Source organism: Panthera leo, chromosome B1 (genome assembly GCF_018350215.1).
Source record: "Panthera leo isolate Ple1 chromosome B1, P.leo_Ple1_pat1.1, whole genome shotgun sequence".
Lineage (NCBI taxonomy): Eukaryota > Metazoa > Chordata > Mammalia > Carnivora > Felidae > Panthera > Panthera leo.
In genome coordinates this window covers 87,240,843-87,312,931 of record NC_056682.1, presented here as the reverse complement: position 1 = coordinate 87,312,931, position 72,089 = coordinate 87,240,843, and the positions used below count along the sequence as shown (strand labels likewise).

The window sequence follows — 72,089 nt, the reverse complement described above, 5'->3', positions numbered from 1 at the left end:
AAAAAGGACGAATTGTTTTTACTGAAGTAGTCCCCAGCCTCAAGGACAGTGGAGGCAGTGGGGTAGGGGAGAGAGAAGCCAGCAGATGATGGAAGGCAAGCCAGCAGATGATGGGTGGGTCTGGCTTGGGTGCCTGCACCTACCACTGAACAAAGTTAGTTTAGTTAGTTTAGCACCAAGATTTGGGAGACAAGAATAAGTGAGTATTTGCTACAAGGCATCTTGGGAAAGTGACTTTGAGATTGATGCAGCCTTTCAAGGGAGGACTTGACAAGTGAAGAGAAAATTAGCTATAGTCTTCCAATAATAAAAGGAATTAGCGAATGTTCTCCCCTTCTGAGGGCAAGAGACAGGCTGGGACCAGAGTAGTCTCCAGGGCATCACCAGTGCTTTCTCAACAGATGTCCTTGCTAGCTATAATTTAACCACTCATGCAATTATCTGCATACCAAATATCTATATCCCAATAAACCCAAACTAATTGTATCCCCCGCTCAGCTTCCCCTTAACCAAATGCAAAAACACCCACAGCCACTCAACCACTCAAGAGGAGGGAAAGTTTCATGGAGAAGGAGTCAGCGTGGGAAGTCAAGTGTTCTTAATCAACTGACGACAAACTGACTTGCCTTTACAAAATAGTTTAAAATGTGTCACCATATGAACCCATTCCTAGAGCCCCTTCTGGATCCCTGAATAGGGCCTAGACAAGTGAGTGGCCCTAGAGCTCAAGTTTTATTCTCCTCACTGTAGATCCTCCTGCTTCAGACTCCAAGCTCCTGGACGGCAAGAACTGCATCTTTTGTTTTTAATATTTGTATACCCAACTCCTTGCACAGTGCATGATGCAGTGTGGATGCATATAAAATATTTTATGGATAGGGGTGCCCGGGTAGCTCAGTTGGTTAAGCATCCAACTCTTGATTTCAGCTCAGGTCATGATCGGGTGGTTTGTGAGTTTGAACCCCACATCGGACTCAGTGCTGACAGCGTGGAGCCTACTTGGGATTCTCTTTCTCCCTCTCTCTCTTGCTCCTCACCTGCTCACTCTCTCTGTCTCTTTCTCAAAAATAAATAAACTTATTTTTTTTTAATTTCATGGATAAATGAAGCAAGTGTGGCACACACAAGAAAATACTGGAAAGAGGAGGCAATTAAATCTTCATGCCAAGATGAAGAGAAGGACCAAGTAAGGCTTCTGAAATTTCTGAAATAAAATGATATTTAGGAAAAATATATCAGACATTTCCAATTGATTTTTTTTTTTGTCATCCTTCATCTGATCTCTTCTTCCTAAATTTGGGAGATTAGCCATTAGGTAAGTCTTGTGGGAGGCCATGTCCTTCTCTCATTACAAAAGCATAATAAGCCAGCTATATGCTTCCCTACCTTTAGGAGGCTAGGTGACAAGAATATGACCCTAAGCTTTGCCAATTAGATATAACCACTAAGGACTTGCTTCAGGAGTTAGAAGTGACAATCCATCCATTCCAGGAGTGCCAAGAGTATCTAGTGTCCAATGGCAGAGGGCCAGCTACAACATATGGTTTCCAAAGAATGCAGTGATGGTGGTACCAGGGCCAGAATTCATTGTTCAGCACCCTTTCTGGAGATTCAGAGCTATATGGAAACTTATTGGACTTATATTCCTTTGACAACACACTCTGTTTTTTCCTTTGTCTCCTATGACAACACACTCTCCTGCTGTCCTCCTGTCTCTTTAACCATTTCTTCCCTGTCACCTTTGAAGATTCTTTCTGACTTCATCAGCCTTTAAATGTTAGATCTTCAAAGTTCATCCTTACGCCTTTTTGTTTCCTCACTTTATAATAATCTTCGACTGGCAACCTCTTCCACCTCGCACTCTAGCTCCAGGCACCAGCACCTCTAGATTACAACATTTGTTCTGTCCTTCCACATCCATCCCTCATACCTCCCTACCTTCCCCCAGTTTATGTAATGCAGTCTCTATACTGAAATCAGAGTGGCCTTTCCAAAGGGCAATCAGATGAGCCCTACTTGTAAACGCTTCATTGGATTACAAATGTCTTTAGGATAAATACCAAAATCCTTACTATAGTTTACAAGGCTTTGCCCAGTCTTGTTCCTGCCTATCCTCCACACACATGACATGATGCTTGTCTTTTGATGAAACCAACCCAAGCCCTCTGTCCTGACCTTCCCTTCATTGAACTATTTCATGTTCACTTTTCAAATCTCAGTTCTAGTAGGACATCCTAAGGAAAGTCTTCCCTGACTCAGACTAAGTGTGATCTCTGCATTAAGTGTTCTTAAAGAACCAAATACCATTCCTTCATAAGACTTATCATTTGAAATTATATATTTGAGTATGTGATTATGGGATTTGATATCTAAATCTCCAGTTAAATGGTAAGGACTATGAGGGAGGGACCCCATGTTTTTTATTGTTTTTCACCATCACATTCCATCACTTGACTCTTCCTTTCCTTCATTCACTATTTAACCATCAAGCTTCATCATTCTTATTTGGAAATTTTCTCCTCCATTTTCACTTTATATTCAACTGTCCTCATGCTAGCACAAACATCATGCTTTCAGAAGTAAATTTTTATAACTGCTGTTCTATATGCTTGAGCTTTCCTTCTCAAAGTGCATCCCACATACTACTGCAAAATTTAGTATATGTCCCAAAGATAAGTAAAATATCGTTATACCATAAGCTTATAGTGGTAAGTTTAAGGGAAGCCATCAGAGTTTTTGAGAATGTTAAAAGTTTCTCAGGGGCACTCATATGGCTCAGTTAGTTTAAACGTCCGACTTCAGCTCAGGTCATGATCTCACAGTTCGTGAGTTGGAGCCCCACATGGGGCTCTGTGCTTACAGCTCAGAGCCTGGAGCCTGTCTTGGTTTCTGTGTCTCCCTCTCAGTCTGTTCCTCCCCCATTTGTGCTCCGTCTCTCAAAAATAAATAAACATTAAAGAAAAATTTTTAAGTTAGTTTCTTAACCTAATCATCCTAGTTCATCAGAGCCTGCAATCAAGGTACCTAAATGACCTTGTTTCCCAAATATTCCAATATAAAATATCACCTCTTGCTAAGATAGTCTGATCACATTCTAATTTGCATAATTTCTGACTCCCATCTTCTCTTCTTTTCTCAAATTGCTCTCACTTCCTAGAATGTCTTCATCGTGTAGTTTTTTGTTTTTTGTTTTGTTTTAAGGCTAGTCAATGAGGCAGAAGCGGATAAGGAACAAAGAAATCTGTAACTGGATGTTATCAGTTAATTGTAAACACCACTGCAGTCAGACCAGCCTTCCCTCATCTTTTGACTATAGATGTTTTGACTATAAATCTATCACCCACATACAACTAAGGCATTGCCCAGCCCAGTCTATCATAACTTTCAAATGGCAGAAAATTGTAAATGAAAGCAATTCCAGTTTTGACCATCTTCTACCAAGGGACAGGATGGCAGAAGTAGGATCAAAAGCTTTTCATTACATTGAAAAATATGATAAAACCCTCTCTACTTCAACTTTCAATATTAACTAACTCTTTCTTTCCCTTACCCTCCCAAACATTTTCCAAATTCAGCCCATAAATCCTTCACTTTTTCCCCCAATCCTATCTAATTTGAATTTGTCTGCCTTTCCCCTGCTGTTGATTCCTAATAGGTTATTCTTTTTATTATAAATCTCTTTGACTCTTCTGCTTATCTGGATTGACATCATGTGCTATTCCAGTGTGAAGTGAAGTAAAGAGGCCCTTAACCCTTTTACATGAATAATTTTTGTCTCTGTTCCAAAATACCACGCATCCTTAAGAACAAGTCTTAAGAATTATTTCTCCCATAAAAACTTCCTTAATGGTTTCATCATATACTTTATAAACCTACATAATTAAGTTCTGTATCATAAAATTTTTAGCTCTTAAATACACACTCAATGATTAAATTTTAAATTAGAAAATGTTTTTGGAGATCGTCTGTTTCATTCTTCCCTTTTGCAGATGAGAACATCAAAATTCCATTTTTCAATCCTGTTACAGATGTATTCCTTATTGCCTCTCAATAGACTGAAGTATCTGGATAGTGGAGAATGGTTATATACTGTTTTCATGTCTCCCTCAGCCCAATGCATTGTACTATGTACAAAATAAATAAACACCTATTTAATATCTAAATTGAATAAATAAGAGACACTATGTCAAAAAATCATAAGGGAGTCATTTGCCCCAATTCCTCAACTTCAAATAAGAAAACTAAAGCCTAGACGTAAGTGCTTTGTTCATGATAGCACATATAGTTAGAAGCCAATGTAAAGTATTAAAATATACTATTTTTAAACCATATTCAAGTATATTATTTTAAACTTAAAATATGATTTAGCTGGACTTGCGGGAAAGATGGTGAAGTAGGAGGACTTTAAGATCACCAAGTCCCATGGATACAACTGGATGACAACCACATCATTGAAAATAGCCCAGAAAATGAACAAAATATGGGGAAACCCTACCACAACAAGCAAAGAGAGCTGCTTCACAGTACTGGACTAAAGGCAAAAGTGGCTCAGCCACAACAGCACAGTGCAGGCAACACACACAAGAGACACCTCTGAAGTGCCAGGTTCTGGTGAATAATAGATGTTGCACTGCAAGGCACTACAGGACCTTTTCTTTATAAGAATTCTACTTTCAAGAGCAAGAGACATAGCTGACTTTCCTAACACATAGAAACAGACACATACAGTTCAATAAAATGAGCAGACAGAGGAATATATCCCAAATGAAAGAAGGCAAAAATCATAGTAAGAGATTTAAGCAAAATGAAGAAAAATAATATGCTGATAGAGAATTTAAAGTAATGGTCATAAAGATACTCCCTGGACTTGAGCGAAGAGTGGAGAATCTCAGTGAGACCTTTAGCAAAGAGATACAAAACATAAAAAGGAACCAGTCAGAGATGAAGAACTCAATAAGTGAAATTAAAAATACACTAGATGAAATAAATAGTAGACTAGAGGAAGTAGAAGAATGGATCAGTGACCTAGAGAACAGAATAATGGAAAGCAATCAAACTGAACAGGAGAGAGAAATAACAATAATAAATGAAAACAGACTTAGGGAATCTAACAACACAATCAAGCATAATAACAATTGTACTATATGGATCCTAGAAGAAGAGAGAAAAAAGGGGTGGGGGAGAAAATTTATTTGAAGAAATAATAGCCCCAAAATGCCTAAATCTGGGGAAGGAAACAGAATCCAGATCCAGGAGGCACAGAGAGCCCCCAACAAAATCAACCCAAGGAGAATCACACCAAGACACACAGTAAGTAAGTAAAATGGCAAAAATAAATGATAAAGAGAGAATTTTAAAAGTAACTAGGGAAAAAGGAAATAGTTACATACAAGGGAAATCCCATAAGGCTATCAGCTTATTTTCCAGCAGAAACTTTGCAGGCCAGAAGGGAGTGGCATGACATATTCAAAGTGCTGAAAGAAAAAAAAAAACAAAACCTGCAGCCAAGAATACTCTATTCAGTAAGGCTATCACTCAGAATAGAAGGAGAGATAAAGAGTTTCTCAAACAAAAGTTAAAGAAATTGATGATCACTAAACCAAGCCTACAAGGAATGTGAAAGGGGATTCTTTGAGTATAAAGGAAAGTCCATAAAAAGAAATAAGAAAAGTAGGAAACACAAAAATAGTTAAAATAAGTATATCTATAAAAATCAGTCAAGGGAAGGGACTTGCAAAACAAAAGTATATAAAGTATGACACTATATACCTAAAAAGTTGGGGAAGAGGCATAAAGAATGGGTTCAAACTTAAGCAGCCATCAACTTAATATAGACTGCTATATGCATAACATGTTATACATAAACGTAAAGGTAGCCACAAATCAAAAACCAGTAATAGATATGCAAAAATAAAGATAAAAAAATCCACATATATCACTAAAGAAAGCAAACAAACCATGAGAAGAGATCAAGAAAGAAACAGAGTACAAAAACAAGTAACAAAATGACAATAAGTACATATCTATCATTAATTATGATGAATGTAAATGTACTCAATCAAAAGACATAACATGAGAGAATGGATAAAAAAAGCAAGACTCATTTATACACTGCCTACAAGAGACTCATTTCAGATATATGGATTAAAAGCTAGAGGATGAAAAAGCATTTATCATGCAAATAGAAGTGAAAAGAAATACTTATATCAAAGAAAATAGGCTTTAAAACAAAGACTGTAACAAGAGACATAGAAATATACTATATAATCATAAAGGGAACAATCCAACAAGAAGATATAACAATCGTACATATTTATGCACGAAACATGAGAGCACCCAAATACATAAAGTACCTAATAAAAAACATAAAGAGTGTAATTGATAATAATACAATAGTAGTATGGGGCTTTAACATCCCTCTTACATCAATGGATAGATCATCCAAACAGAAAATCAAGAAGGAAACAGTGGCTTTAAATTGCACATTAGGCAAGATGACTCTAACAGATATATTCACAACATTCCACCCTAAAACAGCAGAATACACATTATTTTCAAGTGCATATAGAACACTATCCAGAAGAGATCATATACTAGGCCACAAAAATCTCAACAAATTAAAAAATATCAAAATATGGTATATGCACCTTTTCCAACCACAAAACTTATGAAACTGGAGATCAACCACAAGAAAAAAATCTGAAAAGAACAAAAATTAATAGAGGTTAAATAACATGCTACTAAGTAATGAATGGGTCAACCAAGAAATCAAAGTAGAAATAAAAACATACATGGAGACAAATGAAAATGAAAATACAATGGTCCAAAATCTTTGGGATTCAGCAAAAGCTATTGTAAAAAGAAAGTTTATAGGGGCCCCTGAATGGCTCAGTCAATTAAATATCTGACTTCAGCTCAGGTCATGATCTCATGGTTGATGAGTTTGAGTCCCAAATCAGTCTCTGCACTAACAGTGTAGAGCCTACTTGGGATTCTCTCTCTCCCCCTCTCTCTCTCCCCCTTCCAAATTTGCTCATGCTCTCGCTCTCTCTCTCTCTCTCTCTCTCAAAAAAATAAACTTAAAAAAATTTTTTTTGAATAAAATAAATAAATAAATAATAAAAAGGAAGCTTCTAGCAACAGAGGTCTACTACCACAAGAAGCAAGAAAAATCCAAATAAACACCCTAACTCTACACCTAAATGAGCTAGATAAAGGGGAACAAACAAAACCCCAAAATAGTAGAAGGAAGGAAATCATAAATATTAGAACAAAATATATGAAATAGAAACTAAAAATGCAATAGTACAGATTTATGACCCAAGGAGCTGATCTTTGAAAAGATCAACAAAATTGATAAATCTTTAGCCAGACTCATTCAAAAATAAAAAATAAAAAAAAAAAGGTGGGCAGGGAGAGAAAGAGAAGTCAAACAAAATTAGAAATGAAAGAGGAGAAATAACAACCAACACCACAGAAATAGAAAGGATTGTTAGAGAATATTATGAAAATTATATGCCAGCAAATTGGACAACTAGAGGAAATGGGTAAATTCCTAAAAATATGTAACCTCCCAAATCTTATTCAGAAAAGATAGATTATTTGAGCAGACTAATTACTGGCAATGAAATTAAATTGGTAAACAAAAACTTCCCAACAAATAAAAGTCCAGGATTATATGGCTTCACAGGTGCATTCTACTAAACATTAAAGAGTTATTACCCATTCTTCTCAAACTATTCCAAAAAATAGAAAAGGAAGGAAAGCTTCCAAATCCATTCTATGAGACCAGCATTACCCAGATACCAAAACTAGATAAAGACACTACAAAAAATGAGACCAATATCCAACCAATATTTCTGATGAACATAGATGCAAAAATCCTTAACAAAAAATCAGCAAACCAAAGCCAACAATACATTAAAAAAAGTCATTCACTATGATCAAGTGGGATTTATTCACAGGATGCAAGAGTGGTTCAATATTCACAAATCAATCAACAGGTACATCAAATCAACAAGAGAAAAGATAAGAACCATATGATCATCTCAATAAATGCAGGAAAAGCATTTAACAAAGTACAATATCCATTCATGATAAAAACCCTCAACAAGATAGATTTAGAGAGAACATACTGCAACATAGTAAAGGCCATATATGAAAAACCCACAGCTAATATTATACTCAATGGGAAAAAAAAGTGAATGCTTTCCCCCAAAGATTAGGAACAAGATAAGGATGTCCACTGTCCCCATTTCTATTCAACATATACTGGAAGTCCTAGCCACAGCAAACAGACAACAAAAAGACATAAAAGGAATCCAAATCAGTAAGGAGCAAGTAACACTTTATTTGCAGATGACATGATTTTATAGATAACCCTTAAGATATCACCAAAAAATCACAAGAACTGATAAACAAATTCACTGAAGTTTCAGGATGCAAAATCAATGTACATAAATCCGTTGCATTTCTATACACTAATAATGAAATAGGAGAAAGAGAAATTAAGAAAGCAATCCCATTTACAACTGCACCAAAAGCAATGAAATGCCTATGAATAAACTTAACCAAGGAGGTGAAAGACCTGTACTCTGAAAACTATAAAACTCTGCTGCAAGACATTGAAAAGGACACACACACACACACACACAAAACAGAAAGACATTCCATGCTCATGGATTGGAAGAACAAATATTGCTAAAATGTCCGTACTACCCAAAGCAATCTATAGATTTAATGCAATCCCTGTCAAAACACCAACAGCATTTTTCACAGAACTAGAATAATCCTAAAATTTGTATAAAACCACAAAAGACCTAAATTTCCAAAGCAATATTTTTTTAACTTGTAATTTTTCATGATGGTTATTTATTTATTTTGAAAGAGATAATGTGCAAGCATACACATGAGCAGGGGAGGAACGAAGAGAGTTGGGAGAGAGAATCCAAAGCAGGCTCCATGCTGTTAGCAAAAACCTGACTCTGGGATCATGACCTGAGCTGAAACCAAGAGTTGGGTGCTTAACCAACTGAGCCACCCAGGAATCCCCAAATTTTTTAAATTTAAATTCTAGGTAACATATCCTAAAGAAATCCTGAAAAGAAAAATAAGGGTGGAGGTGTCACAATTCTAGATTTCAAGTTATACTACAAAGCTGTAGTAGTCAAACAGTAGAGTATTGCCACAAAAATAGACACACATATCAATGGGACAGAATAGAAAACACAGAAACGAACCTACAATTACATGGCCAATTAGTCTTTGACAAAAGAGGCAAGAATATGCAATGGAAAAAAGAAAGCCTTTTCAACAAATGGTGCTGGGAAAACTGGATAGCTACATGCAAAAGAAAGACACACTTTCTTACATCATACACAAAATAAATTCAAAATGGATTAAGGAACCAAATGTGAGGCCTGAAACCATAAAACCATTAAAAAAACTAAAACAGAGCATGGACAGTAATTTTTTCTGACATTGGCCATAGCAATTTTATTCTAGATATGTCTCCTGAGACCAGGGAATAAACTATTGGTACTACATCAAATAAAAAGCTTCTGAACAATGAAAGAAACAATCAACAAAACTAAAAGACAACATACAGAATGGAAGAAGATATTTGCAAATGGCATATTCAATGAAGGGTTAGTATATATATAAATATATATAAAATATATATAAAACTGATACAACTCAATGCCCAAAAACCAAATGATCCAATTAAAAAATGGGCAGAGGACATGAATAGACATTTCTCCAAAGAAGACATACAGATGGCGAACAGACACATGAAAAGATACTCAAAAGTCACTCATCATCAGGGAAATGCAAATCAAAACTACCATGAGATATCACTTCACATCTGCCAGAATGGCTAAAATCAAAAACAAGGAACAACAAGTGTTGACGAGGATGTGGAGAAAAAAGAACCCTGTTGCACTGTTGCTGGGAATGCAAACTGGTACAGCCACTGTGGAAAACAGCATGGAGGTTCCTCAAAGAATTAAAAATAGAGGGGCTCCTGGCTCAGTCAGTTAAGGTCTGACTCTTGATTTTCGCTCAGATCATGATCTCATGGTCATATGAGGTCGAGCCCCACATTGGCACTTGGGATTCTCTCTGTCCCTCTCTCTGCCTCTCCCTCCTACTCTCTCTCTCTCTCCCTTTCTCTAAATAAATATTTTTTAAAAATTAAAAGTAGAACTACCCTAGGGTCCAGTAATCACATTACTGGGTATTTACCCAAAGAATACAAAAACATGAATTCAAAGGGATGCACACATGCCTATGTTTATTGCAGCATTAGTTACAATGGCCAAACCATGGAAGCAGCCCAAGAGGTCACTAGTAGATAAATGAATAAAGAAGTGCCATATATATATATATATATGCGCCATATATATGGGATATATATATATGGGATATATATATATATATATATATATATATATATATATATATATAGTGGAATATTATTCAGCCATAAAAAAGAATGAAACCTTGCCATTTGCCATATATATGGCATATATATATATATATATATATATATATATATATAGTGGAATATTATTCAGCCATAAAAAAGAATGAAACCTTGCCATTTGCAACAACTTGGATGAAGCTAGTGAGTATAATGTTAAGTGAAATAAACTCAGTTATAGAAAGACAAATATCATATAATTTCACTCATGTGGAATTTAAGAAACAAAACAAATGGACAAAGGGGGAAAAAAAAACAAACTAAAAAACAGACTTTTAACTATAGAGAACAGATGGTTACCAGAGGGGAGGTGGGTAGAGGGATGCGTAAAATAGGTGAAGGGGACCAAGAGTACACTTAACATGATGAGCACAGAGTCATACTCAGAATTGTTGAGTCACTATATTGTACACCTGAAACTAATATAACGTTGTATATTACCTGGAATTAAAATAAAAACTTTACCACTAAGAAAAAGAAAGAAATAGGTGATGGGGATTAAGAGCACACTTATCAAGATGAGCACTGAGTAATGGATAGAATTGTTGAATCACTATATTATACACCTGAAACTAATATAACACTATATGTCAACTATCCTGGAATTAAAATTAAAATACATATGATGTAAAGTATTTAAATATATTATTTTTGGGGCGCCTGGGTGGCTCAGTCGGTTAAGCGTCCGACTTCAGCCAGGTCACGATCTCGCGGTCCGTGAGTTCGAGCCCCGCATCGGGCTCTGGGCTGATGGCTCAGAGCCTGGAGCCTGCTTCCAATTCTGTGTCTCCCTCTCTCTCTGACCCTCCCCCATTCATGCTCTATCTCTCTCTGTCTCAAAAATAAATAAACCTTAAAAAAAAATTTTTTTTAATAAATAAATATATTATTTTTAAATAAATCATGTATAATATAAACTACTAAGGGAAACTACAGGGAAAATAAATGCCAATTCAAGATAAAAGTTTTAGGCAGTAAGCCCGGCAATCTTGCAGATCTGTCTCTTGCTTCAACAGCATTTCAATAGAACAAACCCAGGGATTTTTCTTCCTTCAACCTCAAACCACCCTCCAAGTTTTTCAACCAGTTGCAACATTCAGAAACATCCTCTTTGCCGACCCCGGCCTCTGAGACAAGCCAACACCATATCTGGAGCTCCTTATTGCCCCCCAGCTATGAGCTCCCACATTCCTCATAATTATTTCATCCAGGTGGAGGCCACTTGTCAACCACTTGGTCAGCATGTATCTGCACACTTACCTCTCTCTGGGCTTCTCTTTCCACTCTGACAGTGTGGCTCTCGAGGGTGTGGGTTCCTTTTCTGTGGCTTTGCTGAGGAAAAGCTCCAGGTACCAGCAATTCAAGATGCAAAATCAGCGATCTACACCCTGCACAGGGTATGCAGAAACTGTTCCAAGATGAATGAGGTAAAACTCTGGACGTCATGGAAGTTGCCACGGTTCTGGAGAAGACCCTGAACCAGACCATTTTGTATCTGCACGCCCAGCATTCCAGACCCACATCTCTGACTTCCTGGAGATCCACTTCCTGGATGAGGAGGTGAAGCTCATCAAGAAGATGGCCACCACCTGACTGCCCTTCCAGGCTGCTTGGTCTCCAGGCTGGGCTGGGCAAGTCTCTCTTGGAAAAGCTCATCTTCAAGCACAGCTTAGAGCCTATGGAGCCCAGAGGACTGCATGCCAAGGCTTCTGCTTGAGCCTCTTCCTCAGGCACCAGGCAGCTTTTTAACCACCCTGGAGCACTTTCTCAAGCCACGAACTGAATGGAAAAAATAAAGCTTTTGAAGAAAAAAAAAGGAAAAAAAGCAAAGATAATAGTTTTATTTGAGGGGTAAGGGCAGATTAAAATAAAGGGGGAAAGCAGAAAGAGCATCAAAGGCAATGGTATTCTTACAATACGTGGTGCGTCCATGGGCGTGCGTTGTACTGGTGTTCTTTTAGCCCTGTGATTATTTTTTATAATGAATGCTTTATATTAAACTTTAACATACACATAGAAAATGGCATAAATATTAAGTGAACAGATTAATGAATTATCACTAAGTGAACACATCTGTGTAACCAGTACCCATATTGGGATACAGAAATTTATAAGAACCCAAAAGCTTTCTTGTGCTCCCTTCCAGTCATCACCCTCCAAAGGTAAACACTTTCTAGACTGCTAACAGCACAGATTAGTGTTGTCTGTTGTTGATATTCACATGAGTGGAATCATGCATTAAGTACTCTTTTGTGTCTGATTTCTTTTGCACAATATGTCTATAAGCCAACCATGTCACTACTTATAATTCCTGTTTGTTCCTTCTGATTATTGAATAATCTAAGAATGCTGCAATTTATCCTTTCTATTGTTAATAATCATGTATTTTTTTCCAGTGTTTGGCTCTTATAAATAGTGCTGCTATAGATGTTTCTGTTCACACATAAGTACATATTTCTGACAGAAATACACCTGAGCATAAGGAACATACCTTGCTGGTTCATAGGATAAATACAAATTTAGCTTTAGAAATTATTGGGAAATGGTTTTACGAATGACCAATTTATATTCCTACAGCCAGTGCATAAGATCCTCATTAATACTCGGCATTATCGGTTTTTTATTTCAGTCATTCTGGTGGATGTCTTACCCATATTTTTTAAATACTTTGTATCTAGGGGTGCCTGGGTGGCTCATTCATTTATGTGTCCAACTCTTGATTTTGGCTCAAGTCATGATCTCATGGTTGGTGAGCTAGAACACCATGTCAAGCTCTGCACTGACAGCATGGAGACTACTTGGGATTCTCTCTCTCTCCCTCTCTTTCTGGCCCTCCTCTGCTCGTGCACCTGTGCTTGCTCTCTCTCTCAAAATAAATACACATTAAAGAAATAAATAATATTTCGTGTCTAGTCAAAATTTAATAAAGTTTAATAAAAAAAGTTCTCATGATGAGCATTGAGGAGGTCACCTGTTGGGATGAGCACTGGGTGTTGTATGGAAACCAATTTGACAAAAAATTTCATATTAAAAAAAAGTGTGTTTCATTGAATTTGTTGTATCAAGAAAACCCACTCTTCTGCTATCATATGTAAAAGATTGATGGATTGATTGATAGACATTAGTGTAAACACAGCTAATGATAATCATTAGAGAAGCAGATTAGCATAATAGTTAAGATCTAAGCTCTGAACACAGACCATCTGAATTAAATCTTGGATCACCCACTTAGCAGCATGTAATCTTGGGCAAGTTACTTAAATATGTTTTTTTTCTTGGATTCCACTATCTACAAAATACCATTAAAAATAGTACATACTTCATAAACCTGCTAGGATTAAACAAGCTAATATATACACCAGTAAAGATAATGAGGACTACAGCAAGCAGTAAATAAAAATATTGGTTGTTGTTATAATAGCTAAACCTACATGAGATTATTTACATATACACCTATTATTACATAGATAGCCATCACCTAAACTTGTGTGAATTAAGTGGAAATTAACCTTCTTCTCCCCCATTCCAGTTACACACCTAGGAAAAACATTCCATGTTGAAAGAAAGAAAGAAAGAAAGAAGAAAGAAAGAAAGAAAGAATAAAAAAAAGCACAATTACTCCAAACTTGTACTTAGATTTACCCTAGATTCTTTAGCAAAATTTTTAAAAAGTCAGGGGCATCTGGGTGGCTCAATCAGTTAAGCATCAGACTCTTGGTTTCAGCTCAGGTCATGATCTTGTGACTTCGTGGGTTCAAGCCTGGCATCAGGCTCTGTGCTGCCAGCATAGAGCCTGCTTGGTATTCTCTCTCTCTCTCTCTCTCTCTCTCTCTCCCTCTTTCTTTGCCCCTCCCCACTTGCACTGTCTCTATCTCAAAATAAATAAATAAACTTAAAAATTCATAAAATACATTAAAGTCAACTTCTTCAAATTCCTCAATTTCAAATAAAGAAAATGAAGCCTGGAGGTGTTAAATGCTTTATGCAAGAACACATATCTAATTAGTGACAAAGATAAAACCCAGTGACCCTCAACCCAGTGCTTAGATATTTCTCCAATAAAGCCTCTCCATCTGTAGAGAGATTTAAGATGCTAAATCAATCAGAGTCCATAGATCGGCACCAGAATAATTGAATACATTCAAAACTGCTTGGGAAGGAAGGTAAAAAGTTAATATCAATTGAAAATGTACACACATTCTATCATTAAAACCCAAACTTATCTACTTGAAGATATCAAATAATTTATAAATGATTCATGTAGTATATAAAGATAAATTTATATCATTCCATTGAATTAATACTGTGAAAATCAATCACATTGCTTAATACAAAAATACTATCAGGTTTGCACAACTTTGTATATTTCCCAAACTAATTGATACATCTTTCAATTCTGAAGATAATACTACCTTACTCCATATTCTTTTCAATTGTTTATATTTACTTTTAGTGGGATCTGAAGTGAATCAGATTAATCATAAAGATCACTGACTTTTATTCTTTTGAATTTAATAGAAGACACTTTATTGCAAAATGCTTTGTTTTTATGGAGAGTTTCTTTTTTATGAAGTGAAATTTTATTTGCAAATCTGAAAGCTAGATATCAACAAAAGTTAAGATCTCTCTGCAGTTCGAATATTTTTACATTGGCCGACCTATGAATCAATGAATAAGCATATAGTTTATTTAGACAATTTTGTCTTCATCTCTGAACTATAGATTTAAAATTTTTTTAATGTTTATTTATTTTTTTTTAAATTTTTTTTTCAACGTTTTTTATTTATTTTTGGGACAGAGAGAGACAGAGCATGAACGGGGGAGGGGCAGAGAGAGAGGGAGACACAGAATCGGAAGCAGGCTCCAGGCTCTGAGCCATCAGCCCAGAGCCTGATGCGGGGCTCGAACTCACGGACCGCGAGATCGTGACCTGGCTGAAGTCGGACGCTTAACCGACTGCGCCACCCAGGCGCCCCTAATGTTTATTTATTTTTGACAGAGAGAGAGAGAGAGAGACAGAGCATGAGAGGGGGGAGAGGCAGAGAGAGAGGGAGACACAGAAGCTGAAGCAGGCTCCAACCTCTGAGCTGTTAGCACAGAGCTCAACGCGGGGCTCGAACTCACAGACCAGGAGATCATGACCTGAGCCAAAGTCAGACACTCAACCAACTGAGCCACCCAGGAGCCCGTGAACTACAGATTTTAGTAAGATCACAAGTTTCAGGCTTTATCCTCAGCACTTATGTCCTATTTAAATATCCTCCATCTTTTATCTCCATTGTCCTTACCATTTGGCTCAATTTATCCATCCATGCAATTTACTGAGACAGCTCAAAAGGTGTGAAAACAAACTGCCAATCTATCCATGAGTAAAGATTCTGGTTTTTAAGGAAGTACCTATGAAACAAGGGCCTGGCACATGGTAGGCATTTGATTTGCTAAGGGATTGACCACATGAACAACATAGTAGTTACACTACTTGGACAGTCTTTTCTCCAACATTTAAGTATGAACATTTTCAAACCTATAGTAAAGCTGAAAGAATTATATGATATTCACCTATATATTTACCCTCCAGCCTCTAGAGTTGTTTACATTTTTTTAGAATTGCCTTATCATATATCGATCCAGCTATTTCATTAATCCTGCTTATGTTTTGATACATTTCAAAGTACGTTGTAGATATTAACTATTATCCATCACTCTAAAACCTTTCTATACAATTTTTTATTCTGTTTTGTTTTGAAGTTAAGATTCTATGTTATGTGAAATATAGAAAACTTAAATTTATCATTTGAGAAGTTGTCAGAAATGCATACTTCCAAGTAGCCGAAACCACAATCCATCAACCCAGTAAGTTCCCTTGTGCCCTTCTGTAGTCAACTTCCACCCTATATACATAGAGGCAAGTATTGTTCTGACTGTTTTTTTTTTTTTACCATAGATTAGTTTTACCTAACATAAAACTTCATATAAATGGAAGAATGCAATATTCACAATATACACAAAAGCATATAACGCAAAGTCAGGTACGTAGTACATGGTCAGTATCTTGAACTCCTTTCCAGAATGATACATATTACTCTGAGAGCTAACATGGTTTCGTTTCCTTTTGCTCATATAATTTTTACTTCTAAAATTTCATCCAATCTTATAGCTCCAATTCTCATCACCAATTCTAATATCTCCCCTAAGTTCTAGCTCTATGTTCCCAAAATACTGCTGCACATCACATCCATATTTGATAGTAAAACCCACCAAGCCTTCATACTCAATGTGTCTAAGAGCAAATACACCCATTTCGTTTCTAATGGAAGCACCACGCACCCAAGCAATTCGTAAGCTTTCTTTACTCCTCTGTCTTCTTCTTAGACATTTGCTTGTCAAATCCAGTAAACTCTCCCCAATGACATATATTTACATTTTGTTTTCCTTTCTTTCTCCATTCCATATGCCAATACCCTATTTCAGATCATTACCCCTGAATTGTAATATTAAAATGGCACCCCAGTAAACGCCCTTGTCTCTAATCTCTCCTATCTTTAATCCATTTCACATTTTGCCATGATAAGTCTCCTTACAGCAATGCTAAATTTGCAATTTCATTTCCCATTACTCTTTTAAATCCTGGTAAACAAAACAAAACAAAACAAAACAAAAACAAAACATCAGAAGCTATTGCCCATCAATGACCTATCACTTCTGTCACTTTGTAACTACTAATATTGGCTCTTGTGCCGGGGAATGCATCTCCTCTCATTCACATCCAAATTCTATTTTTCAGTCAAGGCCCAGAGAAAATGTCACCAATCTTTCCATGAATGACTAACTGAACAATCTCGTTTTTCTCTTACCCAGATAGTATTACGTTTATACTGGGATTATGGCACTTATCCTTTCTGGTTACATAATAGATTTTTATGCTACTCATTTTTTTTTAGAATAATAGTGTTTCATGACATGTAGAAATTACATAAAATTCACATTTGTGTCCATAAGTTTTATTGGAGCACAGCCACACCCATGTGTTTACATATTGTCCAGGGCTGTTTCTGTACTATAATGGTAAAACTGAGTAATTGCCTAAAAGACTTACTGGCTGGAATTTTAGAGAAAGATATTGTCAATCCTGGGCCTAGATGGTGAGGAATTTTAGTTCTAATATGTACGTACTAATTGATACATGGCTTTTTATTTGAAGTTCACCTTCTAACTGTAGGGTTTTTTTCTTTTATTTTTATTGATAAAAAATACATAAGATCAAATATGGCCCATTAATACCACTACTCAGACTACCCTTTTCAACATTTTTTTATGTTTGCACACATAAGTTTATTTCTTTTAAGGTTTTTTTTTTTTGAGATTTTTTAAATATGTAATTTATTGTCAAATTGGTTTCCATACAACACCCAGTGCTCATCCCAACAGGTGCCCTCCTCAATGCCTATCACCCACTTTCCCCTCTTCCCCAGCCCCCATCAACCCTCAGTTTGTTCTCAGTCCTTAAGAATTTCTTATGGTTTGCCTCCTCCCTTTTCTGTAATCTTTTTCCCCCCTTCCCCTCCCCCTGGGTCTTCCGTTAAGTTTCTCAGGATCCACATAAGAGTGAAAACATATGGTATCTGTCTTTGCCTGACTTATTTCACTTAGCATAATACTCTCCAGTTCCATCCACATTACTAGAAATGGCCAGATTTCATTCTTTCTCATGCCAAGTAGTATTCCATTGTATATATATAACCACATTTTCTTTTTTTAATATGAAATTTATTGTCAAATTGGTTTCCAAACAATACCTAGGCTCCTTTCAACAGGTGTCCTCCTCAATGCCCATCACCCACCCTCCCCTCCCTCCCACTCCCCATCAACCCTCAGTTTATTCTCAGTTTTTAAGAGTCTCTTATGGTAAAACCACATCTTCTTTATCCATTTATCAGTTGATGGACATTTAGGCTCTTTCCATAATTTGGCTATTGTTGAAAGTGCTGCTATAAACATTGGGGTGCAAGAGCCCCTATGCATCAGCACTCCTGTATCCCTTGGGTAAATCCTAGCAGTGCTATTGCTGGGTCATAGGGTAGGTCTATTTTTAATTTTTTGAGGAACCTCCACACTGTTTTCCAGAGTGGCTGCACCAGTTTGCATTCCCACCAACAGTGCAAGAGGGTTCCCATTTCTCCACATCCTCACCAGCATCTATACTCTCCTGATTTGTTCATTTTAGCCACTCTGGCATGAGGTGGTATCTCAGTGTGGTTTTGATTTGTATTTCCCTGATGAGAAGTGACGTTGAGCATCTTTTCATGTGCCTGTTGGTCATCTGGATGTCTTCTTTAGAAAAGTGTCTATTCATGTCTTCTGCCCACTTCTTCACTGGATTGTTTCTCAGGTGTGGATTTTGGGGAGTTCTTAACAGATTTTGGATACTAGCCCTTTATCCAATATGTCATTTGCAAATATCTTTTCCCATTCCGTTGGTTGCCTTTTAGTTTTGTTGATTGTTTTGCAGTGCAGAAGCTTTTTCTCTTGTTGATGTCCCAATAGTTCAATTTTGCTTTTAATTCCCTTGCCTTTGGAGATGTGTCGAGTAAGAAGTTGCTGTGGATGAGGTCAGAGAGGTTTTTTCCTGCTTTCTCCTCTAGGGTTTTGATGGTTTCCTGTCTCACATTCAGGTCCTTTATCCATTTTGAGTTTGTTTTTGTGAATGGTGTAAGAAAGTGGCCTAGTTTCATCCTTCTGCATGTTAATGTCCAGTTCTTCCAGCACCATTTGTTAAAGAGACTGTCTTTTTTCCATTGGATATTCTTTCCTGCTTTGTCAAAGATAGTTGGCCATACATTTGTGGGTCCAATTCTGGAGTCTCTATTCTATTCTATTGGTCTATGTGTCTGTTTTTGTGCCAATACCATGCTGTCTTGATGATTATAGCTTTGGAGTAGAGGCTACCCTTTCTGGTTACATAATAGATTTTTATGCTACTCGTTAAATTGTGAGGTGGTCCAGTACAGTGAATCTACATGTTCTCTAGAGTCAGATAGACAGAAGTCCTAATTAATCTTAACCCAGCTACTCACTAGCTAGGTGACCTAGGCCAAGTAGTTAATCTCACACACAGTATCTGTAAAAGCAGGTATAAAATTAACTTCACCTAGTTTTTTGAAGACTGATTGTGCATAGAGTGCCGGTGACACAGTTGATATTGAAAGAGCATTAGGTATTTGTTCAAGCTTCATATATGCCAGCAGATTTCACAAATTCATCTTAGTGTTCAGAACAATCCTATAACATAGGCTTCATGCCATTTAGCATTTGAAGACGTTGAGGATCTGGTCACATGTATGGTAAGTGGCAGAGAAACTGTGGGCTCTATAGTCATGCTTATTTCCTCATAGTAACATGCCTTGTACATAATAGGTGTTCAGTTAATAACAACAAAAAAAATTGTGATTCAAATTGTTCAGAAACAAAGCATATCTAATAGCCAAAGCCAAATAATAAAGTAGCTATACTAATAAGTCAATCATAGTTACTGCTTTATATTACATTTCTTTATGATGTGGAAAAAAGGTAATCAGAACATCTATTTAAAAGTGATTCTAAATTTGGAAGTCATGCTGAGAAAGAGGAAGAAAATAGCACAATAATATCCTGCTGCAGACAGAGCAAACTTAATTTATCTCAGGTAAAACAATCCCAAACACCTGGAAGGCAGTAATGACAAAAAAAGACCTGAAGAAAGAGTGGATAGCAGATGATATATGGGCTTGCATTACAATATAGAAACAGAAGGATGAAAAAAAAAAAGAAACGCTTATGTAATTTTCCTGTAAGCTCAGAGGAATCATGATACTGAACAGAATTTCACCTAGAAAGCTCTGGTCAGTTCTGAATATCACGATGTGTAATAGTTGTAAAACACTGGAGGCACTTCCAAGGAAAGCAATAAAAGCGAGCCCAAGCATAGTTGGATGTGGGATGAATCTACACAATGTTTCTGTGCACAAGTGGACTTTAAAATTCAGTGCCAACCATTTACTTCCATTAACACAGCAGCAAAGAACAGGTCGGCCTGAGGAATCAAACAATTTTGCAAATGTCTACATCTGCGTGTGCAAACTTACTACATCTGTGAAAAACCAGTATACAGTCTCTTTTTGTAATTTAACACCTAGGGAAAAAAGGGGGGAGCACTTTCCAGTTTTCTCTAGACATAGGATAAGTAAACCCAAATAAAAACAAATAGATAGTATTTCTAATGCAAGTTTAACCTGCTACAAGGAGGGGGTCAATCAGGCAAAATTAACATGAACAAGGAGAGAATGAAGGATTTGCTCTAGAAGAAACACAGTACCTTTGTGATTAAAAGACTGGGTTCTCTAGCCTATAGGTCTGGGTTCAAATCCCAATTCTACTAAGCACTTAGCTATGTCAACATTGGGCAAATTATTCAACCTCACTGGACCCCAGTTTATGCAAACAGGCCTAATTACAGCACTTACCACAAAGAGAGGTAATAAAAATTAAATGCATTAATACAGCTAGTGCACTTAGAACAGCGTCCAACACAATTTACATTCATTAAGTGTTAGTTATTGCATATTATTTTCAAAAAGCAGGCTTGAAGTCAAATGATAAAGGCAGGTAAAGATTAAAGGAAATTTCTAAAATTATAGCCAGAAATTCTGGGTTCAAATTAGAAGTCATAGGACTGATCTGATGTGATGTGCTCTATAAAATGCTCTAGCTCTCTGTGTCTCAGTTTTCTCAGATGTGGTATTTTTTTCCTACATCAAATGATTTCTATGATAATGAAATCATATAAAAGAAGGAAGCCTATAAAAACTTATATTAATGTTTATTATTATTATCAGCATATGTCATAGTCCAAGGTGCTTAATAGATATTTAGTAAATGTTGATGTTAGATGAAAATTATAATAAACACATTTTGGGGGATGGTTATTCAGAAAATTAAAAAGAGAAGAATTCATATAGGCAACATGAAAAATTCCACTTGGGTATTTCACTTATTGATTGATTTACTTTGTTTTAATTTTCCAGATAATTATCTCAAATTTTACTTTTGTATGTATATAATAAAAGACTTTTATTTTATTTTGTTTTATTTTATGTTACCCATATATAAGAAAATTTATTTCTTTAATGGGGAACTTGGGACAAGTCTTTTTTTTTTCTTCTAAGTTTTTATTTAAATAACAGACAGTGTAATATTAGTTTCGGGTGTAGAATTTAGTGATTCAACACCCGGTGCTCATCACAAGTGCCATCCTAACTTTCCGTCACCTACTTAACCCATTACCACTGCCACCACCCTGCCCACCTTGTCTCTGGAAATCATCAATTTGTTCTGTATAGTTGAGTTGGTTTCTTGGTTTTCCTCTCTTTCCCCCCCTGTATATTTGTTTTGTTTCTTAAATTCCACATAGAAGTGAAATCATATGGTATTTGTCTTTCTCTGATTGATTGATTTTGCTTAGCATAATACACTGTAGATCTATCCATGTCATTGCAAATGGCAAGATTTCACCCTTTCCATTGACTAACATTCCATTGTATATATACCACATTTTCTTTATTCATCAGTGGGTGGACATTTAGGCTCTTTCCATAATTTGGCTATTGTTGATAATGCTGCTATAAATACTGGGTTGAATGTATCCCTTCAAATCACTATTTTTGTATCCTTTGGGTAAATGCCTAGTAGTGCAATCGCTGAATCATAGGGTAGTTCTATATTTAACTTATCAAAGGTTTTTATATATAGTATTTTAAAGTTAAGTATTTTTCTCATTAAGAAAAGCAAAACAATATATAGTGTTATTAAGCTTAAATTATATCCAATGTATTAAATGTCAGGCTGCCATATCATAGGGTTCAGCTACTTCAGAGTTGAGATCAATGGGTAACAACCAAAAGGTATTTTAAGTCAACAGATTTAATTTGTCCCCTCACAGATCTTTTCTGGAACTAATTGCAAGGAGCAAAATGGACTAATTTTAAAAGGAGCATATCTGCTATGGAACATTAAAAACAAAAAGAACATTTTTGAGGTATAGCAAAAGACTTTTTTAAGTAAAGTCACACCTTGCTTCCACAAAAAAAAAAAAAAATAGCAACTACACAGAACTAATTTCTCTAAGAACAGACTGGAAACGTGACAAGGTGAAAGGACCTATGTAAATCCACAATGGACATGTTCTGAGGGCAGTTGTGGGAGGAAGAACATATGAAGAACTTTCTTTAGGACTAAATTACATATGCAGTGACCTAATACTTTGGTTGGTAACTGAGGTAAATTGACCATCCATCAATCAACCTCATAAAACAGAGATAAGAATACTTTCCAAACATAAGTCTCATTCCTTGAGAACTATCCCTACTTTGAAATTATTATTTCTTTTCAAAACTTCAATCTCTATTTATCACTTTTCTTTGTAAGGGGGAGCAGCTATTTCTTTTCTAATTTTTGGCCCTAATATTAAGACATAAAAAGCTTTTTAATGATCCATTAGACCCAGCTTATTTCTGTACAGTGGCACCAAAGAGATATTTTATGGAGTACCCAATTCTTTTCTTCATGGCATTAAAGTTATTAATTATTAAAAACACTAACACTGAAAATATTTGCTGACTGCATCTTTATGCCAAATGTGGTATAGCTTTCAACAGTTACATGGCATTTTTATAGTGCATTTGACCTTTGTAATAATTCTATAAAATAGATATTATTATCCCCCTTTTAAATTTGAAGAATCTCCACAGCGAACACCATACTTAATAATAAAACTGCAACAGAATTCCCGTTAAAGTCAAGAATAAGAGAAGAATGCCTCTTTTGTCATTCTTACATAGCATCGTTCTGAAATTTCTAGCTAATGAGGTATAGACTGCAAAGGAGAAGAAAAAGTTATTTTATTTGCATGTGGCTTTATTGCTCAACATATAAAACTCAGCAAAATTAACTTAAAAACCTGAGCAAAAAAAGAAAAAGGAAAAACACTATAGCAGTTGTGTTTTGCTCCAAATGCTAAAACAACTGCAATAAACAACGGCTTAAATATGCAAAGATTATTCTCTCATGTAAAGGATATGGAGGTAGATGGCAATTCTACAAAATCATTAGGGAGTCGGCTTCTTGGAGCTTTCTACTCTGCCTTCACTAGGGAATATCCTCGTGGCTCCTGCATCTAGGAATCATTGAATTCCAGTCAGAAAGAAGGAAGAAACAAAGAAATATACCTTCCCTTATAGAACCGCTGCCCAGAAGTCACACAAAATATGTCTGCTTATATGCCATTGGTCACAACTTGCTCACATGGCTACAACTAATGCCAAAGGGGGCTGAGAAATATCTTTATTCAAGGTGACCATGTGTCCAACTAAAAATCAAAAGTTCTTTTAAAGAAGAAGGGGAGACTGCATTCTGGGCATCAACTCAAAGTCACTGCCCCCAGTACAGTTCAAAATATTCACAATAAAAAAGTGAATTATGAAGGAATGAAATTAATAAAAATTGCATTAGACAGTATAAAACCTTGCTGAAATTATTTAAACAAGTTTTATATAAACAAAAATAAATATCGGGGTGCCTGGATGGCTCAGTTGGTTAAACGTCCAACTTTGGCTCAGATCATGATCTCACAGTTCATGAGTTCAAGCCCCACATGGGGCTCAGTGCTGACAGTGCAGGGCCTGCTTGGGATTCTCTCTTCCTCCCTCTTTCTCTGCCCTTCCCTGACTCATGCTTTCTCTCTCTCAAAATAAATAAATAAACTTAATAAATAAATAAATAAATAAATATTATTTTTTCTGGATTGAAAGAAGCCATAATGTAAATATCTGAGCTTTCCCCAGATTCATCAATGAGCAGTATATAATTAAAATGAAATCCCAAAGAAATTGGACATTAAGAAAATGATTCTGAGATGTTAGAAAATAAATGGATGAAAATTGGTGAGAAATTTTAGGGGTAAAAAGAGAAGGGAGCTGCTGACTTACTCCATCAGATACTAAAGCATACCACAAAGTTATAACAATTAAGGCAGTATGGGTTTGCACAAGAACAAATAGTGATGACAATGAACAGAATATTAAAACTAAAGAGATAATTATTTATTGAAATTTAGTAAATGATAAAACTGGTGACCTAGCTACATGAGAAAGCAGCACATACCAAAAACAAAACAAAACCAAACAAAAACAAAAATCACCCCCCAAACATCTAATCCTAGTGCCTAATCATTTACTTCACCTACTAAAATGGCCCTTAGCTCTTCCCTTCTCAGCAATCGCTTTATTATGTTATGAAAGTTATAAATTCTAGTGACTAAGACCTCAGGTTCTAGAACTCGAAAAGGCCCAGATTTAAATTCTGATTCCACTGCAAGTTGGTTGGATTACCCAAAGGAAAGTCCTTTCCTTTTCTAAGTCTCAGGACAATATAGGATTTACCTTGCCCAGCTTCTAGAAGTTACTCTGTGAGATGTCCTGCCTGGTAAGAGTGTCTTGGCTTACTTGAAGATTTGGGACCATGCCAAATAATCTATGTTAACTATGTGATTTATGGTGGGGGCCTTGGGTCATGCAGTATCAACTTGACCTCTGGAGGGGCTGGAAAGTAAGGTCAGCTGTGTAGGAAGTCAGCTTTATCTACATGATTGACTCTGAATAAGAACCCTAAACACCGAGGCTCAGGTGAGATTCTCTGGCACCACGCATGTTGCCACACAGGCATTGCTGGGAGAAACAAACTCTGCCCATATGACTCCATGCAGGGGGATAGCTTAAAGTTTGTACCTGGCATCTTCTGAATTCTACCTTACTTTCCCCTTCCCTTTTCTGGAAGAAACCATCACCATGTGTCTAACAGCTTTTATAAGGTCTGTGAGTGCTTCTAGTCTATCACTGAAACTAAGGGAGTCTTGGGGACTCCCCAACTGTAGCCTCTGTCTTTTACTTTATAATGGGTGCAATAATATTACAACTAAAGAGTTTGTTCTGAAGATAAATGAGACAATGTCTATAAAGTATTTGGCACAAAGCCTGCCAACAACAATTATTCCACAAATATTAATTTTATTAATTTAACTTAGTGGAAGAAAATATATCATTCAATAAGTCATATTGAGACAACCATTTGGCAATTTATGAGAAAAATAAAGTTAAAGCAATACATCACATTTTATTTCCAGATAAGTCTAGGATAGATATAATGTTTATACATAAAAAATAAAGTCATCAAGAATTTCAGGAAGTTATAGATGAATGTATCTGTTCTTACGAGGGGACAGTTCTTTCTAAGCATTAATTGGAGAATATCCCAAAGAGCTATGATAAATAATTTAAAAATACACAAAAATTTAAAAACATTTGTATTCTCTAATAAGCACCTTGAACAAAATTAAAATCAGGAAACAAAATGTGAAAATATTTGAAACATATAGAGCAGGCAGAGGGCTAATACCCTTCATATACATTTTAAATAGTTATATATTTTATAAGTATATATATAAAACCCCCCAGTTTAAAAAATGTTCTCTCTTATTAGTAAGCAAAGAAATGAACTCTGTTTCAAATACAGTATCATTTTAATCCCATTTAAATGAGAAGTTTACTTATTTTTTTAATGATAATACCCAATGTTGACAACGGTAGGTGTAATAGACATTCTTGTACCATAAATGGAATACAAATTGGCATAATCTTTCTGGTAGTGTTTTCTCCACTATCATCAAAACTCTAACAACCATTTCCCCAACCTATCCTTCCTCTAGCTAACCTCATCTTCTACTTCACAGAAAAAAATAATAATAATAAAATTAAAAAAAGAAATCATAAAGCAAAATTTCTTCTCCCAAATCTACAACATTATCTGTATCTACACTCACTTCTCCCCTTTTCCTTTCCTCTAGCAATCAAAGATATGCCTTTCTCTCTGGATGCAGTGAATCCTATCCCCTTGATTCAGATACTAATTCCCACCCCCACATTCATAAAGTTTAAACGATAATTTGTATCTTCTCCTATTTAGAGCTCTTCTCTGGTATCTATACCCTTCTGACTTATCTACTACTTGATTGGCTTCATCTCTGAGTCTCCTGTGCTGGTTTCTTTTCTTGCCTTTTTTTTTTAATCCTAACTTCAATGCCATACGCCAAGTATTTGTTCTTTATAGGTGATTTCATCTATCCCCGTGGACTTAATATTGTTTCTATACTAATGACTCCTGAAATTATGTATCCATATATATTTCTTCCCTGAAACCAATATTTACATAATCCAACTGTCTGCTTGTTATCTCCACTAGAATATCCAATAGGAATCTTAAAGTTAATATATCCAAAACAGAATTCTTAATTTACAACCTCTGTAAACCTGTTTCTCTCATGGGTTCTTTGTCCTGGTAAATAGCACTGCCATTTCTAACAAAAATCTAGATGTTTTCTCAGATTCTTATTTTTCACACCCCTACCAACTACTCCATCATCAACTCTTGTCAGTTCTACTCTATAAGAATATTTTCTTTTAGCATTCATTATGATCAAAATAAAACCAAAGTGACTTCTGAACATCCAATGGGATGAGAGGGAAGAGCATCCACATCTGTACTAAGGGGCTGAACAAACCACTTGCCTGGAAATTCTTCACTTGGGATAGTGGAGCATGAATGCCTCCTTGCCTATGGGTCTCTCTATATAATAAATATCATTACAAAGATACAGAAAGAGAAACACATCATCATATTAAATAAGTAGCAGTTACTTTGGAGTGGTATAATTACATGAAAGCAATGTTTATTCTGTGTGTTTTTGTAGTTTTTACATTTTTACTTATATTTTTAAAATATTTTTAATGCAAAACGTATTATTAAACAATAGAAAGATGTACCTAAAATAATTGCCTTACAATATAAAAATGATAGAACTAGTGGCTGAAATTGAGAAATCTACTGTTGTAATAGAAGATTTCAACACTCATCTCTCAATAATAAGTCAAGCAGATGAAAAAAAGTCAAAAAAAGATATAAAATATTTGAATAGGAGAAGTAACAAGCGTGATCTAATTGGACAGAGAGAGAACTCCAAACCCAACAATTACAGAACATACATTCTTCTTAAGCACAAATGAAACATCTACAAATGTTGACCACGTGCTTGTCCAGAAAGCAAGTCTTAACAATTTTCAAAGAAATGGCATAATATAGATCATGTTTGCTGACTAAAAATGCAATCAAATTAGAAATCAGTAACCAATAAACATGTGAAAAACAAATATCCATATATATTGGGAAATTAAACACTTCTAAATGCCCAAAGAACAAGAACTTTTAATAAATATTAACAGTATATTTCAGGGCACCTGGATGGCTCAGTTAGTTCAGTGCCTGATTCTTGATTTCGGCTCAGGTCATGATCTCAGGGGTCGTGAGATCAAACCCCATGTTGAGCCCGGCACTGATCTTGGAGACTGCTTAAGATCTCTCCCTCTCCATCTGCTTCTCCCCACCATCTATCTAAAAAAAAATTTTAAGAGTATATTTCAATCTTCAGAAATTCTAAAACTCTAGCCTGGTGATAAAACTATTAGGAAATAGACGTTCTCATACTCTGATGGTGATAGTACGAAACAATTCCCCTATGGATGGCAATTTGATAATGCTAATCAAAATAGATATACATCTATTCATTGGCCCAGCAATTCTTTCCTGGGAATTTCTCTTAGCATACATCTATGCTATGTACAAAATGACATATGCAAAGTTATTCATTACAACAACGACTACAATAGCAGCAGAGAGGAAATAATGCCTGTCCCTCAATAGAATACTAGAGAAACAATTTTTGTTTCTTGCTCACAATGGAATATTTTGTAGCCATCATAAGAATGAAATTTCTAGGACACTTTTTTTTTTTAACAATTAAGATTTAATCCATTGTTTATAAAGTATGTTCAAGCAAGTTTATAACTAAAAGTTTAATTTTAACTAGTTTGTCAAATTATTGGGACCCTATACGTCTTCCCACTCATTTTTGACAAGAATCTTCTTCCTTAGGTGCTCTTTTACTTTTTTAATTTTATTTAAATCCACGTTAGTTAATGTATAGTGTAAATGATTTCAGGAGTAGATTTTAGTGATTCATCACTTATATATAACACCCTGTGCTCATCCCAACAAGTGCCCTCCTTGAGGCTCTAGGACACTTTCTATCAATAGGGCACAGTGTCTAGAACAAGGAAAGGAAGTATACAGTATATGTTCCCTTTTGTGTAAGAAAAAGGGAAATTAAGAAAAGGTATTCAGATCTGCTCATATTTACATAAAAAAAACAAACAATAGACCCTCTCACCACTCCTTTTCTCCTTTTCTACATCACCTTGGATGCCCTTGCCAATGCAAGGAGGGAAGAAAGAGCAGTAAAAGGTATCCAGATTAAGAAAGAAGATATAAAATTGTCTTTGTTCACAGATAACACAATTGTGTAAAAAATTCCAAAGGAATCAACAAAAATCTGGAATGAATAAATGATTATAGCAAGATGGCAGGATACAAGGTTAATATATAAAAGTTGATTGCTTTCCTATATACTAACAATGAATATCCGGAATATGAAATTAAAAACATAATACCATTTATATTAGCATCCCCCAAAATAAAAACTTCTATATAAATCTAACAAAATATGTACAAGATATATATGAGCAAGACTATAAAACTCTTGTGAACAAAATCAAAGAACTAAATAATTGGAAAGAAATTCCATATTCAAAGATGGAAAAACTTAATATTGTCAAATGTCATTTCTTCCCAAATTTATCTATAGATTCAGCATAATCCTGGTCAAAATCACAGCAAGTTATTTTATGGATAACAACAAACTAATGCTTTTCTGGAGAGGCAAAAGATCTAGGTAGCCCATCCAATATAAAAAAGAAAAAAGCTGAAGGACTGAGACTACTCAACTTCTAGACTTACTATAAAACCTCAGTAATTAAGAGAGTGAGTTATTGGTGAAACAATAGACAAATAGATCAATAGAACAGAGTAGAGAGCCCAAAATAGATCACCATAAATATAGTGAACTGATCTTTGACAAAAAATGCAAAGATAGTCTCTTCAACAAATGATGCTGGAACAGCCAGATATTTTTCTATGTACAAAGGAAAAAAAAAGATAGAAAGAAAGAAAGAGAGAGAGAGAGGAATTAGACACAGACTTTACACCCTTTATAAAAATTAACTCAAAATTGATTATAGACCTACATGTAAAATGCAGAACTATAAGACTCCTAGAAGATAACATAGGAAGACATCTAGATGACCTTGGGTATGGGGATGACTATTTAGATATAGCACTAAAGACATGAAAGAGAGAATTGATAAGCTGGACTTCCTTAAAATTACAAATTTCCACTCTATGAAAGACAATAGAAAAGAATTAGAAGACAAACTACAGACTGGGAGAAAATATTTGCAAAATATACATCTGATAAAAGAGTGCTATCTAAAATATATTTTAAAAACCTCTTAAAACTCAACAATAAGGAAACAAAAACCTCAATTAAAAATTGGGCCAAACACCTTGAGAGAGACACCTCACCAAATATGTGCAGGTGGGAAATAAGCATATGAAAGGAGGCTCCACAGCATTTGTCATCAGGAAAATGCAAATTAAATGAGATACCACTACACACCTATGAGAACGGCCAAAATTTGCAACACTGACAACACCAAGTGTTGGCAAGAATGTGGAGCAACAAAAACTCTCATCCATTGATGGTGGGTATGCAAAATGATGCAGCCACTTTAGGAGATAGCCTGGCAGTTTCTTATAAAAACTAACTTAGTTCTATTTAATCCAGCAGTTGTGCTCCTTGGTATTTGCCCAAAGGAGCTGAAAACTTATGTTCACACAAAAACCTGCACATGGATGTTTATAGCAGGTTTATTCCTAATTTCCCAAGATGTGTTACAGTAGGTGAATGGATAAACTGTGGTACTTCCGGACAATGGAATATCATTCAGTGCTAAAAAGAAATAAGCTATCAAGGCACAAAAAAACATGGAGCGGGGCGCCTGGGTGGCTCAGTCAGTTAAGTGTCCGGCTTAGGCTCAGGTCATGACATCGCAGTTTGTGGATTGGAGTCCCACATTGGGCTCTGCTGACAGCTCAGAGCCTGGAGCCTGCTTCAGATTCTGTGTCTCCCTCTCTCTCTGCCCCTCCCCCGCTCACACTCTGTCTCTTTCTCTCTGTCAAAAATAAATAAACATTAAAAAAAAAAAAGAAATGGGAGGATCTTACATGCATATTGCTAAGTGAAAGAAGCCAATCTGAAAAGGGTACCTACTATTTTATTCCAACTATATGACATTCTGGAAAAAGCAAAAAAACTATGGAGACAACAAAAATATCAGTGGTTACCAGGGGTGAAGAGTGGGAGATAAATAAGTGGAGGACCGTGGCTTTTTAAGGCAGAGAAAAATGTTGTGTTACGATAAGGGGTGCCACGTTACATTTGTCCAAACTCATAGAAAGTACGAAAGCAAAAGTGAACCCTAAGGTACAGTACAGACTTTGGGTGATTATGATGGATTGATGTAGGTTCATCCTTGTGAAAGAATGTACCATTTTGATAAGTGATGTTGGTAATACGGTAATATGATGTTGGTAAGGCTGTGCAAGAGTGTGGGGAGGGAGATTATGGGAAATCTATGTACCTTACTCTCAATTTTGTTGCAAGCCTAAGACTGCTCTAAGAAAAGTAAGATTTTAGGGGCGCCTGGGTGGCTCAGTCGGTTAAGCATCTGACTTCGGCTCAGGTCATGATATGGCGGTTTGTGAGTTCTGAGCCCCTCATCGGGCTCTGTGCTGACAGCTCAGAGCCTGGAGCCTGCTTCAGATTCTGTGTCTCCCTCTCTCTCTCTGCCCCTCCCCTGCTTGCACTATGTCTTTCTCTCTCTCTCAAAAATAAATAAATATTAAAAAAAATTTTAAAGAATCCATGAATAACTAATAGGAGTCATAACTCACAAAAAGCTGGGGAATGGAGTGAGTAGGGAAGGTAGGCACCAGATCCTCAGTCTGCATCTTATTCCATAGTTTTAATTTATAAATTATGCATATATTAGCTGTTGAAAATTTTGTAAAAAATATGAAGAATGAAAATGAAAACACAGGATGTCTAAACTTGTGGAGTCAATGAAAATAATACCGAGGAAAATTTAAAGTCTAATGTACATATGTTAGAAAAGATAGAAGGCTGAAAATTAATAACTTAGGTATCTAACTTGGTACCTAAAAACGAAAGTTGAAAATATTAATTATCTAAATATCTAACTTAAAAAATTAGAAAAATAACACCAAAAGAGTAGAAGTAAGGAGATAAAAATAAGAGTAGGATCAATAAATAGTTTTGAAATCTGAAAATAAAATAGAAAAGAATCAACAAGTCCCAAAATTATAGCCTCTATTCTAGAATGATCAAAGGGAGGGAGTCAGAGACAGGGATACAGAGGTAGAGAATATCAGAAATAAAAGTAAAAATAAAAATCTCCAGTAAAAATTGGGAGAAACTGCAGGTCAGAGTCTAAGGGTACTTAAGGGGCCACCTGGGATTATATATGCTCTAGAGCTGGACTTCAAACTCAGGTCTTCTGACTCAAAACCAGTGTTTCCATTATCTTCTGTCTATTTCTGAGACACGTCTTCACATCATTCTTCTCGTTGTTGTAATTTTAAGACTTTATTTGAACAAAAATCTATTTCAATCAGCAGTGCCAAACTGGAAGGGGTTAGGAATTCTCCACCTAACAGGAGGTGGTGGGGGGAGGAAAGGTTTTTATCGAGAAAAGTCAGAAGCAAACCAAGGAAATTATTGATTGGCTATAGTTTAAAGCCTAGTTGGCTATTTGTGATCGGTCGTTTCTAGCGTTTTGATTTTGTAACCTTGAAGCATTTGTAGGCTTAGATTTTGGTTTGCTTACGTAGGCTGCCACAGCATTACAGTCATGAATGATTTAAGACATGAATGATTCAATCAATAATTATTGGCTTAGAGAGAGAGAAGGAAAAACTAGTCAAGTACTTAATTTTCTTCTCTCAGGCTGCCTCTCATTCTTTGTATATATTTTTTCCACTTCTTGGTATAGGAATGTGGAGGAGTGTGGATGTGACAGTCATACCAACTAGAATTCTAGCAGCTGCCTGGTCCTTCTCCTCAGAAATTAAGAGTCCTCAAGGCCAAACCTGGAACTTGAAAGGAAAGAAAATCCTTAATATAAACATAATATCGAATAACTTGACATCTACTAACTCATTCCTATTGCTGTTACGGCAACACACATGCTGTAGACATTCACTCCAAGAATTCATGGGGCCGTGCCACTTGTGACGTTTTGCACAGACCCTTCATGCCTCTGAACCCACCATGTCATTAACAAATCATTGGTATTGGTGTGGGCTCTCTTTAAATTTTCTTCCACTCTGTCATTCTGTGTCTATGATTCCAGGAATACAAGAAATCACTGAAGGATATATTTCAGAGACTTAGATGGTAGTCACCTTTGCATGAGATTAAGTTTACCCCTGAGCAAATGGGGATGAGACTCTCAAAAACTAACAGTGATTGCTAAAGCTGAATGTTTACCAGAATTCAGATACTCATATATTCTCTACTCTCCTTGGTCTACAAATTAAAAGATAAAGCATCAAGGGAAGTTGCATCAAAACAATGATCGGTAGATCCATATACTGCCAAGATTTCAAGTTTCACATATAAATCCCAACCTGATTCAGAGGAAAAGAGTTCCCTAGAGGTTTTAGCTGACTAATACACTTACCTATCAGACATATATTAAGACAACCATAATTATAAAGCGCTTTGCCAAAAGAAAACACGCTTTACAATTTTAGAGTACTATAGAAAAGGGAACAGAACACGTTTTTAAAGTAGCTACTGGGAGGAAGGAGTGGGACTGATTGGCACTGTGATAGTGTATTACTGTAACAAAGCCCTTGTCAGTGTTATTAATACATCGATTTGGAGATCATAAAACAGAGGCCTCAATAACTTATCAGAAAATGGTAAAAATATCATTTCTGCTTAGGTTTTCTGATTTTAAATTCTGTGTGCTCCCAGTAAGTCAGGCTCTTCTCAAATCTGCTAACAAATAGAAAGTATACAAAGTAGTTTCTACAGTTTCAAAAATGCTATTCATCACTCAGAAATTAAATAAGGATATGTTCTAAAGCAGGAGACTTCAGATTCATTCCCAGTCACTAAGCCATTGATGAGCTTCTTTCCACAACTAAAACGTCTAAAAGCAGAGTGAAGTACATTTATACGGTACTTTCTAAGAAAAGCTTTAGGGACTAGATGAAACAGAAGTTCCTTGCAGAGAGTGAAGTGAAATCTCCATGTCAAAATACCCCCCTTTAAGAAATGAACTTATTCTCTTTCCAAACCAGAAATGAGAGTTTTCTCATGGATGTTGGTTTATGAAAACTCTCTTTTATCTAAAACATATGCTCTGCAGCTGCTTCAGATACACATCCTGCCATTGGATGTATATCATCACATAAAACTCAGGATCTCCACCTCCCTGGAGCCATATCCCATTTTCTCTTTTATTCTTGTATCTCAAGAGGAGAATACAGAGACATTACATGAGTTAACTTTGTCTCCAGCATGAAAATTTGGCAGGGATGATATCATTTCCAGATGCTTTCTTATTTTTCATTTGTTTAAAGACCTCATTCATCAGAGAGTTGGAGAGTTTCTTAAGTTTGCCTCCATCTGGGTATTATGAGGAAGAATGTTGAGAGCATTGTCACCATCAGCATCTCCATTATGACTGTCAAATGAAGCTTCCAATATGTAGAATGCCTCCCCTTTCTCCATCCTGTTCAGTTGCGGAGTAATCTATATGTAAAGTAATGGAAGTATTAACATCCATCCAGACCAATAAGAGGGAGTGTAAACTCCACCTCATGATTCTACTGTACAGGTAGCAGTGGGTTGTTTTGTGAACATCAGCAACTGTTTTAGGGGCAGGATGACTGCAGACTTCAGATTTATACATTATTGAAAATACTTAGATGAGTACACAATGATGAAAATGTTGGACATAGACTATTCCAGAAAACAGGTGCTTTGAATACTTTTTAGCATGATTGACTTCTCCAAGTGGTTATAATCTCAGTTCTGCTGAGAATTCTGTAAATGCCACTTAGGTATCTTATTGTTATATGCCGGGTTAAAATTTATTTCCAATAAATTAATGGAAAAATACGTACACTAACCTAATTAACCTCAAGTGGTATAGAAAGAACTTACCTATACAGAATTCAGATACGCCATAGTCTCACTGAACCAGAATATCTAACAAAACTGGAAATGAGCAGAAAAGACCTAACTTCAGGGAAACTGAAATAAGTGTGACAAAACCAATCCTCCTCTCAGAGCCCATTTATTCATATTTTCAAACATTTTCAAAAAGTCCAATTTTCCATTCTCTGTAGCCAAAGTTGGCCACTTGAAATGATTTGGAACCCAACTTGGAATGTCTTATCTCTTTTAAAAATATAACTTTTAAAATTTGGTGTTATGTTTTCTTGGAACTTGTAAGATTGCATAATGAGAGATTATGTTCTCTTATTCAGAAGACTTCGAAGACTTTCATTCCAAAAGCAACATACCAACCATCTGACTAGTTTTCAAGGACTAAAATATGCTGTTATGCTTTCCTTCAGCTAGAAAAGAGGTGACCCTGACTGTCCCATCTCTGGATAGAGCTATGAAAGCAAGGGCTGGGCATTTCACTCTGTGCACACCTATCACAACATTGAGTTAGGCATTTGTATTTTTTATGCCGGCACTGGCGACATTGAAGAAGATTGGGGTGGACATTTTAGCCCATCTATAAACCTCTACAATTCTCCCATTACTTTCCATGGAACTACCATGATTTGGGGAAAATCATATGAAATAATCCTTTCTTCATACCTTCATTTTAGATGCAGTAGTATCCTGGTTATACCAAAGCATTTGTCTTTCAGGTGTTTGAGAAATGCACATAACTTTCATGTCATGTGATAACTATGTCTTTACTAGGAACCCAAGGACAGTGTAATACCTAATACAACATATGTAATGTCTTTGATGTAAGATACTGCATGTATGGCTCGGGACATCTGGAGGGTCAGCTGGAAGTCCCTTTCCCTTGGTTCCCTAGCTCCCACTCTCTTTCTCTCCTCCAGGGTCCAGGCTTTATCCAGCAGCTAGTCCTTTGATCTCTTCTAGTTTCTGCCAGAGGAGTACAGTGACTCTTTCTTCTTTGGAGCTTAACACTGACAAAAAATAAAAACAAGGTCATCTCCTGTTAATGCTCATGGCATTTATACACTAAAACATCCCTCCTCACCAAGGGTGAAGTTGAAAGGATTAAAGAAATGAAAGAGATAACCATGTTCCATTCACATTCATTTTCACCAAAAATTTCAAGGTATGAAAAGGACAAGGATCTTACTAACGTCAAGCCGTTTTGCATTCTATAAAGTACAGCATGAATCTGGTAGAACTTATTTCAACAGCAGCTTTTGTTACCTGTTATTAAAGACAGCAAAGCCTTGGCTTTGAGACTATAGCGTCAAATGGCAGTGGAGGTGATAAGCCTTTCCTGTGAGATGTGACATATTTCCAAATGTAGAGATTTCCTCCATATTTGCAGACTGACACATATAATTGTCTCCTGAGATAGAGCATCAAGCAATGTCTTGTTGTTGTTTAAAAGGTTTAATTTCTTTTCTCAAAAAACATACATAAAGTTATGTTTTTGAAAAGTTTGCTTTCTCAGTGAAAATCCCTAACCTAACAAAATTTGGGTTAACAGTGAAAATTGACTTCTAGATAGGTCTCCATTTTAAGTATTTATTCTGATCAAATATATCAAACTTAAAAATTTATAATTACTACATAAAACTGAAATTTAATAGCCAATATCACCTCTTCAAAAAGAATTCCTAGTGTGAACCACTTGGCAATGTTTTCACAACGTCCTATGCCTATTAGAGGCTATAGGATTTTTTTTTCTTTATTTAGAACAAGTGAGATGAAATAGTTGTTATTCTTATTTTGATGTTCTTGAAGGGCAGATCAAATGAAGCTTATCCACAATAATAATGATTGATGAGCTTCATCTAATGATAATCCTTAATACCTTTGAGAACAATCCCAATAGATGCAAACAGCAACAAAGTTCCTGCTCAGTGAAGGGCATTGTGAGTACACAAAATGTGTGCAATTAGTAATGTGTGTAAAAAAAAGAAAAAAAAAAAAGTATGTCAATTGCAGCACAGCATAAAGGAAAGACAGCTGACATTGTAATTTTTAATTCCTGGGAGTTTCCCCCAGCTGTGCCAGTTAAGGAAAATGGACATTGGAGAATTTCACTAATTTCTGCGAAACTTAGAATCCACATGTATAAAATGAGCACTTGCTTAATTGTTTCTTTTCTCTCTTGATTTTATGTTTTTTTTTTTATTTTTAAACGTTTATTTATTTTTGAGAGACTGAGAGCACGAGTGGGGGAGAGGCAGAGAGAGAGAGGGAGACACAGAATCTGAAGCAGGCTCCAGGCTCTGAGCTGTCAGTGCAAACACAGGGCTCAGACTCACAAACCAGGAGATCATGACCTGGGCCGAAGTCGGACACTTAACCAACTGAGACACCCAGGTGCCCCTTGATTTTAAATTCTATAAGGTTAGAGATCTTGTCTTTCTGGTTCATCAAGTGTCAGGCATAATGCCTGGCTTTTAGTAAATGCTGAATAAATATGTGATGACTAAAATTATTCAGGGGCACCTGAGTGGCTCAGTCAGTTGAGCATCCGACTTCAGCTCAGGTCATGATCTCACGGTTCGTGAGTTCGAGCCCCACATCAGGCTCTGTGCTGATGGCTCAGAGCCTGGAGCCTGTTTCAGATTCTGTGTCTCCCTCTCTCTCTGCCCCTCCCCCACACAGGCTCTGTCTCTCAAAAACAAATAAATGTAAAAAAAAATTTTTTTAAAGAAAGACTAAAATTATTCAGCTTTCGGTAAATACCTACTGTGTATTTCCTGTGGTCCAGGTAATGTTCTAGTTGCCTAGTTGCTGGGTATGAGATTGTAGGGTGCATGGTTAGAAAACAGAGAAAAATCTTTGCCTTTGTGGGGCTTACATTTCAATCAACAAAGCAAGTAAGCAAAAGAGATGCCAAAAAAATAAAAAGTTAAAGTTGGAAGGGAAGTTAGGAAATGTTGGATGATAGAGACGTTTGGTGAAATTTTAGTCAGGATTGCTAGGGAAGTCCTCGGTGAGAAGGTGACTTTCAAGCAAAAACCTGAAGAAAGTGGGCTGCTACCCACATGACCATCTTGGAAGTGACAATTCCAAGCAGAAGGGACAAAAAGTATGAAAACCCTGAGGCAGGATTTTCAAGAAAGAAGCACAGGGCCAGGGTCGTTTATGGAGCAACATGCATGGAGGGAGCGAGGATGAAGTCAGAGAGGTAAAGGGGAGGCAAAAAATCACAGGACTTGAAAGTTACAGCAAGGGCTTTGGCTTTGATTGTGAGAGACAGGAAGCTGCTGGAAGGTTCTGAGCAGAGGAGTGACATGAGCTGACCCATATTTGAATAGGATCACTCTGGCTGCTGTGTTAGTAATAGACTACAGGAAGACAAGGACAGAAGTCATATAAACACCTACCTCATAGCACTTTTGTAAGGACTACTCGGAAATACATGTGGAGAGCCCAGTGCAGACGCAGCCCTAATTGTTCTTCCTCACCAAAGAAGAGCTGTTATCATTCTCACAGATAATGTTTGTGCTCTCCCTCCAGACACACACACCGGGGTTCTGCGTGGTCACTGTTAACAACCCCAAGAGACCCTACCTCCTTTTTGGCAGCCTGGGAGATGGGTTATTGAATTTAAAATGAGCCACAATAACCAATGGACTTCCAAAAGAGATGGCCCTAAAATCTAATCTAATAGAATTCTTCAGGCAAAGTGGAGTAGTCGCCCTACTTAGCATCCCTGCCTGGAACCAAAGGATCTCATTCACTTCCTGGTGAGGCATCAAAGGGTTGTGAGGACACTGGGAATTTAGCTTTTATCAAATGTTTATATCTAAATTCCATGGTGCTAGCATCAAAGAGCAGCCATTCGCATCAACATCTACAGCAAAACACACAGAGGTGCGTTACACTCACGCCGTGTCTAATACATTTTGGAAAGCCAAAAGCTACATGCAACATGACAAAATCCATGAACCTTAATTAAATTTCTCCTTAAAATCCCACCACTGAACTTTAAGGTGTTTTATTCTTTGAAGATATAACCGCTTAATTTTATTTCTGCTTAATAAAAAAAAAAAAGAATCCAACAATTTGAGGGGAGCTGTTCAAGCGGTCCTGACCTTGCAAATAACCAACTGAGCAGGTGGTGTTTCCCTTCGCTTTCTCTCCCCTTCCTGCTCACAGATGTTAAAAGACTCTTTTTTCCTATAGCTGCCCTCACTTTAGTGCTACTTCTGGGAGAGTTTGTAGCAATTAATTCTTTTCTGGTGAATATAATTTATTGTCACATTGGCTTCCATACAATACCCACTGCTCATCCCAACAAGTGCCCTCCTCCCTGCCCATCACCCACTTTCCCCTCTCCCCCACCCCCCATCCACCCTCAGTTTGTTCTCTGTACCTAAGAATCTCTTGTGGTTTGCCTCCCCCGCTCTTTGTTTATAACTATTTTTCCCCTTCCCTTCCCCCATGGCCTTCTGATAAGTTTCTCAAGATCCACATATGAGCGAAAACATATGATATCTGTCCTCTGACTTATTTCACTCAACATAATACCTTCCAGTTCCATCCACGTTGCTGCAAATGGCATGATTTCATTCTTTCTCATTTGTAGCAATTAATTCAGTATCAGTTTACTGAGGATCTATTTTGTATCAGGTGCTATTCTAGGTGCTAATGATGCAGCAGGGAACCAAACAAGACATTGCTCTCTGGGAACTTACCTTCAAGTGCCAGCTGGAGATTAAAGAAGAGGAGACGAAGGTAAGAAAGAATAACTCACATCCAGGTCCTCCCTTTCACTACATTGCTCCATCCCCAATCACTTTCATCTGGTGGCCTTTGGTAGACACCAACAATAGCATTGTCTGGAAAAGAAAACACTTGAGGACAAATCAGGGCTTTCCTCTGAAATGCTGATGAATCATGTCTTACCTCTAGGAGATCTAAGCACACACCACATCACGTATGTGCATTTGTGTTTGAATATGAAGTACTGAGCCGAAAGGAGGAAATATTTGTTCAAAGCCAATAAGTAAAACTCAGTAATATTAGCTTTTAATTTTTTAATAAAACTTTAGAAACTTTGTAATTTTAAATGAAATTTTTGAAGCTTTCGAATTTTCCCTTTAATTATATTTCTACACATTTTAGTTTGTTTCCACAGTTACTGCATTATCCAGAGCTACTATTTTTCAGACGACGTTTACTAGAATTACCCACCATAAAAGGCATTTTTTGGTTGCCTTCTCTGCATCTTTTCCCCATTCTACTTTCCTATCGCAACTTAAATTTTATTCAGTTATCCCTTCCCATTTATGATGTCAGGCAAGGTGACATCCCTGATTCCAGGGTAATTCATGGTCAGCCTCAGCCAATCAAGTTAGGGCATTCCATGGAGGTGCCAATGCTTTAGGAATGGACATGTGGCCTAAATTGGCTTAATCAGACTGAATGGAAGATTGCCGTGGTTAAAGGAGAAGTTGTTTTCTTTCTCTCTCTCTCTCTCTCTCTCTCTCTCTCTCTCTTCTGCTAAATAAAAAGAGATTAGAATTAACTCCATAGGAGACAGAACCTGAGCCCACTATTAAGAGCCCACCATTGCTCTTAAATGAAGCAAACCTGAGGCTATAGCAGATGATCAATTTGTTTACTGCCTAAGCCCATCTGAGCAGGTACACTGCTACTTGCAGCCCAAAACATTCTATCAGGTACACACTGGAATTGTCACAGCTCTGGGCAAATTCAGGCTTTTTGTAGTTCAGATTCCAAGCAGGAAGAGACTCTTCACATCACAGTCTTTTTAAACCACTCTTGTTTCTATGGCATGAAGAAAGAAAGCTGTGCCAGAATACAGAAGTTTGATCCGGGCAGAGAACACACACCCAGAACGTTCAGGCTAGACTTTAACACTACAGACCCCCTGTACTCTGGGCTTACTTTGAATCCTCAAGGATGGAATTTTAAACAATTGCATGAGTAAAGATCATATTATAGCAATAGGGTTTTGAAACAGAAGTCCTACAAACAGATTACCTGGGTAGGATGAGAACAAGGTAGGGCATAGGGAGGATCTCGATAGGATTATACTGGTTCTGTTCCTTAGTGAAGAGGAGACAGATAAGAGAAACTCCCGTATATCTTGTATATTCTATTATACTATAAAATATATCCAGCATGCATGTGTAGTAAATTGCATTGTTTTTCTTACAGACTATTCAGTCATTCTCAGCAGATCCTACTTTTAAACCCACAAATAAATTCCTAGTATTGCTATCTTTAGACATATTGATGGAGTAAATTCTCTCTCTAGTACATTGCTTGCAAAAATGGTTGCATCAATTTCTCCCATTTTTAAAAGCATATGCCTTTATAAAAATGATTTTGCTGCTCTTCTTCTCAAGGTGGAGCTATTTTCCCTCCCCCCTGGCCGTTAGAACCAATGGAATGCAGTAGAAGTGTTGTTGTAGGACTTAGAGCCTCAACTTTAAGAATCCCTTGCAGCTTCCTCTCTTATCCTCTTGCTGCTCTGAGACTGCCAGGTAAGGAAGCCTAGCTAGCTTTCTTGGGGTTGGCCCATGATGAGAGAGAGAAGGAGATCTGTGGGAAAAGGCCCAGTCATCTCTATTGGGACTCAGACATGTTTCTGAGACCATCCAGGACTATCAGTCCCCCATCAAAACGCCACTGACAGAAGTTGCACTGATGACAGACATCTCATGAGACCCTGCAAGAGTACCACTCAGCTGAGCCCAGCCTGGATTATAGATCTGTGAGCAAATGAATTATTGACATCTCAAAGTTTGTGGTCGAAACTGATACAACCTCCCCATCTGTTAAAGTCAGGATTCTGGTGCATAATCAAGTAAAGGACACTCCTTGTAGGATTCTATCTAAAGGAAGCTTTCTTTTTCTACTTGGATATGCAACATGTTATATTACAAAAGTATCTTAGAAAGGCTGAGAGGTGTTTTTTAGGAAAGAGTCATCCTGGAAGGAAAACAATCTCTGTCTCAATGGAAGGTCCAGTTCTTTCCATTCTATAACTATGACACTTTCCCTAGCCCTCACACCTGTCCCACTTGCCTGCCATATGTCACAGGAAATATGGTCCTTGATTGGAGCACAGTATTTGATATCTCCAGAGATTCTGCATATTTACATTTAAAATTATTCTAAGAGAACAAAAATTGTATACCTTATCACATTTACGGGCATAGATTTTTACTAATAGAGATTATAAATACAGTTATTTGCAGTATAAGTGGAAAGCAGACTGTTTTTAAGGGCTGGTGCCAAAGTCATCATGGAACTACCTCTAACTTACTATCGGAGACTTATTTACCATAATTGACTTTCTCGTTGTTTTACCTTGTCTTTGACCCAGTACACACTAGCATGATGCTCCTGAATTTAAAAGAGAAAATGATTAATGTGGCAAGAGCAGAGACAGTCAAGCTCATGTACACCATTGGGGACCTAGGAGAAGCCTGATAAATAATAAACACTGCCACCTCTCACACTCTGACTCCCCCTTTCACTGCGCCTTTCAGGCAGCTTTTTAAATGAGAGGTCACTTATTTTAAACCAAATACACCTCTGTGCTTTTTGAAACTTATTTATGCCATGGTCAGGAAAAAAATATTTACATTTGAAAATGCTGAACCATAAAACTCTAGCCACAGGAAAGGTTACCTGTATAAAAAAAAAAAGAAGTTTGTATCAATATAATTTCCATAATCATTTTTTTTCCTTTCGTAAAATAATTCTTGCCTCTGCTTTGCCTTGAGAGACTAGCTCATGGGTAGTCTCAAGTTTCTCTGATAAATTTCTCATGCTCATGCTCATGCTCAAATTTCTCTGAGACAATTCCCAAATCAAAAATCTTTGGGGTTGAATGTAAAAATCGTTTAACTACAAGGGGAAATAAAGTAAATCAATTCTGGAAATATAGATGATTGAAGAACAATGATTTTGTAAAATTAAAGAACATTAATAGACTTCAAAATAATTCTGTGTAGGATGTTCAGACTTAGAAATGGAATATCCAGTTTCTAAAACTTTGGCAATCAGGAGTTAATGAATACTATAATTCACTTTTGTTTCAATGGATCATTTATATCTCCCTCCCACTATTACCTATTATCTTTTTATCCTATTGCTGTTCCTTGGATCTATGCTGATAGCTGTTAGTTTACTAGAAATTGTGCTCTCTCTTTCTCATAAGCAGTAAAGTTAGTTAAGGCACAGGGAATTAGGTGCTGTGGAAAATACAGCTAACATATCATTGAGTATCTTAACAGAAAAATGTAATAAATGGCATATGGAGGAAGAAAGATGGGGAATGAGGAGGTGAGAGAGCACCATCGTAAGGGTCTCATTGGTACCTAGATAATTGGGCTGGAGTTAACACTTATGTTTTGTTAGCTTCCTACTTCATTCAAAGTTACCAAGATTATTCTATTTCAGTGGTAGCTGAGTTATCATTTGCCTCCTCCCCCATCCTGATGGGAAGTTGCAAATCTGAATCTCTATTAATAAATTTATGGTAACCATGAGAAATGCACTGGGTTTAAATCTCAAATATGCCCTGTAACACCAGGTCATTTAAACCCACTTATTTTCAGCTTCTCTGTCTATAACATGAAATCACAATACAATACAATAACATGGGTGGCAACCCTCACTCTTGACACAAAGTAAATACTTCACCTGTGCCTGAGGATGGCCATGGTACATGCTATGTCTCTTTGAGGAAATCATTTCATGTATTCTTTCTTTTATCCTTCTAGTCATTTAAGTATTTACTGAGCACCAAATATATAGCAGAATTTGAACCAGGTGTTAGAGATACATGACATACTACCAATCCCTAACTTCAAGGAACTCTCAGTTGAATAGGATGCTCCCAAGGGGTCTTCATAATTTGTTCAGACTTCTCATCTCATTTGTACCTTCATACTTGAGACTTATGGATCACTAGAACAGATTTTAAGGCAATAGTCATTTTCTCAGAATTACTCCAGCCAAAACTTAATTTTTATTCTATAGCAGCCAATATAGTGAAACACATAGAACAAAGGAATTTAATGTTCACAACAAATAATAGAATATGTATATTTACACTAACTTTTTGAATCTTCAGATATAATAAAAAGGAATCCCCCTTTTGATAGTCCTTTCTTAAGACAGTACCCAATTCCTTCCAGTTCCCCTTGGGTATGATTTTAGGCCCACCTGCATCAAAGTTAACATCACTAAGGGGATACCAATAGAGAGAAACAGAAAAGGAAGAGGCCAACATAATATTTTACTATTTTGTGATATTAGAAAATAAAAGATGAACAGTCCTTCCAATATCTTTTAGGTGACTGAGTTCAGGTAGAAAGAATTATTACTTATCTACTTATTTCTTGCTTTGCCCCTACAAAATAGATTGGCATATGGATTCCAGGAGGGCATCATGTCTAGCTCAACAATGAGTATAGGGAGAAACAAGGAATCTGAAAAGAACATAAACAAACCTCCATAAATATAGCCAGCTGATTTTTGACAAAGAAGAGCAATAAAATGAAGCAAAGATAGTTTATTCAATAAAGGGTGCTGGAACAACTGGACATCCATATGCAAAAAAAAAAAAAAAAAATTAATCTAGACACAGACCTTACCCCTTCACAAAAATTAACTCAACCTGTTAAACTCAATGTAAAATGCAAAACTATAAAACCCCTAGAAGATAACATAGGAGAAAATCTAGATGATCTTGGGTTTGGTGATTCCTTTTTAGATATAACACCAAAGACATAATCCATAAAAGATTTATAAGCTAGACTTCATTAAAATATTTTTTAAATCTACTCAGTAAAAGACAATGTCAAGAGTATTAGAAAACAAACCATAGACTAATAGAAAATATTTATAAAACACATATCTGATAAAGAACTTACCTGGGGCGCCTGGGTGGCGCAGTCGGTTAAGCGTCCGACTTCAGCCAGGTCACGATCTCGTGTCCGTGAGTTCGAGCCCCGCGTCAGGCTCTGGGCTGATGGCTCGGAGCCTGGAGCCTGTTTCCGATTCTGTGTCTCCCTCTCTCTCTGCCCCTCCCCCGTTCATGCTCTGTCTCTCTCTGTCCCAACAATAAATAAAAAACGTTGAAAAAAAAATTTAAAAAAAAAAAGAACTTACCTAACTCTTAAAACTCCACAATAAGAAAGGAAACAACCTAATTAAAAATGGGCAAAGACCTTTACAGACACTTCACCAAAGATGATATGCAGATGTCAAATAAGCATATGAAAAGATGCTCCACATCATTTGTCATCAATAAAATGAATATTAAAATAAGGAATTACCACTATATATCTATTAGAATGGCCAAAATCCAAAACACTGACAATGCCAAATGCTGATAAGGATATTGAGCAACAGGAACTCTCATACATTGCTTGTGGGAATGCAAAATGATACAGCCATTTTAGGAAACACTTTGGTGGTTTCTTACAAAATGAAACATCCCTGTTACCATGTAATCCAGTAGTTGTGATCCTTGCTATTTACCCAAAGGAGTTGAAAACTTATGTTTACACAAAAACCTGAACATGGATGTTTATAGAAAATTTATTCCTAATTGTCCAAACTAGGAAGCAACCAAGATGTCCCTCAGTCAGTGAATGGATAAACCATGGTATATCCAGAAAATGGAGTACTATTCAGCACCAAAAAGAAATGAGCTATCAAGCCATGAAAAGACATGGTGGAATCCTAAATGCAAACTACTAGTAAGTAAGTAAAAGAAGTCTATTTGAAAAGTCTACATGCTATATGATTCTAACTATATGACACTCTGGAAAAGACAAAACTGTGGAGAAAAGAAAAAGATCAATGTTGCCAGGGCAGGAGGGAGAGATAAACAGGTAACAGAGGACTTTTAGGACTGTAAAAATACTCTGTATGATATTATAATAATGGATATGTCATTATACATTTGTCCAAATCCATTAAATATACATCACCAAGAATGAATCCTAAATAAACTATGTACTTGGGGTGATTATGTGTCAATGTGGGTTCTTTCTTGCTAAAAATGTACCATTCTGGTGAGTGATGTCAATAATGGGGGACACTATGCATGTGTGGGGGCAGAGGGTGCATGGGAAATCTCTATATCTTCCTCTCAATTTTACTGTAATCTAAAACTTTAAAATTTGAAGTATTTAATAAACAACATAAATATGACAAATCTACTCATTTTGGTATGTGGTTAACAAACTCACTACATATTTTGAACTTTCTTTATTAAACATCAAGTTTTAGTATTTACCAAATATCTGGAACTAAAACTCACTAGTTTAGGATGCCTGGGTGGCTCAGTTGGTTAAGGTCTGACTTCGGCTCAGGTCATGATCTTGCGGTTTGTGGGTTCGAGCCCCACATCGGGCTCTGTACTGACAGCTTGGAGCCTGGAGCCTGCTTCAGATTCTGTGTCTCCCTCTGTCTCTGCCCCTGACTCCTCATGCTCTGTCTGTCTCTCAGCAATAAAATACGCATTAACAAATTTTTTTTTCTAACTCATTAGTTTTTAGTTTTAAATGAAATGACTGATAAATTACATTTAAATATGTAATACTAATGAAGAAGGCATGCAGGGGAGTACCTTACTAACCCTATTCTCTTAATTTATCGTTCTAATTAGAACATCACATCTCATCACTTTTTACACCAACCACTAATTTTTCAAATGCTGTTCATAGGGAAGTCTGAATGATACCCAGCACCAGCACATGTTGAAAAAGCTAAGATTGACTAGGTAATTTTAAGTCACTGGGGAAAAGACAGGGAGATTGTTCCAAGGCAACAAAATTAGAAAATTCATTGACACAAAACTCAATGTTCCTGAACTGAAACTCTAACACAGACTAACTAGACTCCAACAGGGAAGATATGGATTAAAGGCATGAGGCTTTCTTTTTGGAACCAAAACAGTCAGTTGATTCAGTCAATGAAGGGGTGGGAAAAGCCAATTGTATCATTTATTGATCTGGAACAGAGTTAAGTCAATCAAAACAATCAATCCTGTTAGTCCACACACTGAGGGGAAAAGCAGAGTTAATTACCAGGGACTCTATATTAAAAACAAAACAAACTTTTGTTCTATTATGGATAGCTGACATATGCAAGTATTTTTCATGATTTATTCTAAAATATGCATTAGTTTGGGGCGCCTGGGTGGCTCGGTCGGTTAAGCGTCCGACTTAGGCTCAGGTCATGATCTCACTGCCCGTGAGTTTGAGCCCCGCGTCGGGCTCTGGGCTGACAGCTCAGAGCCTGGAGCCTGTTTCAGATTCTGTGTCTCCCTCTCTCTCTGCCCCTCCCCTGTTCATGCTCTGTCTCTCTCTGTCTCAAAAATAAATAAACGTTGAAAAAAAAAATTTTTTTAATAAAATATGCATTAGTTCACTTAGAATAAAGAGATGCCATTAAAACTACTAGTGAACAACACTTACTTTCATCTAAATGAACCATATGGGGTTTATCCCCTCTCTTTTATACATAAACACAAACAAATACACACATACTAGTCAAATATGTCAGCCTGAGGAAAAATTAATTGCTCTAATCGATTTTGCAAATTGAACAAATTCTTATCCGATGTTTCCACTAGTAACCCTTAACCTCCTTTTAAGGCTCCCAGTCCACTTTCAGAATCCGATGACACTCTTCTTAGAAAAAATATGACACATACACACACTCTCAAATGCACAAAATTGCATGTCAATTTCAGGGATTTCACAGATTCTGATTCATTTACTCTGGGTTAAGAACCCCTGTGTCATGTACCTGGAACTGAGCTAGACACTGAAGTCCTGAACAAGCAAGACAGGTCCCCATGTTTGAAGACATGAAACAAAATTATATGATCAGGGGAAATAAAGCTTGATTACCCTGGAACAGAATGCGAAGTCAGAAGACAAATGGTGGGCAGGAGTCAGGGCACATATAAAGGACATGAAGGCCACACGTGTCAGGTTAACGAATTTAGACAAGATTCTCTAGCCTAGTGTTTCTTGGTGTGATCCAATAACATTTACAGACAATCGCCGGAGTGATTTGTCAAAATCTTTAGGGAGGGGCCCAGGAAGATGCATTTATTCAATGTATGCTGATGCATACATTGCTTTTACAACCATTTTTTACAACCATTTACAACAAACTTTTACAACCATTGCTTTGGGCTGAGGGAGGAGACATGGTTAGTGAGAAGGTAATGTCAGCACAAAAGGTTCTAAGGAGGGCTGGAGATGATGACAAGATTTTCATTTTAGATAGAACAACCTGCAGGCTGCAGAGGATAGGTTTAATGATGCCAGAGTAAAGGGTGGAGACTAGGCTCAAGGTTACCATTGTAGTCAGCCTGGGAAGAGATGCTGTAACATAAAGCAGGAGTTGTGAAGACTACAGAGACATGGACGAGTCTCAGGCAGTAAAAATTATCAGGCTATACCATGGAGAAGTAGAGAGAGGGAATCAATGACCACTCAATGTTTTTGGCTTGGGGCACTAACTAGATGGCATAATTGCCACTAGGATAGGACACTTGTATGAAGAGAAGATTTACGATGAAAAAATAGAGCTGGGATTTGGATTGTGAGATGCTTAGAGAAAATCTAAGTGGAGAAACACACAGATCTGGACTTTAGTGGAGGCATCGATGCATACATAACTTCAGATACTTTTCTCAGTAAGTCTTTTCTCCTGGAATGATTCCCTCTGAGGAAGACACCTCCTCTCTGGGCAGCAGACGGCAGGCATTCCAGGAACCCAGTGGGGGGAGATGGTGGGGTATCTCATCAGTCGCTTCATCCTCCTGTGTTCAGGCCAGATCTTACTCCATGTTCTACGTTGCCTGGGTCCCGAAGTCCAAAGCCACTTTGGCTCAGCTCTCCTGTGGCTCCTCCAAGCCTTCCTGGGACTCAGCTTTCTTTTTGTCACCATTCTCTATGCCAGTATTGTCTTCCTCATCTTTGGCAACTCAGTTTCTACTGCCCTGCCACCTGTCGATCCCCAAAATAGTATGGTTTGGGTTCCAGGTATCTCCTAGTTTCATAGAGAAAAGTGTTTGTGTCTTTCTGTTCCTTCCTCCTTGTTATTTGGGAAGTGGTTTCTGAAAGGAAGGATGGAGGGGGGCAGAAAAATCTTTGTCATTCTAAATTTAATTGCAATTGTCTTTAACATAACATGGACATTTATTTCATTAGTATTCCATTAGTAATATAACATATATATTTACTTCATTGACTCAACAATCCTATTTCTAAGAATCTATCCCAAAGAAATTCTCATTTTAAGGACATAATAATGCATGTACACTGATGCATGTTTTTCCCATCAAGGGGAAAAAAGAAGCAATCATAACAATCACCAAAAAGGGAGTGGTTAAGTAAATTATGGAACATTCATACAATGTAATATTATATACCGGGTAAAAAAAAAAAAAAAAAAAAAAAAAAAAAAAAGAGGTAAACCTAAACATTAAAACTAAGGAAACCATATTTTGTGAAAACGTTCCTGCCTGCAACTTATCACCTAAAGAATAATTATTAATGTCTCAACTAATAAAAAACTCAGAGGGAAAGAAGTGACACCTTATGCCCCATAGTACCAGTTAAACAAGTAAAACAAGAAAAAGTATTAAGCATTAGTGACAGTTGAATAAGACCAAAAAGCTATAAAATATGATCATATTGGAAAAAAGCAAAAATAATGTTTTCAGAATTGGGCTATGAAGACAGAATTAAATCAAGAGAAAGTCTAAATTAATACTGCACCTGGAGATATTGCCCTATCAGATAGCAAAACATACTAAAATATTCTACTAATTAATATAGTATAGTATCATGCAGAAATACAAAACAAGCCAATAGAATAGAATATGGTTTGGAAGCACACTCACATATAATGAGGATCCTAGTTATAAAATTTATAATGAAGTTGATATTTCAAATTAGTGGGGAACATGAGCTATTCAATAATTGACATAGGAGAAAGTCATCTATTTGTAAGGGAACAAGTTAAGTTCCACAATGAGAGCTGCAGTATTGCACACGGCTTTTACAGATTGCAGATGGATTAAAGAATTAAATTTGTATGTGCATGTGTTAGAGGAAAATACAGGGGAATATTTATATAATTTCAGAATGTAAAAGGCTTCCCTAAGTAAACCATAAAACAAAAAAAGAAAAATCATTTTTCCTTAGAGAAAAACTGACAATTTAGAGCTTGTTAAAATTAAAAGCCTTTTCATTTTGTTGATTGTTTCCTTTGCTATACAAAAGCTTTTTAGTTTGATATAGTCCCATGTGTCTATTTTCACTTTGTTGCCTGTCCTTTGGTTCATGTCCAAGAAATCATTGCCAAGACCAATGTCAAGAAACTTTTCTCTGACCTTTTCCTTTAGAAGTTTTACAGTTTCAGATCTTACATTTAAGTCTCTAATCCTTTTTGAGTTAATTTTTGTGTATGGTGTCAGAGAAGGGTCCTATTTCATTCTTTTGCATGTGTATATCCAATTTTCTCACCACAATTTATTGAAGGGACTGTCAATAGTATCACTTCATCATTGTGTATTCTTGGTATCTTTATTAAACATCAAATATACATGCGTGGGTTTCGGAGGGGTGCATCTATTCTGTTCCAGGGGTCTATACATCTTTTTATGCTAGTACCATATTGTTTCGATTACTGTAGTTTTGTAATATACTTTGAAATCAGAAAGTATGATGCCTCTGGCTTTGTTCTTCTTACTAAAAATAGCTTTGGCTAGATAGAATCTTTTATGGTTTCATATGAATTCTAGGATTTTTTTTTCTGTTTCTATAAAAAATGCATTGAGATTTTGATAGGGATTGCATGAATATGTAGATCACTTTGGGTAATATGAACATTTGAATAATATTAATTCTTCCAATCCATGAACATGGAATATCTTTCCATGATGATCTGCTTTAATCTCTTTAGCCAGTTTATCGTTTTTAATGGGCAAGATTTCCACCTCTTTGGTTAAGTTTATTCCAAAGTAATTTAATGTTTATACCATGGTAAATGGGATTGTTGTCTTAATTTCCTTTTTTGGATAGTTCACTATAGGTATGTAGAAATGCAAGTAAAAAGCTTCTGCACAACAAAGGAAGCAATCAACAAAATGAAAAGGCAACTATGCAATGTGAAATATACCTGTAAGCCATGTTAGTATTCCAAAATATATAAGGAACTCTTAAGAATCAATTTGGTAAAATTGGTAAAAAACCAAATAACCTAATTTAAAAATGGGCAAAAGACCTGAATAGACATTTTTCCAAAGAAGACGTACAAATGGTCAACAGGTACATAAAAAAACTAACATATCACTGATCATCAGGGAAATGCAGATCAAAACCACCATGAGATATCACCTCACATTTGTTAGAATGGATGTATTTTTTAAAAGTGTTCACAAAGTTTGGGATAAAGGGAACCCTACTGCACTGTTGGTGGGGATGTAAATTTGTTCAGGCACTATGGAAAACAGTATGAAGTTTCCTCAAAAAAATTAAAAACAGAACTACCATATGATCCAGCAGTCCCACGTTTGGTTATATAGATATATATCCAAAGGAATTGAAATCAAGGTCCTGAAGAGGTATCTGCTTCCATGTTCATTGCAGCGTTGTTCACAACAGCCAAGGTATGGAGGAATCTAAATGTCCATCAATTAATGAATAGTGGTATACCCATACAATGGAACATTATTCAGCCTTAAGAAAAAAGAAGAAAGCGCTGCCATTTGCGACAAAAGAGATGAACCTAAAGGACACTATGCTAATGTGAAATAAGCCAGATACAGAAGGATAAATACTACATGATACCATGATATGATAAATAGAAAATAGTCAAACTCACTGAAGCAGAGAGTGGAATGGTAGCTGCCAGGGGCTGAGAGCAAAGGGAAACGGGAAGTTACTAATCGAAGGGTACAAAATTTCAGTTATGCAAGATGAATAAATCCTAGAGATCAACTGTACAGTGTTCCTATAGTCAACAGCACCACATTATATACTTAAAAAGTTGCCAAGAGAATAACTCTTATATTGTGTGCTTATCACTAATAATAGTAATAATAAGGAAGACAGGCAAAAACTTTTGGAGGTGATAGATATGTTTATGGCATGGACTGTGGTGATGGTTTCACAGGTATATACTTATCTCCCAACTCATCAAGTTGTATACATTAAATGGATACAGCTTTTTGTATATCAATCATATCTCATGAAAAGTGAGATTCAAAGATATTTAAAACTTTTTTTAAATATCTTTACAACAAAAGTCTCCAAAAACAAGGTTGGATATAAACGGCGGATGGAGAGAAACATCCAGAACATATTTTATAAAAGCTTAATGTCTACCATATATAAAAATTATTTGCCCATCAGTTAAGAAAAGTCAAACAACCCAATAGAAATTAAACAAAGCAAATAAAGACACAATTCCCAGAAGAACCAAAACTGGCCAATAAACTTATGAAAAGACACCACCTCACTGGTGATCAGGGAACTATGAAGTTTTAAAATAGAAAATTTATTTAAGGTCAGAACACTTAACATGAGATCTTCCCTCTTTACAAATTTTTAGGTACACAATACAACATCATTAACAGACACAATGTTGTACAGCAGATCTAGAACTTAGTCATCTTGTGTAGCTGAAATATTATACCCACTGAAAAGCAATGCTCCACTTCTTAATTCCTCATCTCGTATTGGCAACAGTTACAGACATCTTAAATGGGGGTGAGGAAGGCAAGTCCTTTTACACCTCTGGGAAGAGTATAAATTAATGAAATCTTTTAGGAAGGCAATTTCAGGGATGAAATTCAAGGCATTTAACATCTAATGTGGCACAGGCCTTGACTCATCAAACCACATGCCAGGTATAACCAATTGATAATGTCCTGGCAACAGTCTTCCCAATACATACCAGCTGAATATCAACCCCACGAGGATTTACCTAGCCTTAAAGTATACACGCCCTTTGATGTAACATTTCCATTTCTAGGAATCTATTCCAAAGACATTCTCCTTTAAATTCACAAAGATATATGTACACTGATGTTTATTTCATCATTCTTTCAAACAGCTTTAAAAAAATAGAAGCAATCTTAATGATCACCAAAAATGGAGTTGTTAAATAAATTATGGCACATTCATGCCATAAAATATTATATGGCCATTAAGAAGAATGAAATGAACCTAAATGGACCAATATAGAAAAATATAGCAATATATTTAAGGGGGGGGGGGAGTCACAAGTCACAAAATAATTTATATATTTAATCCCCTGTATTTTAAAAATATGTAGGTATTTGTAGGCATAAGTATGCATATAGCATGGTGTGTATGAATACATTCTAAGGCACAGAGAAGAAGAAGCAAGGATGTGTAACACTAATTATAGGACAGAATATAGAAAAGAAGGATAGAAGGCAGAAGAGAGGCAGAGCATTTTCTTGTATACTCAGCATTGTTTGAATCATCTACAATGAGAATACATATTTTTTTAAGATATAAAAACATATATAGAAAGCCCTCAAAATATTAGACACAGTCTTCAAAATTACAGCATGACTGAAATGCACATTCACCTTTAGAAATGAAAGTCAATGTCACTTTTCAACATATAACCTAAAATGTTCAAAGCGTATAGAATAAGCCACATCTCAAGGGCAGCATTTTAAATAAAATTTACTGGACCATTTTTAAATTAGCTAATTTTTAGTTTTAAATATTTGACCTCTGGGTTTTATCCAATGTCCTTATACTCTTTTATATTACTAACTTTGTGTTTTTCTTTGAAGGGAATTCCTAGAAGCACTTAGGGAAAACAGGCTAGCTCACTTGTTAAACATGGAATAGTCTGAACCAAAAGCCCAAATGCATAATCGTCTCCATATTTTTTAGAGCAGAACATCATTTCCAATTGATATTCCTGTCCACAGTTATGGTATTTTATTTCATATTCTGTATCACTAACTCCACAAGGTGAATGGCCAGACTTCCAGTTATAAATGTCTAAGCCTAACTCTTTAAAGTCTATATAGCAACTGGACAATCTGCCATAAACATGAAACTCAGTTTTTAAAATGTTAGTTAAACAGAATTTTAAAATAACTTAGACTTATCCAACAAAAGCCTGAATACAACCAGATCTTATCCCTTGAATTCAAGAATACAACCACGTAGAGGATTTTTTATTGGGCAGCTTTCATGAGTAAGGAAAAAGCCACCGAGGTGAGGGAGGGGTCTCTTCCCTGGGAAACCTAGAACTTACAAATCCTTGTGTGCTTTGTGAGGTCACACAAAATGACCAGGGGCTCCAGTGCTGGTATATTCTGAAGAGTTATAGCCTTCACTATCAAATCTGTTCTAATTCACAGTTGGTGCTAGAACATATTTTCCTGTTATGTTTATTAAGTTTCTGTCATTTTTAACATCACTTATTCACCAAATGAACACTTTTAAAAGAGTTTCGGCAAGGAGTAAAAGAACGGCAAGACTCTCATCTCAACTTTACATCATATTCTTTCATCATGCCTACAGAACAGAAGAGTAATTTGAATACATGGAGTATATTTTCCTTAGGTAATTAGATTGTGCTTTCATTTAACTTGTCGGTTGTGTATTCTTCTTGCATTCCTTCAAGACAAATGACCCATTGCTCCCAAGGTGACAAGAATATTCAACGAATTTGGAAAAACCTAAGAAGTGATGGTTCAAGTCTAAATATGAGACAATCAAACCTCCGTTGTCCTTGCAATGAGTTTGGCACATTGATTTTGCCTCTAGTTTTAATTGTGAATTTGGCTTTTTGGTGGATTTACTGCGTGAGATTACAGTTATTCAAATAAAGGAGCTCAAATGGTGTTAATGCAGACATCTTTATGCTCTTTAGGGAGTAACGTTTTCCCTGTTATTAAATGTGATGTGGCCCTACAAGGCAGAGCCCAATACTTCTCTCTTTCCCAAGCTGCTAACATCACAGAAAATTTCAATAATCAGATATTCCAAAACCAGAAATATTTACAATTTAGGTCAGATCTTTATTCTTCTGTTGTTCCATCCTAATCCTTAAGAGACTTTGTAGAGCATCTCGGCTCATCAAATCTTTTGAGAACAAAATGTACTTTCACCGAATGCCATAAAGAGGCCTTTTGTTTCCACCGCAATTTGAAACACGATGTTCCAGAAATCAAAACTGCATAACAGAGCAAATGTTCATACCGTCTCAGCTGTTTCAGGTTATTTCTTTCAAGAGGTCATGGCTTTAAATACGCACAGGCAAAAAGCAAGATGCGTATTCAGGTGACCAAATGGAGACGGACAAGGTATACAGATAACAAGGCATGAATGGCGTACCTAACTCTAATTATTCAGAAGAGAGAATTAAGAAAAGGACATGCACACTGATACACTGCTAAATCAAGGATTATTACATTTCAGATCTAGTGTGGGTCTGACCACCGGAGGTCTGTATTTTGTCAGGTGTCTTGGCAACAAACCTGGCGGGTGGCTAGCAAATTCTGGAGAAGTGAAGACTTAGTTTTAACCCACATTCCTGATGTAGATAGCCAAATGTTGCATCACTGAGATTGTTCAGTCAGCCCTTGGAAGAGCTGGTCCCCCAATTCTTCTTCACCCAATCTTTCCAGGCTATTGCTCTTATATGGCATCAAAGCCAGTAAAAGCACATTTGAAAATGAAAAGTCTATCACATTCCACGCTTCTTTTGAAACATCAAAAAGCCACATAAAGAAGCGGTAGGACCAGAAAAAGCTGACAAGGAGCAGGACAGTGCCTGTTAGGACGGCAGGAATAGCTGGAGGTGAACCAACGTGAGGTCTATGAAAAGGCGAGTGAGAGAAAACCAGAAATTTGCTTCTGACAAGATGAAACAGCCCACAGCTGTGTCATGCTAATAAAAAGTTAATTTCAACTTTCAGACACTCTTCATGGTACTTTACAGTTCAATGGCACCAAGCTCATCCATTGCACTATATCACCTGTGGAGGCTGGGTCTGCTTACAAGCTTTTGGGATCCAAACAGAATTTGAGGAAACTATTTTCTTTCTGAAAGATGTACATGGGAATAAGAACATTTGTGATCAGGTTGGACAGCTACCCCAGAGTCCTTGCAAACCCGAGCTTTAGTCTTAAAATAAGTCCTGAACATCGACATGGGTGGATCAGGAGCTTTTCCTTAGCTATATAGTTCATGCCATCACTGTAAGAATCTGGGGATAAGCACAGTTTCATATGAAATAAAAAACATCTTAAGTTTCTTGATAAATCTGTGGTCACCCTCATGACCTACTTCTTTCAAACTGAAATAGACAGCCTACAAAACTTTTTTAAAGGCATGTCACTAAGTTTCCTGCTATGTTATTTCCTGAAACCATAAATCCAAGCTGTTATGTATACATAGAAGCTGCCTCTAGTAATCTTGTACTTGGTGATGTTTAAGAAATACAAGTAGAAAACAAAAATCCAATAATTCCTCACATGCACATCTTCTCAGTGCTATTGTGCCCTGACTTCAGAAAAAGTCATAGTGACTATTTCACTTTATAAAGTAGGATAAGCTTGGTATATAGCTTACATAGAAGTGCTATCTATGTATTTGGAATTAAAAATCCTGATGAATCTCAACTTGGTCACTGATAGTTTTATCGTAAGCAAAATATTCAACTGTATCCCAAACTACAATCTTCTGAGATAATAAAGTCTGCTCTGCCCTGCTCACCTTACAAGGGTATTTTGTTCTGAATTTATATTTCTTTAATTATGAATAAGACTGAAGATTTTTCATGTGCTTAAAAAAGACATTTTTTTTCCTCTGAACTTTCTCATATCCTTTGACTATTTTATGAGATCTGTTTATATTTTTCTTGTTGATATATAAGAACCCTGTAGGGGTGCCTGGGTGGCTTCGTCGGTTAAGTGAATGACTTTGGCTCAGGTCATGATCTCGCAGTTTGTGAGTTTGAGCCCCACATAGGGCTCTATGCTGACAGCTCAGAGCCTGCTTCAGATTCTGTGTCTCCTTCTCTCTCTGCCCCTCCCCTGCTTGCGCTCACTCTCTCTCACTCTCTCTCAAAAATAAATAAACGTTGAAAAAAAAGAACGCTGTATATACATTTTGAAGATACAGGCACATGTGCATTGCAGGTGTGGTAAAATTGGTATAAGCCTTTTTGGAACACAATTGCACATGTACAGATTTTTTAGTTTTGTCTTTCGCCTTTAATTACTGCATTTTTCCAAACAAGTTTTAATATTTTGTAGCAAAATTTATCTCTATCACTCTTGTTTTTAAATGTCTACTTAGATTGTTTCTTACTTGAGAAGGTCTTACCCTAAGGTTACTTAATTTTTTTTTTCCATGACGCCTTATCAAATTTCTATAGTTTTGTATTTTCTATTTAAAGCATACAGATCCGTTTCTCCCCTCAATAGCTAAAAAGTTTCTTAATACTGTTTAGTAAATAATCTACCTTTCTTCACTGATTTAAAATGCCACTTCTATCACACGCTAGATTCCCTGAAGTATTTGGACCTACTTAAGATTCTATTCCATTCCATTGATCTGCCTGTCTTTGCAGATATTTTAAATGTGAATACATTTATGGAGCTATAATTTAGCATATGTGGGTATATTTCCAGGCTTTAGTTATTTGTATTCTGCAGTATGTTTATTTGTCACTGTGTTCCTCTGGTTTGACTTCCTCAAGGGCAAAGATTATGGATTCTCCTCCCTCTGTAATTCCCTAAAATACTAGTCTCTGCCAAGTTTGACATTTTAGAAACTAGAATCAAGCCGTGTCTTTGGATAGAACCAAGGATGGTCTGAGGGGTTTGAGAAAATGAAGCCCCAGCTCAAAGCATTTGATCCCTAATTTCAACATAAAATTCTACAACAATTAATCCATTTTATTGAAGGGATTTTCTTGAAAAAATGCAAATATTTTTGCACACTACTGAGAATAAATTCATCATATCGTCCCCTTAGTCTAGGTTTTCATAAACACATAACAAGAACTCATATTCAGGGAGCCAAGCAATCTGGTAAGACTAGTACATATTCCATCTCATTTAATATTACCAAAAAGCCTTGGAAATTGGTATCATTAATCTCACTTTACAAAGAGGAAGTAGGCTCAGAGAAGTAAGCTAAACTTGCCAAGTTAGTTAGTGGCAAAGCCTGGATTCAAACCCAAGCTTGTCTGGTTCCTAATATGTCTGAGTCAAAGCGGGGTTACTTGTTTCATATATAGTTCTAGAATGCTCCTCTGCTCTCCCATGCTTCCTCTCAGACACAGAGTTCCCCGAGCAAGGATGTGAAATAATTTCCACTTGTGCCAGTTCTTCAATGGCCGCCTTGAGCACTGAATGGAGAATAATTTCTAGCTACAACCATGCTCAGCAAGAAAGAGGACCGTGACAAATGACCGATGTCTGCCATGGAAACTGGAGGCGAGCGGCAGTGTGGGACACTGTATTTGCCACTATTGCCCAAAGCACAATGCTGGGGACCAAAGAAACGTTTTACCAACTTCACAGTTGTGTTTAGGAAAAACCCTAAAATCAGTCAACAAAATTTCACTCCCTAAATAAAGCCTCAGGAGCCAATGAGAAAAATAAATCTTGAGAAATAAAACAAATGGAAGAGAGTATTATATATGGTATCGAAAGTAGATCAGACCAGCAAGTTCTATGTGCTGAATGTTCAGCCTCATTTTGTAATGATCAGCGTGGCTCCACTGGTCATAGGAAGGCCACTTGAACTTCTACCTTTGCTTCACCAAGGCCACTGCTTCAAACCAGTTTTGGCCAGCATAAGGGAGATCAGAAAATCTAGGCAGATGAGAAAAATGGCACAGCATCTAATTCACCTGATTTATAGCTCCATTCTAAAATACATATTAAACCAAGAAACGGAGCTCTGAATCAAGCTCTTCCCTGACTTAACAGTTCTAAGAGGTGGGCCCCTGGATGTATATGATAGTCAATAGACCCAAGACCAACATGTAGCCTCTCTGGACTAGTCACTGTGGGCATCCACCTCCCTCCCACCCTCTTTCTTTCCTTCAGAGATCTGCAATTCTATTTAGATATCCAGTTGTCTCCCCAACTTCATGTGGCTCGGGAAAGTTAGCCCCACCTGAGTCCCTAACAGTCCACATGCAATCCTATGCCCCCTGTCAGGGACTAGATCAGCAGCGAGCAGGCGACTGAGTTCAGAGTCCTAAGATACAGGCAGAGGTTTGCGCTAACCATCTGAGGAAGCTCTTCCTCATTCCTCTGGGACAGCATCAGAGAACAGCTATTTCTTTTCTTCCAGCCAGAGTTCTGTGCCAATTGGAGATCCAAAATTGTAGCAGTTGCCTCTCTACCAGCCATCACTGAGAGGAGGACAGAACCCAAAGAATCACAGAGAAATGAATCAGGACTCAGCCTTGACGATGACAATTAACTCTGAACTTGCAGTTACTGAGTCAATAAATGTGTTTAAATTGTATGCTGTTACTTGCCACCAAATGCTTCCCAGATAACCTCACTCACACACCTCCACCTCGAGTCTCTGAGGGAGTCACTCTCTAGATGCTCGACTAGGTCTCTTTGAAGCTATTTGCCTACCTGAAGGACAACGTAGGAGTTAAGAGTACAGATTTCAACTTTGACTCTGGCACTTATTTCCTGTGTGAACCTCAGGCAAGTTACTTAAATCCTCTATGCTCAGTTTCTTCATCTGTGAAGTGGGGACAACAGTCACATTCCATAGTTGTATAAGGACTATGAGAGAAATCACGTAAAGTGCTTAGAACTAGGCCTGGCATATAATTACTGGCATTAATACATGAATTTCGTCAATGCCTACTGCCTGATCTCTCCCTCCCTAACAGCAGGACCCCAACTGCACACTCCCTGTGCCTACTTGGATCACTACCTGTAATTTCCATCCCTGAATCCAATCCAAGGGTCTTTTTAACCACTGTACCCCAGTTATTCTAATTTTGGACTGAGCCTCTTTACATCCAACTATAGTCACTGGGACTTTTCCATCAGGAATCCCAGAAACAATACAGCTAATATAATCTTGTAACCTAAAGAAATACAAATCTACTGCTAGAAGGATTCTTATAGATATTAACCACGTTTTCCTGCCCCAGCACCTTCTTAAAGGCTTGTTCTTGTGGGTTAATGTGTACAGAACACTAAGTTACTAATTACTATTCATATTTGGCTTTGCTTCCCCATGGACAATTGTCCTGCTCAGTAGCCCTCTCTTCCCATTTGGCCTCAGCTGTTTAATTCATTTGGCATCACTTTTTTTTTTCTTTGCTATGGAGCTACTGTGCGCTGAATTTCAAAGGGAGATTGATCGGAGAAATTTTCAAATACATCTTTCAAATTTCCTTTCTCCTAGAAAACGAAGCTGAACAATCCTTATGCCATTGAACGTGGCAGTTGCGCTGATAGGACAACTCCTTAAAAGCGCATACCTACGGCTGTTTTCCATACCCTGCCATCGGCTCATCTGCCACTTTCCATGCAGCTTCCCTGGGAACTGTGCCATATACAGCTATCATTTCATGCTTATAAAAAGGAAGTGAGAGATCGGGATCGTTAGATTCTATAAACACTTGAATGGTTGAGAAATGCAAAGCAATGAGCTATTTTACAGGGCTGCTGGAGACAAGGAGTGGAGAGAGGAGAAAAGAAATGATATCTTAAAACTCCAATGTGTACCATTCTTACATGATGTCTAAAGAGACAGGAATGCGGGTTGAGCATTTAAATGTTAAAACAAAATTGACAATGTAATGCTCTTTCCAGCAAAATAGCCGCCATACATGTACTGCCCTGAATGGAAAGGGAAGAAAAAAGAAACAGGTAAAATGAGAGGCGGGGAAGAGAGAGAGATGGATTATCCAGTGAGGGTACAGTTAGGATGCCTGTATTTTACATGAAAAACATGCTACATAAAGGGTACTAAAACAAGGGGAATTGGAAAAAGTCAGGATGAACTTCAGAATGTATGATTCCCTGACATGGAATAAGTCCTCACCTGAATTTCAGGTGGCCAATTCAATGCGATATAATCTCCAAAATGATTCATGGGGCCAAAGAAGCAACTTTGGAGAATCTAAAGTCCCTGGTTCCAATCAGAGAATATTATTTTCATATTTTTCTTCACCTTCCCACAGTTCCAAGCCAGATTAACAGAAAGCCAACAAGGTTTTTAATGTGTGGGTGGCATACCTGGGTGGCTCAGGGGGTTAAAGGGTCTGACTTCAGCTGAGGTCATGACCTCACAGTTAGTGAGTTCCACCTCGGAGCCCCACATGGTGCTCTGTGCTGACAGCTCAGAGCCTGGAGCCTGTTTCAGATCCTGTGTCTCCCTCTCTCTCTCTCTCTCTGCCTCCTCGCCCACTTGCACTCTGTCTCACTCTTTCAAAAATAAATAAACATTAAAAAAAATGGTTCCTGTGTGGACTGTACTGCTCTTTTTTCAATGTGGTCTGTAAAAACCTTTCCCCATTTGCACAGACACGGGGTGGGCGGGGGGCGGGGGCTGTTTCGGTGTTCTGTGTAAGTTTTCTGTTCTTCTACAAAATGGAATGCTCCTGAAAAACCAGGGTGGCAAAGAACTTAGAACAGGTGCTAAAACCATGTTCGGACACTGTCGCTAAATGACATTGCATTGCTGAAGTTGCCGGGCAGTAATGGCTATTGAAATTATACTGGCCCACCAACCCTTGCACAGGAAGAAAACCAGCTGCAAGAACTCGGATTTTATTGAAAATCAAAAGCCAGCGGACCGGATGCTCTCCGAACTCACCTAGGAAACGCTTAGTTGGAATCATCAGGTATAACAATATGCTGAGAAAGATTTAGAAACTAATCCTCAAGGACTTGTTTTAAAACGCACACGTGCACACATATCAGGGTGAATTTTATAAAAGTATATGAAAGGCTGTGGGAAAAAGTGACTTTAAAGATAGAAGGGGGCACCTGGGTGGCTCAGTTACTTAAGCAGCCGACTTCAGCTTAGGTCATGATCTCGCTGTTCCTGAGTTTCAGGCCAGCATCAGGCTCTGTGCTGACAGCTCAGAGCCTGGAGCCTGCTTAGGATTCTGTGTGTGTGTGTGTGTGTGTGTGTGTGTGTGTGTGTGTGTGTCTGCCCCTCCCCCCACTCATGTTCTGTCTCTCCCCCCAAAAAATAAATAAATGTTAAAAAAAATTTTTAAATGAAGATAGTATACCACAGCCATAAAACACCTAGTGCATTTTTAAGTTCCATAAATTCCTAATAACCATAATTGAGCCTGAAACAGAATAGAATAATGAGCAAAAATTAAAGAATAACTTTAAGGCTGAAGGATAATATTTTTTTAAATAAGCATAAGGTGCATAGGTGTACATAAAGGCACATATAACAAGTATAATTATGTAAAGCCGGAATCCCTCACTCATGTGTTGCACAAACGTTTAATAAGCACCTGCACTGAGCTCGTATCTATTCTGTATGCTCTGGATACAGCTCTGAACAACACAGCATTTCTACTAACATTTCAAGTTTCTGTAGAACTCATTTTCTCACTGGAGAAAAACAAATATAAACAAGTATATTTATGTAGCTGTGATCAATGTCTATAAAGGATCAAGATCAGTCACTTCACTCAACACTTATACCAGCTATACAGTAAGAAAGAAATGTAAAAACATGTTTGGACTGTGGCACACTTTCATAGGCATCAAAAGCATGACTTCTTTAAGAGTAGTATGATTATGCTCGTGAAATATACATTCTTTATTTTTTTCTTCTCTAAGTGGATACATAGAAGCTGTCTTAAGGTCAATGAGTAGCTGAACTGAAGATCTGTCACTTTCAGCAGATCAAAGAACTTCCATTTCTGCTTTCTTATCATGTTGAACATTTTCAGGTTTTCATTTTCAAATAGTTTTTTAAACAATCAAGTAAAATGCAATCAAATATTCAAACAATTGAACAAACAACCATACAAGAAGACAACACTGTTACAAGGGAGTTGTTGTCTGGCATATGGCTTCACTATGAAAACAGCTCGAATTTTTGTCACCTGATATAAGAAAGTCTAAACTTTACAAATAAAAAGGTGATTTAGAAGAGTGAAAATGTAATGTAATGAAGGGATACTACGTATGGAAGTTGACTTTAAGGAAGTCTCTATACCATTTTTTTTTAAGAGAAAGAGAGAGAGAGAGAGAGAGAGCATGAGCGGGGAAGAGGGGCAGAGGGAGAGAAAAATCTTAACAGCGAGTCCAGAGCCTGATGTGGGGCTCAGTCTCATGACCTTAAGACCATGACCTGAGCAGAAATCAAGAGTCAGACACTTAACCGATGGAGCTACCCAGGCACCCCTGTACCTTTCTTAAGGTACACATGCTGTGTCACGCACACAAGCTGAGTTGCCATAATTACCGTAGGGCCTTCCAATTAGAAGTATATCCTGGAACCCAACATCCCACGTCTCGCCCTTTCTGGAGTGGGATAGATAGGGATCTGAGCCTCTGAGTGAGGTCCAAAGGCACCATTAATAGATTCATCCAAAAGGTACAGAAGACCAGGCGCATTAGTCTTCTCAGAGTCAAGGGATGAGAGAATGGGGACCCGATGATTGGTACCATTTCTCTATTTTCCTTCATATCCGCACATAATCCCATAGGCGGTCTAATGAGAATTGAAATAGGCTATATATTTTGTAAGGTAGCCCACAGAAGCAATTCTGCAACAGCGTCCTTCAATGATTTCCTTAACCTCTCCAAAGCTCAGTTCCCTCATGTCTGAAGTGAAGAAGGATGATTAAATGAAGTAACTCTTATAAAAAGGACATACTGTTATTAAAGGACACAGAAAACACTCCATGTGGGTTACTGAATAAGTAAGACAGGATCATCCCTAACAGGTGACCAAAACTGCGTATCTTGGTGAGTGTCATTCAACCCTTGACACATCTACAATCTATCACTAAGGTAACAGAATAATCAAAAATAATCTTTAAACGAACATTAGAATTTAAGAACAAATTCCTATAAAATACAGCGAAATGGATATGATCAGTACATATAGGGATTGAAAGTGTCTTATAGGGATGCCTGGGTGGCTCAGTCAGCTGAGTGTGCAACTCCAGTCTGCAGCTCAGTTCATGAGATTGAGCCTCGTAATGGGCTCTGAGCCAACAGCACAAGCCTGCTTGGGATTCTCTCTTTCCCTCTCTCTCTCTGCCCCTCCCCCACTCACGCTGGCTCTCTAGTTCTCTCTCTCTCTCTCAAAATAAATATATCAACTTTAAAAATTAAAAATATACATAAATAAATAAATAAATAAACAAATAAAGCGTTATGGCATACAGAATTTAATTTCTGACAAATCAGTTGCCTGCCTTCCTTCTCATATTTTTGCTTTGGTTGTTGAAAACCTATTAATTTCTCATGTTATTCATGGTTCTTTTCCTAATCAAATTTGTTTTAGCAGAGAAATTATTGGTTACAAATCTGATTTTTTTTTTCTGTTTCTACTTTTCAGTCAGCTATGCAATAATATTTGTAAAGGAGACAAAATACAGATTTCCTAGCTACAATATAATTGAACAATACCTTGTTTTTTAAACAGATTAGTATTTTTCCCATCCCATGAGTCTCTTAGTAACCATGCTTTGCACTTCCTAGTTTTCAAAGGTCCTTTGTGAGATACTTTCTGGTTTTCTGTAAAGCGGGTTGAATAGCATTCAGAATACAGCAACGGTTGCTGCACTCCATGTTCGTCACCTTCATACAACACCATAAATAATACGCAAAAATCAATAATAATTTTACACCGGTTCAATGCCATTTTGCAGGAAAGAATCTCTTTGGGTAGATTTTAATATTCTTCCATATTTTTTAAAGAAAATTAGCCAGTAGCTTTGCAGCCTTTTATCCCAATCAGATAGATTTTACTCGAGGTTCTTTAAAAATAAATGGAGTTGAGCCTGGGATAGAGAAGCTTATTCTACCTCAGTTCCTCTTCAATAAGGTTAGACCTAACTAGTGAAGATTAATTTGTTAAAGATCAAGTGTGGATTTTTAAGAGAACGAATGATTGACATTTGAATAAGTAGTGTTTACTATTTATTACTATATGCTCGAAATATATAACTAGCTGACTTATTGTATATTATCTATATTTATCATTCTAAACAATCATAAAATTAATATTGCCTAGAAGCACCACACATTGTCACCTGCACAGCATCTGTGGCTCTTAGAGCATACCTCAGAGGCAACACTGTGTGAGGTTCTCACGAGGCTCCTTGGAGAAATCAGGGTGGACAAGTGAGGCCACATCAACAAGGAACCTCCAGCGTCTCAGTGGCTTGAGACCATAAAGCTTTATATCTGGCTCATGCTCTGTGTCCATCCCAGGCCAGCGGGGGGGCCTCTGCTCTTTACAGCCTGGCAGGGATCCAAGCCACGGGCCACTCCATCGAGCTCACGCTTCTAACAGTCACTAAAGCAGGAGGGACCAAGAGCTTAATTAACCAAGCATCCAGCATTAAAGATTCTTCCTCAAAGCCACAAAAATCACGTTCTTTCATACTTCCTTGGCCAAAGCAAACACATGGATCACCCAAGTTTATGTGGGCAGGGACACATGATTCTTCCACATGTTAAAGATAACTGGAAACATTTAGAGGGTGACACTCATGGCCCCACTCACCCTGTCATCAAGAGAAGAAGGGAAAAGGCAGGAGTTTTAATAGCAGGACCAACAAAAGCCCAAAATCCTTCAGTGACATTCATTCTGGTCCTTCTAACTCAGACCCCAGAGGATGCAAGAAATAGAGTAAGGGTTACTATTTTTCCTCAGAGCATCACGTCCCTGTAAATGTAAGTGTGCACCTTAAAGCGAGCCTTTCCTTTTTTTGTTTCCAAGATATTGCTAAATGGAAATCTGGTTAGCTTCCAAACCTCCCAGAAAAATTAGGAAGAGGTCAGTACGGACTCAAGAACATCAGAGTAAGACCCATGGTCCCTAACATTTATTTAGACTCTATGCCAGATGTTATGCTCAGTGAGGTTTGGGGCATCTCATATCATCTTCAGAGCAACTGCATGAAATATGTCGATACTACAATGAGCCCCATGACTCCAATGAAAAAGGTTAGGAAGATGGCAGAACTCAGTGGTGAAAGAGGAAGGATTCTGTCCCAGCCGTGGACTCCAGAGCCCACACTCCCAACCAACATACGACGGTGAGTAACACTGGTGAAGTGTCTTATTCATAAATACCATTTGAACTTGTGTATTTAAATCAATGCCAGTTTACAATCATAATTTTGAGAAAAGGGTTCCAAAACAGCATGCCAGCACATTCTCTCATTAAAAAAGAAATAGCACTAGCTTTTAATTTCGTCAGATTCCTTTCATACATCAAATGGCAGGATATGTAAAGAGTATTTTTGGAGCTACTCTATAAACTTACATGGCTGTAGGCTAGAGAATTTTACATATTACCAAAAATGAGTGATACTAAAGTTTTTAAGAGGAGTATATTGAGCACATGACAAGACTCATAGCTGCCGCATCTTGTAACTGCGGAATGGCATTCATGGAGGCCATGTACAAGTCTCCCCCTGGAGTTGCACAGCGTACAATGTGTGTGACCATATGTCAAGGTCATAATGTTTTCTACGGGATATGTACTTTTATGTACATTCCTATCCCAAGCTGTCATGTCTTGACAGGGAGTCTTGTCTTATTTGGTTTTCTAAATATGCTTAAAGAATGTAATACCTTAAGGGCATCTGGGTGGCTCAGTTCGTTAAGCATCTGACTCTTGGTTTTGATCACCGTTCGTGAGTTCAAGCCCAGCATAGGGCTCCGTGCTGACAGTGCATAGCCTTCTTAGGATTCTCTCTGTCTGTCTGTCTCTCTCTCTCTCTCTCTCTGTCTCTCTCTCTCTCTCTCTTTCTGCCCCTCTCCCACTGGTGATCTCTCTCTCAAAATAAATAAAGAAAGTTTAAGAAAAAAAGAACTTAATGCCTTACATTAATTCTCTAAATTGATAGTAAGGAATACTGATATGATAAGCATTATGAAACCCAGTCTCTAAGTAGGCACATCATGCATTGTCATTTGTTGCTAGAAGAGTCAGTGCCTGGATCTGCATATAGAAATTATATTAATTGAACAGAAAACCTCAAAACCAATTTGATTTTAAGGAACTACATTTACTTGCATATAGGGTAAGTTATTCGATTTAATTATTTTCACACTTTGTATTAATGTATTGTGTGGCATTATAAATTTAGCCTGTTTACTGATATCTATGGGGAGAAGTCATAATTATTTTCAAGAATACAAGAAAGAAACACCACTTAAGTCCATCAACTTCAACAGCTTTCTAGCCCAATCTGTATAAAACTGCTGGTTTATTCCTCTCCTTCCATAGGACCCCATTACAGGCCCCACAAGGATCTCTCCACTACTGCTGTGGTGCCTTAATTGCATTTTAATCAAGTTTTTCAATCCCTCAACCCACTCTAGCTTCAGCAAGCCGCTGCTGATCTCGAGAAGTCCTTTGTTGCAAATCCTGGTGAGCTGCATTCTGCAGAGAATTGTCCCCTTTGAAGACTTGCCCCAGTGGTCTTTGTGTGAGCTGCTTCAGTGAAGGAACAGAGAGCCATGCCTTAGGTAAGAATTTTTGCAATGCCTTTTCAAATGGTATTTGTACACTTTAGTAGTCATCATAGACTCTCTGCTGACCTGAGAGATTTGCACCTTTATAAAGGCTGTGGCAGACGCTAAGAATATTCGTCAATCCTTTTCTTCTTTTGAAACGGGCCCCGAAAAGGAATGACTTGTGGGCAAATATTGATTTCTTTTCCCAAAGATCAACTGTTAAGTTGAAAAGGACACCTAAACATGAAATCGAAAGGTCTACATTGTCAGACCAGGACAGGAGGCAGAGAAGGAAGAGTATACTTCCCTACCTAGGAACACAAGTCGGAAATGCAATGCCTGTGGCACTTCCTAGGAGAGTCTTCTCTGGAAGCTGACAGGGGGGAAACACATGAAGCAACTTACGGATGTGCTCCTCCAACGTAAATCTCATGTGCATATGAGTCACCAGGGATCTTGTCAAAATGGAGAACCTGATTCACTGGGCCTGGATGGGACCCTCAGATTCTGCATTTCTGACTAGCCTCCAAGGGATGCGGATTCTGCATCCAAGGATGATACATCGTACAAAGATGATCCCGAGATCATACTTCACGTACCAAGGACTTAGGCCACTTGCAACTGACCATGATGACCTCTAACACCAAATGTCTGTGTTCTTTCCAGCAAAAAAGGCAAAAACAGGAACTGATGCCCCATCTGCATTGCCTGCCTCAGAGAATAAAAAACATGAGGAGCTCCCCCCTCCTCCCCATGGCATTCTCTTCCCCTAAAAAGATTACATGCACATGAAAAAAGTCTTGAGGGAGGTGATGGGGTTGGTGCAATGAGCTCAGCAATCCCTGTGCTGAGCGTCGGGGGCACTTGGTTTGGTTTTCACATTACCAGCCTCAGTGAGGTGGAACAGAGGATTACAAAGGGATAAGCTAAATGGCAATTGCAAGTGTATTGTTGTGGTCACCAACACCTTTTCCATCAGTATTTTCCATTTCTCCAAAGCCATATGGAGCACTTAATCTATTTAGGTGATTTCTTAAGAGCAAATGAACAATACGGGTTCCCAAGTGACAAGTGTAGTGAAAGTTAAAAACGATATTTTCTTTTATCCTAAAGCCTCCAAAATGTTCACAGACCTTACTATTATCATAAAAATAAATGACAATAGGGATTTAGTTCAGTGAGAAATCATCCTGCTCTTGTCCATGTAGCGAAACTTAAAATAAAACACACTGCCTTCTAGCCTTCAGTATCGGGATAAAAGTCCAATATGAAAGCTCCTAATGATCTATGATTTGAAGAGCTGGCTGTTTTAACAGAGATCATGGCCAAAGAGTTAGAAAAAGAGGAATTTCAGATCCAATACTAAAAATACTAGATTTATGCTTAGATGGGTTTGTTCCTTCAAAGAATGCTCCATTGATCTTACTGCAATTCTTCCAGGTGTGAGTTACTTGCTCTGTCCAAGAGTAGTTGCTATCTAAAAAATAATGAGGTATTTGTAAGCTAACAGTTCTCTCTGGTTGAGTCAGAGACTTGGGCCAAATTTACAAAGATACATTTTTCAGTGACTTTCCCAAAATATCTATCAATGTTATAAGTACAAATCAGAAGTGAATTAAACACAAACATTTAAGAGCCAAGCGTAATTGCACCAAATCTATGGTGGAGGTCTGGGTCGGAGCCTAATTAGAAGGATAATGGTCAAACATAACCTGGCCTGATTTAGAATATTACACTCAAGGCAAGGAAACTCTAATTGCCGAGCTGTGGAGGTGGCCACCTATATAAAATGAAAGTGTTTCCGGGGACTCTTCCTCTGTCCCAGGTCCAAAATACCTCTTGCCTAAAATTCCAAATTAAACACCCTATTCCTATTAACATCCATGGGAAGTACACATTAAATTGTTTTTGATTTTTTGACATATTTGCAATGATTTGATTATTAAGGCTCCTTCTCATTACCCAGCCACGGATAGATTCTGTTTTCACAATGGGAGTCAGAGTGAGGAGCAAAGGAAAAGACAGGTCCAGAGCCAACTCAGGACTGATTAGCAAGCCATCCAGGGGTAGTGGTAAGGGTATTTCAGATACCTGATGCCTCAACACTAAATTGGTCCTTTGCCAAAGGCAAACCTAATACGCTTTCTATTTTTGCCTGCAATGGGATGAAAGCAATCACAGAAAGCAGGCCAAAGCTAGTGCCACACACCTCAAGCTAAATGTCCATGGAACCCAAAGAGTGGTTCTTTTCAGTTAGCCACACAAAAGGACTGACACTAATGATTTCACAAAATTTGGATCAAACAACTTAACTGAATATTGTCAACCTTACCTAGAGTCGAGGTATTCATAATAGGCAGGAAACAAAGTTCCTAACGCAAAGGATCACTTGGGTACACTTAGGAAATGGGTTTCCCCCTCTGGCAGGAGAGCGTTTCTGGTCTTAAACAACTGTTTTCACCTCCCCCTTAAAAATGGCTGTGATTAAAAAAAAAAAAAAAAAAAAAAAAAATGGCTGTGATTCACCCTCCTTCAAGTTATCCAGCCAAAACCTGTCAGGAGTTGCTTGAGGCTGAAAAGTATGCATGTTGCTTTTTATGTAAATGGAGGGGGAATGGGTGCCACAAGTAATGCTGTCAAACACACACACACACACAAAAGACTTTAAACGGATGCCAGAAACAAATTCTCCTGGTCCTCTGAGTCTCTTTTTCTGCTTAACCACATTGTTCCCCCATCAGGTGTCCTTGATGCAACTCTGAACATCCCGAGAATGATTTTCAAGCCCAATACGTTTCGACAAGTGTGGAATGGATGCCTCTGTGAAATAGAGATGAGCTCGAAAGAAATGATGAAATTTGCACATGTGCCTTTGCATCCAGGGCTTTCCAGTGAATTGCTTGATTCAGAAGATAATTCTCCCTGTTTTCCAGTGTTTGAAGGGTAGCATGTGCTCAAGCAGCTAATGGATCTGTTTTTGGCCACAATGCCATCTTTGAAATGCAAAGCTTGTAGGGTGGGCATCAGATTGACCTTTGCTTCCCAAATGCTCTTGATCTTGCTGGATACTGATTTGTTCTCCCAGAAAGAGGACAGACATAAAGGTTAGGCAGCCCAGCACAGATTAAATGAAAACAGAAATAAATTTTTAGTTGTATTCAGGTAACTGACTAAAGTCTCTCCAAGGCTTCAGAATCATTCACTCTCATATTACACACAACACACACACACACACACACACACACACACACACACACACACTACCTTGACTCTTTCTAGGCACAGAAGATAAAAAGGTAAGCAACACAAAAACCTCTGCCATCATAGAACTTACACTGGAGGAGAGACAGACAATAAAGAAACCCAAAAGTCCTGTGTTCATGTAATGCTATGTTGTGTGAGTCAAAATAACCCTAGGTGAGGGGATAAATTGAAGATGGAGTGCATACCCACAGTAGGCCCATCTGAGAAGGTGATATCAGAATGAAGACTTGTAGAAAATGGTAGAACTATCCTTACCAGACATCTGCAGACAGAGCTTTCCAAGCAGAGGAAATAACATATTCAAAGGTCCTGATGTGGCAGCAAGGCTGGTATTTTTGAGGAATTGAAGAGTCAGTATGGTAGAGCTGAGAGTGGCAGGAGATAAGGTTGTGTGGACAGGAAAAGGGCAGGTCAAATGGAGCCTTGAAGACATAGTGAGGGGCTGGGTTTTTATTCTGACTGAATAAATCCACTGGAGGATTTTGAGCAGAAGAGTGACTTACATGGCCTGATTTATATTTCAATCAGCTAACTCAGAAAATTATGACTTGGGGTGGGCAAGTTGAGAAGCAGAAAAACCAATTAGGAGCAAAATGGGGGTCTGGGACTAGGAAAAGTAACAGTGAACGTGATGAAACTGATTAAATCCTAGATGTATTTTGAGGTTAGAGATTATACTTTTTTGATATATTAAATGTGAAGCTTGTGAGATAGGCGTCAAAGATCACTCCCGGTTTTTGAACTGATCCATTTAATGAATTATGGTGCTGTTTACTAAAATGCAAGGAACAGGGGTGCCCGGGTGGCTCAGTTGGTTGGGCTTCTGACTTTGGCTCAGGTCATGATCTCACAGCTCCTGAGTTCAAGCCCCATGTTGGGCTCTGTGCTGACAGCTCAGAGTCTGGAGCCTGCTTTGGATTCTGTGTCTCCCTCTCTCTCTGCCCGTAACCTACTCACATTCTGTCTCTGTCTCTCTCAAAAATAAACATTAAAAAAAAAATTTTAATGCGAGGAAGAAATGGGAAAACAAGATCAAGAGTTCTATTTTGAAGATGTTAAATTTGAAAATGCTTTTTAGATACTCAGGGGGAGAGGGTGAAGAGGAAGTTAGACATACAAGTCTGGAGCCCACAGAAAAGGAAAAGGCTGAAGATGTGAATTCAGAACCACCTAGGCATAGATGATATTTAAAGCCATC

The 72,089-nt window shown here is 37.3% G+C and overlaps 1 long non-coding RNA gene across 1 annotated transcript; it reads left to right on the top strand.

Annotated features, from left to right (window-relative positions):
• The first annotated feature begins 24,892 nt into the window (after window positions 1–24,892).
• LOC122216989 lies at window positions 24,893–59,405 on the top strand. Its single transcript, XR_006201231.1, has 3 exons — window positions 24,893–24,997; window positions 39,495–39,599; window positions 59,266–59,405. It is a non-coding gene; the product is annotated as an uncharacterized LOC122216989 (long non-coding RNA).
• The last annotated feature ends 12,684 nt before the right edge of the window (window positions 59,406–72,089 follow it).